Raw genomic sequence first — 61,644 nt, 5'->3', positions numbered from 1 at the left:
ACACTGACGTTTTGGTCACATGACTCTTTTCTGATCACGCCGTACCGTTATCGTATGATTCATTTACTTTCATGTGTGAGGGTTTGACAACATGATTCATCAACGTGGACATGTGATTCCGTTTACATGTGATTTCTTGCACTTTTTTTTCGTAGAACACGTTGTTTCATGGTTTTCTGACAGGAATAATAACATATTGTTCACGTGTGTAATTCATGAGATGTGAGCATAGTATGTTACTCGAATGATGATGTGCGGAAAAACCTGGATGTGATTTTTCTGAGTGCTCGAGAAAGGAAGCAAAAAGGAAGAGTGAGATGTGATGTAACTTCCTGTTTCCTCTGAGTTAAGTGAAAGTTTCCTGTCAGACTGAAAGCTGAAGAAAGAGATTCGGGCCTCTCAGCGAAAGGCAATTACTACACGAGGCAACAAGCTGTGCGGGATTTGAATCCGACCCCAGACGCGCCTCTACACTTAATCAAAGTCGACCGTATCGATTCGGTTATATGAGCGGCTTTGGTGCACCCTTGTGCATTCATGCACCTTCGCTTTACTTCCAGCAGCTTAATCCGTGCAGGAAAAACTGGTGAGCGTAAACAGATTTGACATTGTGAAAGGGAGGACGGCCCGATGCTCCGTGAATAAGATTTGTTGCGCTGCTTTATTGAGTTGCAGCCCTTGTTTTCCCGGATTATCCATTGTTGGCGCTGGCTCCGGCACGAGGCAGACGATGTCATCTCGATCGATACCTCTGGCACATAATGAGCAGGACACCATTTAAAAAATGGATTGAACGATGAGAAAAGTGACTCGTGCAATCAGGCATCTGTAATGGTGTCATTCTGGATAGCAGAGATCATCAACCCTGTTTCTTCAGACCTCCAGATCCAGATAATGGAGTCGAGTCATTATCTAGAGTATCTTGAGAAGGTTCTGGATCACGTTATCACAAGGATCATTTGTGATAACGTTTGCTTTTACAGACTTGGTTGTGTGATCACGGCCTGTTGGCGCCATTGAATGCTGGATTCTGATTGGTCAGTTGATTAGATGTTGATTAGTTTTCCGTAAGAGCAGCTCAGTTATTACAGATTTACACAGCATTAATGATGTCATTGTTTCTATAGTAACCACTTATTGTACAGCTCACAGGGACTCGTATGATGTTAATACGGTGAAGTTTTCCGTCATGTTTATTTAACGTTTCACGGAGTCAGAGACGAAGTTTTCCGACATCTTCAGGACAGCGGAGCGTTGCTTGATTTTTGTGTTGCGGTTTCTCGGTAACATGAAAAGCTGAAACCTTTGGGAGAGAGGAAATGGAGAGGTTGAAGAGGAAACGACTGTTTCTAGCTGCTATGACATTCGTAAGAACAGGAACGGACCTGTTTAAAAAACTGCTGTTGTATAGGAGGAATAAAACACTTCAGGACATCGTTGGTAAAATAATCATAAAATAATCCATTTCCGTTATGACAGAGTTGCATAATAATACCAATATCATAAAACTTTTGCATTCGTTTTGAGTTCCATCTCTGTTCGAATGATGGATGAAACACATGATAAAAAATATATTGAGTTTTCATTTCATATCAGAAGCCTGGCATTTCATTAAATTAATTTTTCTTCTCCGACAGAAAGCTGGCATGCAAACGCACTCACTCTTTTCTGCTTTCTCATTTTTTTCCAGGGATTCAAAGAAAGATCAAAGGCACCGTCTACGATGCCAGAGTTGCTGATCCAAGCGTTTAGATCGTTCCCCATTCAGCACCACCTTCCTTATTAGATTATTCATCCGGGATCAAGCCCAAGCTCGAGGATCAATCAGAAACAGCCGAGCGATGAATCCCTTCTTCTGGCTGTTTGCACTGCTTTCCCTCCTCCCTCTGGTTTTGGCCACAAGGAGTCGGGGGATCGTTATCCGCCTGCAGCAGCCGGATGGACGAGTGCTGCACAGGTCCAAGCGTGACTGGATGTGGAGGCAGTTCTTCCTGTCGGAGGAATACACAGGAAGTAACTATCAGTACGTGGGAAAGGTGAGAGACAGTACCGTCGGTCCATCCTCCTTCATCCTCCATCCCTGTTTTCATCCCCATCACCCCCAGCCCGCCTATCCAACTGGAACTGACTTCCAAACAAGACCTCGAGGGGGAAAAAGTAAAGGAATGAAAAAAAACTCCTTTGAGGTTTATGTGGCATGACATAATATTTGAATATGTGCGCCTAGCAAGGCCGCTATCAAAGCAGGAAAAAATAAAGCCACGGAAATGTGAATTACACAGTCTCAGAGGCATGAATATTCAGAGAGAGAAGGAAAAGGGGTGAAGAAGGAAAAGAAAAAAAAAAGACGTGGGCTGCGGAGGTGAGGGTGGGCATCTGATACAGAGGGAGAATATTTTGTAGCAGGACCTGTGCTGGTTTTTCTGTTCTCATTTCTAGGACAAAGTGGCTCACAAGGGACCTGACAGGAATCGACAATTACGGGCTATTTCATTCTCTCTCTCACCGCTCTCTCTCTCTCTTTTTCCTTTTTTCATCCTCTGACTTCCTACCCATCTGCAGCGCCTGTGTGAAAGGAGGATTTGCAATTCATCAAGCCGCAATTCAGAGGCAATGCCAAATTTATGCCACATTAACCATGAAAGAGGAGCCAACACCAGCACTCATCAGCACGTTCTCTGTTCCTGACATGGCGTGATCACAATGTGTAATTTGCAACACTAAAAATATAATACACGTTTTTTTCTCCTGTTGCAACTGAACGCAACAGTTAGGAGAAAGCTTTTCATTCGGGTTCAAGAAGGATTTCGGGTCAACACTTGTCAAATTCGGGGGTTTTATTGTGCTGGAAAGGATTCGAGGGCTAATCTGAGCCATTGCTATGCTGTGTTTCAATGCCTTGCCTTCCCCATGAACGTCTCGTTTTGAAAAAAAGAAAAAAAACCCTCTCATTTTGTCTGTTTGAAGCTGATTAATTCAATACTCTATACTCTAAATTCATTCAAAAACACTAATCTTGTTAGCAAAGAATGAATGCTAAGAGTGCCGGTCATGTTAGCATATAACCCCGCTTTTGCTTGATTGAACTCCCACTTTGAGTTAATTAAAAGGCTAATAGGGTTAGCCTTAACTGTCAATTAGCGTTGTCCTTATTTGCTAGCGTCAGCAAACTTAGCATATTACATTTCAAACTCGTATATAAAGTGACTACAAAGCTCTTTTCAAGAACCTTCTGGTGCCGTCTCTAAAACAGCCGTCACAATGATATTTTAAAATCTTTCATGTCGTATTAGCTTTGTAGAGTTGTATCCTGGCGAATACTTTTTTTTAACACATTTTATTCCTCCTCTGTCCTGAAGCTAACTTAAATTTACAGAAAGTTTACAACTTTATTTCTGACTGTTCCAACGTCTATACACTGGAGACTGCTTCCATCAGTGTGAAACAAACATCTATTTACTTTCACCATCTGCTTTAATAGGAACATCTGGACACCTAATCAGCTGGGTTACCTAATCAACGCATCAAATCACACACATGCAAATCAAGAGCTTCAGTTAATGTTCATGATGTTCAAACATCAGAACGGGAAAAATTGTGATCTCACAGTGAAGTGTGACTTTCTTTCTTTCACTGTGGTATGGGTGTTGACTTGAGCCAGATTAGTATGAGGTTTGAGTTTTTCAGAAACTGCTGATCTCCTGGAGTTTTCACACACAACAGTCTCTAGAGTTTACACAGAAAGAATGGTGCAAAAAACAGAAAACATCACTGAGTGAGTGAGCGACAGTTCTGTGCACGGAAACAAACTCCTTGTTGATAAGAGAGGGTCAGAGATCAGAAAATGAACAGATTTGAGGTGGTTCGAGCTTCTTCTTCTTCTTCTTTTTGCCAGGAAGGATATAGTAATCACTCTTTATAACCGTGGTGAGCAGAAAAGCATCTCAGAACTACACAAACCTTGAGGTGGATGAGCTATAAGTGTAGAAAACCACATCAAGCTCCACTTCTGCCAGCCATGAACAGTAATCTGAGGCTATCATGAGCACAGAGTCACTCAAACTGGACAGATGATCAGGTTTGATGTTTCGTACATGCTGAGATGTTGAACATCTGGCGTACAAGTCCCGGTGAATGGGCTGTTACTATAGAAACAATAACATATGAGGAAAAATAGGGTACTAAATAGAGTCAGGGATGCATTTAAGCCAGATGTTATGCACGACTGTAAAGATACGGATATTTCAACATCTCATGTTACAACCAAAATCCTCTGAATAAATTACATCGAAGCCATCAATGATGGAAATTTTGTCTCTTACAGAAATTGGTTTGGATGAAACTGAACTGAAGTGGCTGCTCGATAAAAACAGCGACATTTTCAAATCAACTGGAACATGTTGTACTTCTGTTGAGAAGTTACAGGAGAGTTTTGGATCTGATGGGTGGAGTTTGAGTAAGACATAAGAGGCGTGTCTCAGTGACATGTGATTCTTCAACTTCAACTCATTTTCTTGGGTGACATCGAGCAGCTTTATCGTTTAGCGTCGTCACTTTGTGACATTTTGACGTGGTTAAGATATAAATTTTTATAATATTATTCAACTTTATGACCTTTATGATTAATTGTCTGAATGGAAAGCCTGAAGAATCAACTTAAACACATGCAGAACCCAACTCTGAATACACGTAATTTTCCCAAGGTAAACATTAATGCTAGACCGCCTTTCAGATTGTTCAAGTGTAGGTCATAAAAAGAATTTTCCCGACATCCAATTATTTTTGTTTAGTGATCAAAAGCTACTGAATTCAAATCACAGACTTCCAATTTTATTAGTTTTTTTTTTTAAATAGAACAATTAATGAGTTTATCTCCACATGGCCCTAAATTCTCCACTATTTTTTCCTGCTTCACCATGACCCAATTCAAGATACTACGTCAAGCATCACATCACGTGGCGGGCTTTCCCCGTTCACACAAGGCATTGTGGGATACAAATTTGAAACAGGAGAGAAAAATAGAGGACGTGAGTGTGCGAATGAAACGTGAAAGAGCGACTACAGTAATGGAAAGAAAGCGAGAAGAAAAGATGTTATGTTATATATGAAGGAAAGGAAACACAGGACCAAACTAATAAATATGGGCGCTCAGCGAGCACCTCGGTGTGATCAGCTGTTCGTTTAGCGACAGAATGATGGAACTGTCAGTGCACGCTCAAAGGGAAACCTGTAGATAGCAGTAATGTGACACTGTGGATGCCAGCTGCCGTAAAACCCTGTCCACAGAATGGCCCGTTTTGTTTTATTTTTATTTTTTTTTAGATATTACAGAAATAAACATATATCACAATGACCAAATTTCAGAGAGAACTAAATTTCACCATTTTATGAAATTGAAAGGCCATCTAGCTTTAATGTGGCTTTTGGACCCAAATCCCCAATGGTCAATACAAAAAAATCAGAAAAAAGGAAATTTTAAAAATGCCATTAAAAATGTGGCTCTGGAAGGAAGATATGGATCTTGATATCTTTTGCAAATGATTAGAAAATAAAGAACAACACAGGGAACGTGTGACATGTGATTCAGGATAGATTTCATTCCACTTCCCTGAAAACACAATCCATAAAACAAGCAGGTATAAAGCGAGTGCATGATCTCCCTCGAGGAAAAGTGAGATGTCTGGTCTTCCTGCTTGTTCTTTTTTCTTTTTTTTTGTGGGTTTTTTTTAATCAACCTCAGATCTTGCAGGAAGTCCAAAGTTTTACTTGTTTTCTTTGCACTGACAGTTGGAGGATTATAAATAAAATCCCATCTTCTCAACGTGATGTCATGCACTTTCCTAAAACTGGGCCAGAGATGTACGAATTGTGAGTTTGGTGGTAGTTTTTAGGTTGTTATGTATTCCGTGTTCTATTTCAGAATATCCCTGCCTTTTACTTTGCCAGGAAGATACAACCTTCCATTAAAGGCCTTCTATTTTATTTTATTTTATTTTATTTTATTTTTTTACTTTTCATGCTAATCATTTTAGAGGTCACCTTCAACTTAGGAAGCAGATACGTGATGTTCTTCACACGTTGTCAGGTGATTTATATCTCATTACAGCATGTCAGACATGTTTTAGCAATCAATATTAAAATTAATAAAAGTGCTTATTGCTTTCTTAATGCAAAAAAGAGGTCTGATTTTGATTTAAAAAACAAAAAAAAACACTTTCCTGTTCCTGTTAGTCCCAGTGAAGGAGGTATAGCCTTTTTGACAATCCCAGGGAAATTGGTTTGGCTTTTGTATCCATCGTACCCGGTGAAGGAGGCATGGCTTCTCTGTCAATTTCAGTCAAGGAGGCATGGCATATATGTCTATTATTCTCACTGAAGGAGGCATGGCCTCTGTTTTTGTCCATCCCAGTAAAGGAGGCGTGGCTTCTGACTCCTAAAGAGCAATGCTTTCTTTCAATAAAGTATAAACAATTGGTGTGGAATCACTGGATGCTAGAAGTGTATCATTCCGACATCAGATCATCCATATCATTGTTCGTATCATCACCAAATTAGATATGACGATTTTTAGAAGTCGGATTTCTACTCATGAGACCATTCTAGAATTTTTCAGATTTCTCCTCGATGTGCATATTGCATTAACGTTTTTTGGTCTGAGCGTCAGGAAATGTAGAAAGGAATGTTTCGAGCTGTATTTTTTGTATGTTTTTATGTTTCAGAAAACACACAGACAAATCTGTCAGCATGTAGAGAGGAACATTGCTGTAGCACAGCAGAGGTTTTGGCACCAATTGCGCTTTGGCAACTATTCACATCCAACACCCACAAGTAAAAATTTAATCATGCATCAGTGGAGAGAATTTGATGTTTTGTGGAAGGTCAATGAAATCCTTCAAGTGGAGAATCAGGTACACAGTGAGAATTTCATGTATAATATACTGCAGACAGTCAGCGAGCCACCGTCTTATACAAGTTAATATCGAGCTCTTCCTGTAGGGTGAAATACAGTAGACTTATTTATAGCGCATTAAATAAACATGACTCTGATGAGCTGTTTCGTCTCTAATCGTCAAGTCATGGTGCAAGAAAATACTGGAGATGCAAAATCCCCCCTGTGACAAGCAACAATGGTTCAGAGAGAGAAAGCAGGAGCTCAGTTCTATTACAAATAGTCATGCAGCTAAAGGATACCGAGAGAGAGGGAGAGAGAGAGAAAGGAGAAAAATTCCAAATCAAAATGGACTAAAAGCCTCATTAGTGTTTAATGGAATAAGTCCCAAAGGCGTGTGCTCTGAAAATTCTCTCTGTGGTGCTTATTAGCTGCTTTTGTCCCTGGAGAGCTTCCTTTCTGAAAGCTTTTGCTGATAAGCCACAATTCACGGCTGAGAGTCCATCAGTGGGATAAAAACCACAAGCAGAACATCAAATTAACATTTCCTTCACCAAAACACAAGGTAACTCCTGGTCATAAGTTCAAAACATTGTGAGAAGAAATGTGTTCAAGTGTGGGCATCAATCAATGTGAACCAGTGTCAGACTCAATAATATCCTGGGTGTGAGTCAGTGTGATCCAGTGTGGGCATCGTTGTGTCTCAGGGTGGGCATCAGTAAGATCCTGGGTGGGCATCAGTGTGTCCCAGGGTGAGCATCAATAAGATTCTGGGTGGGCATTATTGTGTTCATGGGTGGACAACAATACGATTCTGGGTGGGCATTATTGTGTCTCAGGGTGGGTAACAATAAGATCCTGGGTGGGCATTATTGTGTCCCAAGGTGGGCATCAATAAGATTATGGGTGGGCATTATTGTGGCCATGGGTGGGCAACAAATACGATTCTGGGTGGGCATTATTGTGGCCATGGGTGGGCATCAATAAGATTCTGGGTGGGCATCAGTGTGCCCCTCGGTGGATGTTATTGTGTTCCAGGGTGGGCATCAATAAGCTCATGGGTGGGCATCAGTGTGTCCCAGGGTGGGCATCAATAAATGTATAACATGTCTGTCTTTCTGTGTCCTTCCAGCTTCGCTCGGATAAGGATAGAGGAGACGGCACAGCGCGCTACGTCCTCTCCGGAGAAGGAGCGGGCACCATTTTCCGTATTGATGAAAAGTCAGGTGATCTACATGCCACTCAAAGACTCGACAGAGAAGAAAAATCATCCTACACCCTACAAGCACAGGCTTTCAACAAATACACTGGCCTCCCTCTGGAACCGGCCACCGAGTTCATCGTCAAGATTCATGACATCAACGACAACGAGCCCAAGTTCACGCAGGCTGTCTACAGTGCCAGCGTCCCCGAGATGTCTGACGTCGGTGAGGGAGCTAATATCGTATTCCACTTGTTTTCTTGTTTTCCTGCGGCACATTTAATGTCATGAGAGGAGATTGCTCTCAGATGTGATGCCTCTATGAATCTGTCGTCCGAGAACCTTTAAGGTCAAGGATGGCTCGGTGCCTTTGTTTTTTTTTTCAGACTTTTATTTTTTTCGACAAGTTGCTGGAGCATGAAGAATGTCAGTGAGTGCTGAATTGGGACTGAAGTGCGATGCGGGAGCAATTCTTTTTCCTCTCGGTAACCAGTTTTACTTCTCCTATGTGCACAGGGATGTATGTACCTATTTTGTTTCTGGAAATTGAGCCACAGTTGAGTGGTGATGCAACCAAAGCACGAAATAGAAAGGCTGTTACAGCTCTGCTGTGTCATATTTATATATAACAGCATGCCCATGAGCATTTATTTCTTAATGTAATGCCTCAGAAATTTCCAACCGTGCACTACTGGAGCAAAACGCAATGGAAATTAGTAGGATAATTAATGGGAACACTTCATCATGCCCTTAAATAATTAGTTCCAACTTCAGTGCTATAACTAATCAACCTGACTTTGCTAAACAACATTATAGCCAGTGGTTGAAGAGCTAATAGGTTCAAATGACAGGGGACTCAATACTCTGCCCTGTGGGATCGTTCTCGGGGAAAAAAATCCTCATACAAACCAGTTAGCTAGCTTGCCTACTAATGTAATCATTTAATTAAAGTCTAATCAGATCTAGCATAAATACATATTATAGAAATCCTACAAAATTATAAACTCAAATTTTCTACTTCATGAACGCCAGATGTCTTACTTGTAGTCTTTTGTTTACCATTTTTGAAAAACCCATTTCTTATATATCTAGATAATTATCATCTATAACAGGTGCACAGCAATTGGCCTTAACAGTAACTTGTTGATTTGACATCATCATTGCTGAATTCTGGATTGTGATTGGTCAGAAGATGTTGATTCATTGTCGATAACAGTAATGGAGCTGAAAAACGCAGGTTTATATTCAAGTGCTTGTTCGAATTCGTCATCGTTTCTGTAGTAACAGCTCATTCATAGTGCAGTGGATTTTCCACCGAAGTGGGTTTTTAAAATGTAATAGTTTTCTAAGATTTATTTATTTACTTACTTACACTACCGTTCAAAAGTTTGGGGTCACCCAGACAATGTTGTGTTTTCCATGAAAAGTCACACTTTTATTTACCACCATAAGTTGTAAAATGAATAGAAAATATAGTCGAGACATTTTTCTGGCCATTTTGAGCATTTAATCGACCCCACAAATGTGATGCTCCAGAAACTCAATCTGCTCAAAGGAAGGTCGGTTTTATAGCTTCTCTAAAGAGCTCAACTGTTTTCAGCTGTGCTAACATGATTGTACAAGGGTTTTCTAATCATCCATTAGCCTTCTGAGGCAATGAGCAAACACATTGTACCATTAGAACACTGGAGTGAGAGTTGCTGGAAATGGGCCTCTATACATCTATGGAGATATTGCACCAAAAACCAGACATTTGCAGCTAGAATAGTCATTTACCACATTAGCAATGTATAGAGTGGATTTCTGATTAGTTTAAAGTGATCTTCATTGAAAAGAACAGTGCTTTTCTTTCAAAAATAAGGACATTTCAAAGTGACCCCAAACTTTTGAACGGTAGTGTATGTCCATAAAAAAAGTAATCGTTTTCTGAAATGTTACTTTAAGTTTTCCGACCTCATCAGGACAGAAGAGTTTACACTTTGTAGTGTCTCAGGAACATGACAAGATGCATTTTTTTTTGGCTTTTGCAGCTGTTCCATAGCATTAAATTTAACTATAAGCATATTGTTGGCAAATTGATGTGGTATAAAAGGTATAAAACACTTTGGGGACACCCTGTTATAGAAAAAAAATATATAATAGTAATAATAATAATAATAATAATAATAATAATAATAGACTTGCAACAGTAGCTCTGATTTATCACAACACCGCATTGTTGATTATTGTTGATTAGTTTAACAGCATTTCTTGAAGCGTTTTAATCCTTTTTTATCACATCAATTTTCTAACAATTATTTTTTTTCATTGTTTATCAAAGAACAATTCCTCATACTTTTTATTAATTTATTTTTGCATAAATATTCCTATTGCGACTTGTATTATATCAGCTAAGAGTAATATAGTGATGTAATTACAGCTACGAGCACAAATATCACTCTTTATTAAAGAATCAGCAAACTTTATCGTGCATAACTTTATATCCAAGTTCAGTCGCTGCATTCATTTTTAATCCAAACAGACAGAATCTAGTGTAAGCACAGAACTGAGAAATTAAAGGTTTTGCTCAAAGCCCCTAAAGTGCCTTTCTGATAGTTCTGGGAATTGAACGTACGACCTTCTGGTCACTAGTGCAGAACTGAAGCACCTCCAGTCATCAGAGCGTGTTGATGCTAGAGCAGTCAGAGTGAAGGGGAGGGCAGACTGACGAAGTCAGAAGTGCTCCAGCTTCAGTGGGATTCTGCGAGAGAGACAGTAAAATAACTCCAACTGAGTACTTAAAAAAAGAGAGCGAGAGAGAGAGAGAGAGAGAGAGAGAGAATTGCTTTTGCATTGCATTTCCAAACTGTCCATGGTTATTTTTTACTTCCTAAAAGAGGAGATATTACATTAGCAGTGTGGCGCACTGCAGCAAAACTAATGCTAAACTGATAACTGCTGTACTGCGGATTTGCGTTTCTATTTCTGGCCTCGAAGCAGTAGGTGGGCGTGATGATACCCAAAACGAAGTTGTCATAGTGTGCAGAAACATTAAACTGCACCGTGGGTGGCCAATGACATGTAAGTGTATCCTACGGTCTCTATAAAAGAAAATAGCAGGGGAGTGAGATGTCAAATATTATCTTTAAATTAAATCCCAACTTCTTACATTACAAAACACTTTGAATGGTTTCGGGAGTAAATTTGATCTTGAACTACATTTTTCACTTCACTTAAGTATAGTCCTTCTGTTCAGGGAGTGTTTTCTGCGTCTTGATGCCTGTGTACTGACTTCTGAACATGGTGCTAATGACTCCCAAAGTTTCTATTACATCGTCGCTATTTTAGTTAGCTTTATAGCTCTGGATAAAAATGAAGTAAAGAGACAGTAAATTACATTAAATACCTCAGACTGATGGGGGCGTCAAATCTTTCTAACAAGGTAACGACCCAAATAAATAAGTTTAGCATTGCAGTCGAGGAGGTACTGAGGCATTCGAGTTTCCTTAACAATGTAAGATAAAATTAAACCTAGAGACGCTGTAGAAATGCAATACTGAATAAACATTCATAAATATAACTTATAAAACCTTTCACAGAAATCTTTAGCTTGCCAGCTAGCCAGGTGTAGTAGAAATGTATTAAAATATATATTTTGCAGGATGACTCAAAAGTTCTCAGAGAAATCCTGTCAGGTTAGCTCAGGATCGCTAGCTAGCTAGTGTTTAACTGTTTAGCCAACCAGTTAGCGATGCAAGAGATGAGTGAAAAGTTCCAAATATAACTAGCTAGCTGACTCATGATATGAGCAGAATATATGGTCTCGTCTCGTCTCGTCTTCTTCCGCTTATCCAGGACCGGGTCGCGGAGGCAGCAGTCTAAGCATGGAAGCCCAAACTTCCCTTTCCCCAGACACCTCGGCCAGCTCCTCGGGAAGAACACCGAGGCGTTCCCAGGCCAGCCGAGAGACATAGTCCCTCCAGCGTGTCCTGGGTCTTCCCCGGGGCCTCCTCCCGGGGGGACATGCCTGGAACACCTCCCCAGGGAGGCGTCCAGGAGGCATCCGAAAAAGATGCCCGAGCCACCTCAGCTGGTTCCTCTCGATGTGGAGGAGCAGCGGCTCTACTCCGAGCTCCTCCCGAGTGACTGTGCTTCTCACCCTATCTCTAAGGGAGCGCCCAGCCACCCTGCGAAGGAAACTCATTTCAGCCGCTTGTATCCGCGATCTTGTTCTTTCTGTCATTACCCAAAGCTCATGACCATAGGTGAGAGTCGGAACGTAGATCGACCGGTAAATTGAGAGCTTCGCCTTTTGGCTCAGCTCCTTCTTCACCACGACGGACCGGTAAAGCGACCGCATCACTGCGGAGGCTGCACCGATCCGCCTGTCGATCTCACGCTCCATCCTTCCCTCACTCGTGAACAAGATCCCGAGATACTTAAACTCCTCCACTTGAGGCAGGACTTCTCCACCAACCTGGAGAGGGCAAGCCACCCTTTTCCGGTCGAGAACCATGGCCTCGGACTTGGAGGTGCTGATTCTCATCCCAGCCGCTTCACACTCGACTGCAAACCGCCCCAGTGCATGCTGAAGGTCCTGGTTTGAAGAAGCCAACAGGACAACATCATCCGCAAAAAGCAGAGATGAAATCCTGTGGTTCCCAAACAGGATTCCTTCCGGCCCCTGGCTGCGCCTAGAAATTCTGTCCATAAAAATTATGAACAGAACCGGTGACAAAGGGCAGCCCTGACGGAGTCCAACATGCACTGGGAACAGGTCTGACTTACTGCCGGCAATGCGAACCAGACTCCTGCTCCGTTCGTACAGGGACCGGACAGCCCTTAGCAAAGAGCCCCGAACCCCATACTCCCGAAGCACCCCCCACAGAATACCACGGGGGACACGGTCGAATGCCTTCTCCAGATCCACAAAGCACATGTGGACTGGTTGGGCAAACTCCCATGAACCCTCGAGCACCCTATGAAGGGTATAGAGCTGGTCCAGTGTTCCGCGACCAGGACGAAAACCGCATTGTTCCTCCTGGATCCGAGGTTCGACTATCGGTCGAATTCTCCTCTCCAGTACCCTGGAGTAAACTTTCCCTGGGAGGCTGAGAAGTGTGATTCCCCTATAATTGGAGCACACTCTCCGGTCCCCTTTCTTAAAAAGAGGGACCACCACCCCAGTCTGCCACTCCAGAGGCACTGTCCCCGACCGCCACGCGATGTTGCAGAGGCGTGTCAACCAAGACAGCCCCACAACATCCAGAGACTTGAGATACTCAGGGCGGATCTCATCCACCCCCGGTGCCTTGCCACCGAGGAGCTTGCAAACCACCTCAGTGACTTCGGCTTGGGTAATGGACGAGTCCACCTCTGAGTCATCAGCCTCAGTCTCCTCAGTGGAAGACATGACGGTGGGATTGAGGAGATCCTCAAAGTATTCCTTCCACCGCCCGACAATGTCCCCAGTCGAGGTCAACAGCTCCCCACCCGCACTGTAAACAGTGTTGGCAGAGTACTGCTTCCCCCTCCTGAGGCGCCGGACGGTTTGCCAGAATTTCTTCGAGGCCGACCGATAGTCCTTCTCCATGGCCTCCCCGAACTCCTCCCAGTTCCGAGTTTTTGCCTCCGCAACTGCCCGAGCTGCAGCACGCCTGGCCTGCCGATACCCGTCGGCTGCCTCAGGAGTCCCGGAGGTCAACATGGCCCGATAGGACTCCTTCTTCAGCTTGACGGCATCCCTTACTTCCGGTGTCCACCACCGGGTTCGGGGATTGCCGCCACGACAGGCACCGGAGACCTTGCGGCCACAGCTCCGAACAGCTGCGTCCACAATGGAGGTAGAGAACATGGTCCACTCAGACTCAATGTCCCCCGCCTCCCTCGGAAGCTGGGAAAAGCTCTCCCGGAGGTGGGAGTTAAAGACCTCCCCAACAGAGTGCTCGGCCAGACGTTCCCAGCAGACCCTCACCATACGTTTGGGCCTGCCAGGTCTGTCCAGCTTCCTCCTCCGCCAGCGGATCCAACTCACCACCAGGTGGTGATCAGTTGACAACTCAGCCCCTCTCTTCACCCGAGTGTCCAAGACATAGGGTCGGAGATCAGATGACACGACTACAAAGTCGATCATCGACCTCCGACCTAAGGTGTCCTGGTGCCACGTGCACTTATGGACACCCCTATGCTCGAACATGGTGTTCGTTATGGACAAACTGTGACTAGCACAGAAGTCCAATAACAAAACACCACTCGGGTTCAGATCGGGGAGGCCGTTCCTCCCAACCACGCCCCTCCAGGTGTCACTGTCATCGCCCACGTGAGCATTGAAGTCCCCCAGTAGCACAATGGAGTCCCCAGTCTGAGCACCCCTCAGTACCTCTCCCAGGGACTCCAAGAAGGCCGGATACTCTATACTGCTATTTGGCCCGTAGGCACAAACAACAGCAAGAGCCCTCTCCCCAATCCGAAGGCGCAGAGAGGCGACCCTCTCGTTCACTGGGGTAAACTCCAACACATGGCGGCTGAGCTGGGGAGCTATAAGGAAGCCCACACCAGCCCGCCGCCGCTCACCATGGGCGACTCCAGAGAAGTGGAAAGTCCAGCCCCTCTCGAGGAGCTGGGTTCCAGAGCCCAAGCTGTGCGTGGAGGTGAGCCCGACTATCTCTAGCCGGTACCTCTCAACCTCCCGCACAAGCTCAGGCTCCTTCCCCCCCAGCGAAGTGACATTCCATGTCCCAACAGCCAGCCGCTGTGTCCGGGGGTCAGGTCGTCGAGGCCCCTGCCTTCGACTGCCACCCAATCCACACTGCACCAAACCCCTACTGCTACCTCTGTGGGTGGTGAACATATATGAATATATGGTACACTGTAAAACCCGATGAGGTCACTGAGCTCAAAAATTTTATTGAAACCGATTACGTAAAAATTTTTGAGGTAAGTAACTTAAATTTTTTAAGGTAAGATTTCTTAAAAATTACACTATAGTTACACTTAATTGTAATTTTTAAGAAATCTTACCTTAAAAAATTTAAGTTACTTACCTCAAAAATTTTTACATAATCAGTTTCAATAAAATTTTTGAGCTCAGTGACCTTATCGGGTTTTACAGTGTATGAAGTTAGTGATGCTAATCAAATTCATAAACATCAATGCACTCAAAAAAAATAAAACATTGGATTTACTTAACCGAGTTATGGCATCCGGTCCCACGAAACTGTGTTAATTTAGATGTATTGAATACAGTTATGTTTTGAATAACTCAACATAACTGTATTCAATACATCTAAATTAACACAGTTTCGTGGGACCGGTTGCCATAACTCGGTTAAGTAAATCCAATGTTTTTTTTTTTTTTTTGAGTGTGAATGTAGCTTAAAGTTCCTCAGTCCTGTCAGGTTAGCTCAGATTAGCCAGCTTGCTAGCTATGCAAGTGATTTATAAACATTTATAGTCCGAATGTAACTTGGAATTCCTCACAGAAATTCTTTTGAGGTGAAGCTAATAATGAATGTGAGAACTTTCTGAACGTTTATGTAGATAGTTTAAAATTCCTCACAGAAATCCTGCAAACTTCTTGCTAATTTAATTTAACTTTAGCGAATATCACCAGTTCACCTGAACGGCAAGACTTTGCAGTGAATGTATGGATTTATTTTGGGGATGTAGGACCATCCAATGAGGATGTGAAAGAAGAGTCAAAGCCACGCCCACATGCCTTTCAAACCACACCCACTCAGAGCTGAGCACGTTTCTGTATGAACACAGCGACGTGTCTTGTGTGATCTGTGCTCGTTGCGGTTGTAGCACGAACTGTGCCATTGTTAAAAATTAATGCTGAGCTTTTGAAGAGACTCTGTAATAAATGTATTATGGCGTGCTAATGCATGCAAATGTATGAACGGGTAAAACGAACAATGACCTTTCCTTTCTATAAGAAGCCAAGATGATTCCATTAGCATGTTTTATCACAAAGCCCACTTTACATCTCATTTCAATTCTGTCTTTATCATTGAGTTGTCACACAATCAGGAAGGAAGTTTTGTGGTGACAGAACTCGGGGAAACTCATGACTCTGATATGCAGCACATTGTACATATTCATGAGCTCTGCTGCTGCTGCTGCTGATGCCGATGTACTAGGACCATCCCAATCCTCAAGAACAGGAGTCATCTGTCCGAGGGTCTTTACCCTGAGATTAATCAGCAGATACTTTGCTCTAAGAGCTCATGTTCAGGGACATGGCTCTTACCTAAAGAACATAATGTTAGGACAAAGTCACTTGTTCACTAGGTCCGCAGGTCACAATCTAATTTCCTCCATCCATCATTTATTACTGGAGGCTGGCAGGAAGTCCAATTACAAAAAAAAAAAAAATCAGACAAGCTAACAGCTTTTTCCACCGTTATTATACCACAGTGCCACTGAATTTTGCATTCTGGAGTTTGACTGTAATGCAGCAGCAAATCACAGGTTTATAAGTGCTCGTTAAATCCGTGACGTAACAACCGTATTTCTGGGGCCAAACTTCACTTTTTCAAAATGTCGCAGTGCCGTGTCCCTTTTTGTTTGAATAGTTCTGAGTCAAAAAAAAAAACCTATACAGTTGCTATGAAGGAAAAAAGTGTACTCGTTTGTAGTACTTATAAACTGTAATATCTTCAAAAAGAACAAGAACAAAGGGGGCAAACTTTGGTGATCAGTGATTGGTCAGTGGGACCAGGGTTATCAGTGATTGGTCACAAGCAAATATCAGGCGTTACGCTGTGAGTCGAGTGAACCTGCTTTCTAAACTCGTACAGCAGCGGCTGCGATGTGAGCTGGAGAGCTGTATCGAGTTCACGAATGTCATTAATGTGTGCTGAAAAGGTCACGGGATTTGTTGCTGTGCTTTTTATTAAAATTAAAGTCACATAAGGGGTCTAGAAAACCAGCAAATCTTGCGACAAGGTCTCAAGGTTGGGAGTGCTCAAGGCGCATTTGGCCCCAGAAATGGCTATTGATGTCAGACTTAACAAGCAGATTTACAGTACATGCTCATTCTAATACGTTATCAATTCTATAGTAACAGCGCAATTACAGGGACTTATAGCTATACGGCCTTTCGGTTTCATAAAATCGGTGAAATTTAGTTGACTCTGAAATGTGGTGATTGTGATATCTGTTTATTTCTGTAATATCTCACAAAATATCAGGCCATTCTGTGGCTGGGAAGTTATTTAATTTGAGAGGATTAAAGCAAATAATGTGCATGAAATCACTTGCTTCGCGCAGTCAAGCAGACAGAGGAAGTCCGTGTGCGCATGTGCAGGTTTACACTACCGTTCAAAAGTTTGGGGTCACTTTGAAATGTCCTTATTTTTGAAAGAAAAGCACTGTTCTTTTCAATGAAGATCACTTTAAACTAATCAGAAATCCACTCTATACATTGCTAATGTGGTAAATGACTATTCTAGCTGCAAATGTCTGGTTTTTGGTGCAATATCTCCATAGGTGTATAGAGGCCCATTTCCAGCAACTCTCACTCCAGTGTTCTAATGGTACAATGTGTTTGCTCATTGCCTCAGAAGGCTAATGGATGATTAGAAAACCCTTGTACAATCATGTTAGCACAGCTGAAAACAGTTGAGCTCTTTAGAGAAGCTATAAAACTGACCTTCCTTTGAGCAGATTGAGTTTCTGGAGCATCACATTTGTGGGGTCGATTAAATGCTCAAAATGGCCAGAAAAATGTCTCGACTATATTTTCTATTCATTTTACAACTTATGGTGGTAAATAAAAGTGTGACTTTTCATGGAAAACACAAAATTGTCTGGGTGACCCAAAACTTTTGAACGGTAGTGTACCTTCTTCTTCTTCTTTTGGGTTTTACGGCAGCTGGCATCCACAGTGTTGCATTACTGCCATCTACAGGTTTACCTTTGAGCGTGCACTGACAGTTCCATCATTCTGTTGCTAAACGAACAGCTGATCACACCGAGGTGCTCGCTGAGCGCCCATATTACCATATTAGTTTGGTCCTGCGTTTCTTTTCCTCCATATATAACATAATATCTTTTCTTCTTGCTTTCTTTCCGTTACTGTAGTCGGTCTTTCACGTTTCATTCGCACACTCACGTCCTCCATTTTTCTCTCCTGTTTCAAATTTGTATCCCACAATGCCTTGTGTGAATGGGGAAAGCCCACCATGTGATGCATGACAGAGTATCTTGAATTGGGTCATGGTGAAGCAGCAAAAAATAGCGGAGAATTTAGGGCAATGGCTAAATTCATTAATTGTTCTATTTAACCCTTTGGTGCAAAACACGGGTCAAAAGTGACCCGGCTGAGTTTTTATCTTCTATATCTTTGCAATAAATTAATCCCATCATTCAGTATTCAAGGTATTCCTCAATTAACTTGTTTTTGATCATCATACATCCTTATTTTATTTTTTCCTTTCTTACTTTTTGAATAAAAACCCTTTTTGTATCACTACCCTTCTAATGCACAACATGGGTCAAAAACGACCTGCATTCATTTTCCAGGTTATTTCATGTACGGCTGAGTGTTTCTATGCTATACTTTTGAAATAAATTCATTTTGTCATTTACTTTTCCAAATATGCAGTAAATATCTTGTTTTTGTTTAGCAGAAATCATCATTTTTATTTTTCCTTTCTTAAGTTATGAACAAGCACAGCTTTTGTAATTCTACATCAAGTTTACACACATGGGTCAGAACCGACCCGCATGCATTTACTCCAGCGTTTGGTGGGAACTGTGAATTGTGCTTGTGTCAGACATTTCACAGCTCAGCACAGCGCCCTTTGCCCATCTAATACATGGAAGCAGGGGCGCCGCCAGAAATTTTGGGCCCCATGAAAGATTAGAATTTTGGGCCCCCCAACTTTGCCCACCCTCGTCACAATTGCACTATTGTCATTATTTGACTTTTGATAGCCCATGGACCTTGAGTTTGTGACTTTATTACATTTTATGCATTAACCAATGGTTGAAACCAATGGTTTAGAACGTGTGAACATTCCACACACGTAACCATGTCAAACACTTGACTGGTGTCTGTTATTAGTGTAACGGGTTTATTTTTTTCCACTTGCCATTGTGTGTAGTGGTGGGGAATTTCTGCGCTGGCATTTTAAGAGCGCAGGTAGTTATGGGAACGAGGCGCTGGCCTCTTTCAGTTCGGTTTGGAAATGTAAGCGCCAATGCCACTGGACGTTTGCAGCCCGTCCTCAGCAGTGTATTTGTGTTTCATTTCTTCAGAATAAAAAGACTGGTGAACAACACAACGCAACGTCTGTTACATTAGCAACACTTTAATCTAGCAAACTGTATATGGCGCTCGCTCATTAAAAACTTCAATCCTAAAGCATTTATGGGTTGTATTGCTGCTTACCTCCTTCTCCAAAGGGGGGTTCAGTGGTTTGGTAGGGCGGAGGTCCCCCTGAGGCTGAATCTGTGCATATTTAGGGCATCCCATTAGTTATGAAACCGGTTATTAGCACTAGTTATTAGCACCAGCATAACGTAATATTTCATCTTGTTTATCACACAAGTCAGTTCAGTTATTAAAATGGAAAAAATGTCACTGTACAAACTGTAAAAGTGTTCTCTTGATAGGCTAATCCAACCACGTTCATACTGTTCATTTACCATTCGCTAATATTTTGAACACACATGTGAGCGATAGCTACCTTTCTTTGGGAAAAACTGAGTGACCAGTTGCCTGCCTCTCTGGTCCCTCTCAGCTTTCAGCTGCCTTTCTTTACGTTTTTGACAGCCACTCTTCATATTTAGCAATCATAGACTGTACGCACTCCACTGCTGACTGGCTGGCTGCTGCACTGCGACACAGCAGCAAGTAGCGTTGCACTGATCAGCACACAGATTTAACGCATCGCGCTTCTACCAGAACTGGACCGTACCATTTCGCAAAAGGGGGAGGGTTAAATGACAATATGTTGAAGAACTCAAGAAATAGACAACCTTGTTCAATTAGCTCATTTACCAGATGGAATATTGCATTGTTGTTATTTCAAAAGTCTTATTAAAATCGTCAAAAGCATATTATCAGCCCCTTAAAGAGCCCCATGGCAGTGCTGGGCCCCTAGAATTGTTCTAACCTTTCCCCCCCGGCGGCGCCCATGCATGGAAGTAATGTTTTTCAATTGTTCTAACATTACCTTAGAAAAAAATTGATGATGTTTAGGTTCCCTTGAGAGTGAGTAGATTACTTGTCAGAAAGTTACAAGTAATTACTATTAGCTACCGAGCTGTTGACATATTCTACTTTAGTTAGCTAATTTTATTGTCGTTGGCTTAGCGAACTACATAGTTAATAAATAAATAACTGGCCCCATTCACTGCTAAAGTAATTACTTGAAACAAATTATTATTATAGTATTAAGACATTTAATTTTAAATCACACTTGGATGACCCATGTGTAGTAATATAAAAAGTATTTTGTTTATGAAGTAGGAAAGAAAAAATTAAATTAATGATTTGTGGTAATTAAAAACAAGATATTTAAAGAATACTTGGAATATTCAATCGTAAAATAAATTGATTTCAAAAGGTAGAGCAAAGAAAAACTCAGTCAGCATGAAATAACCTGGAAAATGAATGCGGGCCATTTTTAACCCATGTTGTGCATTAGAAGGGGTGTGCATATGTTTTGCATCAAAGGGTTAAAAAAATACTAATAATAAAATTGGAAGTCTGTAATTTGAATTCAGTAGCTTTTGGTCCACTAAACAAAAATAATTGGATGTCAGGGAAAATTATTTTTATGACCTACAGTTGAAAAATCTGAAAGGCAGTCTAGCTTTATACAGTGGACAAGCCATATGAAGAGTTGTGTAATTGGTGACATGGTGATTTTTTTTCTGTTTTTATCTAACATTTATGGAAGGAGTCTACAGTATCAGTGCTTTGTAACCGTCAGAGGTAAAATTGTAACTTTAAGTTTTCCAACATATACGGTACATTGTATACGAGGAGACTTCAAAAAGTTATTGGCCTCACCCAGAAAACATCACAGGAGAAAGATTGTTTTTGTGTTATTTTTCAGCATCGTCTCCTTTAACTTCAGTGCACTTAGTCCACTGATGTTCAAGCTTCACGATCCCTTTATGGAAGAAGGTCACATCTTGAGCCTCCAGATCCTCCTCAGTCACATGGATGACTTCATTATTACTCTGAAAACTGTGACCATGCGAGTGGAATTTCAGTTTGGGAAACAGATAGCGGTTAGATGGTACCAGATCGGGTGAGTAAGGTGCACAGGGCAACAGTTCAAAGGCACATTTGGCTGCTTCTGCCCCTGCCACCTGTGCTGTGTGGATGGGCGCATTGTCCTGGAGGAACATCACACCAGCTTGAAGCTTTCTTTCCTCTCCTTTATTCTGTGATCGCTTCTTTCAGTTGAGTTTTTGTTGGCAGTGTTATTAGGCTTTATAGTATACAGTTACACCCCAAAATAGGAGTTACACCCCTTGTTTCCAGGTAATGCCAAGAACTTCTTGAAGTACCCTCATACACAACATATATGTCAGAAAACTTAAAGTTACCCAACCTCTGACCTTGTATATGTATTGTTCAAATGATTTGGTCTTAAAGAAAGAAAGTAGATGGGATGGTGAGGGAATTACTTTATATCGTACGCAAGAACAAGAAATAACTTGTTGTACAGATGTTCCACAACATTAAATTTTTCTAAAGGTGAACCCTATCTTGTAGGATACAGAGACAAGCCAAATAGTTCCTCAAAAGAAAATCATTCCTCAAAGGTTCCCCAGATGGTTCAATGGATGGAAAGGTTCTTGTGACCTTCTCTGGCAGAGAAACCCTCTGTTACAGGATTCTACATTGGGACAAGCTAAACATTCCTTTCAGGATTGTAACTTTTTTTTCCCGTAAATGTTGTCTATAAGAGATAATTTCAAGTTTCAAGCCTGCTTGTGGGCGGCACGGTGGTGTAGTGGTTAGCGCTGTCGCCTCACAGCAAAAAGGTCCGGGTTCGAGCCCCGTGGCCGGCGAGGGCCTTTCTGTGCGGAGTTTGCATGTTCTCCCCGTGTCCGCGTGGGTTTCCTCCGGGTGCTCCGGTTTCCCCCACAGTCCAAAGACATGCAGGTTAGGTTAACTGGTGACTCTAAATTGAGCGTAGGTGTGAATGTGAGTGTGAATGGTTGTCTGTGTCTATGTGTCAGCCCTGTGATGACCTGGCGACTTGTCCAGGGTGTACCCCGCCTTTCGCCCGTAGTCAGCTGGGATAGGCTCCAGCTTGCCTGCGACCCTGTAGAACAGGATAAAGCGGTGAGAGATAATGAGATGAGAAGCCTGCTTGTGAAGCTAAGAACCCTCAACTATCTAAATAATGCTAAGGAAAATTATTCTAAGAGTGCATCCTTGAGATTTATTTGGTCTAAAGCAGGGGTCACCAAACTTTTTGCTCTGGGGGCCACACTGTCGTTCCTGACTGTGATGGGGGCCGGGGTCAGGTCAGCTATATCACATAGAATTGTATGACCCAGACAAATATGACCACCAGCAGGCCTCATTGTGTAGTAGAGATTACTAGCCTGGCACAGCCATCCCCGCTACTATATCCACACTACTAGATCAACACTTAATTCCTGGCACATATTTGTTTATCTTTACTAGTGGTTTGCAAAAGTAGTAATCGAGTCTTCACACTTTGTTTTAATTTGAAATACCACAGATATTCCATTTATGTATTTTCTAATAAAAATAACATCAAAGCTGTCAAGGTAAGAAACATCTGCCTAGTTGAGGTGATTGACACTGGCAAAGGTGAGTGGAAAATTATAAATTGTAGGTAGGCCTGTTGATATTATTAATAATAATTGTGTGCAGCACTTAATAAAGGTCAAATAAATAGGCCTATAAAATAAATACATAAAAAAACCAGTGAAATTATAATATGAGCAATAGATCAATAGATCACAGCAGTTGTGCTGTGTCCTGCACATCATTGCTCTCATCCATGGCCAAAGCAAAAAACTCGAATTCTGACGCTCTCTCATTCAGCTGGTCATACACGTTGTCCCCCAAATCTTCGGTTCGCCTGGTCATAGTAGGTGCGGACAGACTCACCGCGTTGAGCGCATCCTACTTGTCGGGACACACCTCCTCGGCCACAGCAAGCATGCATACTTTAACAAAGTCCCCATCAGTAAACGGCTTTCCATGGGTAGCTAGTAGGTGAGCTACCTTATAGCTAGCTCGGACAGCAGCCTGGTTGATCTGGGTTTGGCGAAGGAATACATTCTGTTGTGCAGCCAGTCCGCATTTCATCCTCCGAATCCTGTCTTCTCTTGTTTTCCCTCGCAAACTAGCATACTCTTTGTGGCGGGTTTCGTAGTGACGACGCAGATTATATTCTTTGAAAACCGGCACACTTTCTTTACATACAAGACAAACTGCACGGTCCTTACACTGAACGAAAAAATAATCGGTGGTCCACTATTGTTTAAAAACTCTGCACTCTCTGTCAGCTTTTCGCTGACCGCTAGCCATTTTACTGTCCTGAACACTGACAGTTCTCTGCGCATGCGCTGCCTGTCACTGCTTGATCGCGAGCATATGATGAAAATTCAGAAAATATGAATAGTTCATTTTATAACTAAATATCAATTTTAATTGATAAAATCAACAAAATACAAGATGCAGACGTTATTATTTGTCAAAAAGCAATTAAAAAAAAAATAGGCCATGACCACTTTTGGGGATTGCCTCATAGGGCTGGTTCAAGTGGTGGGGGGCAGAGGGGCTGGGGGGCCGGTCAAAGGGGGGTGGCGGGCCGGAGTCGGCCCGCGGGCCGTAGTTTGGTGACCCCTGGTCTAAAGCAATGTTTCTCAGCCACTGGGCCACAGCCCATTAGTGGACCACGAAGCACCATCTAGTGGGACACGATTTTTTTATTTCCAAGTTGAGGCTAATTTTAGTAGTGTACAATTGCTGGGTTGCATCTGACATCACATCCACCTCATTAGATATGCAAGACATTAAGTGTTGGTCAGCTGAGCCCACTGTTCGTCACTGGGGTGCCTTGGTAGTCATTAAATGCCCTACGCTTGTGTTGTGCTGTTTGAATCAGAAAAAAAAAGTGAAATTTAAAAAAGTTTATTCTGGGTCCCCTGCAAAGTAATAAAAAAGGGTGAAATAGCAAATAATTTTGCCAAAAGATGATGAGAAAGGTGTCTCTGAGCCTTTCACTGTGATGGAAGGGAGCTGAGTTGAAGAACGCTCAGATTTGCAGTGTGTAATTTGTGGGTAATTTTCCAACTCATCGCAAAAATCCTTCTTTATTAGCGTGTAAGGATCTAATCCCATTGAGTGGTTTCTATATCCACTTCTTTTGAGTGTATTTCTTGGTTTTAATAATTTGCTTGTTTTCTGTACACAAACATGGCAGTAAGTTCTAGTGTTAATGGGCCAGACTCCACTTTTGGATCATTAACCCCTTTTGGCTGAGAATGTCCTGCATGCATGGGTTTATGCTGGCTTCTGGCACATCCATACAGTTTTAACTACAACACCTACAATTAAAAACAGTTTGTTTTTATTGCATTTATTTAATTCCTGGGCTCCCATCTGTAACAGGAAGTGACGTTGCATCCCATTAATACACTTTACAATAGATTATTAGGTTCTAATAGAATAGATGAGCCAAAATAATTGGTAATCTTTTTTAATGGGCCCTAACTTGTTACAAGCATGAAAAGGTGGGCCTTAAAGTAGAAAAGGTTGAGAACCTCTGGCCTTGAGTTCTAAGGGAACCCTCAGACCTTCTATGGTGTACCCTAAAACAGAAGGCTTGCCTATCAGACAGGATTCCAAGTAGAACCCAAACTATCTGAAAGGACACAAGGGACCTCTTTTCTCGAAGAATGTACTCTTAAGGTTTCTTTGGTTTGTTTCTTTGAGGAAACCATTAAAAATGCAATGTACTTCCAGATACAAGAGAATAATTTCCAATAAGAACTCCTCACAAGAACCATTTAGGATGCTGTTTTCCGTTATGGTTTATCTGGTCTGTCTTTGTTGGTGCCAAAGAAGGTTCTATGTAGAAGGTTCTATGTAAGACTATGTATATATGTATGTATGTATGTATGTATGTATGTACAGCAGAAGATTTGCCAGAGGGAAAACCTTCAGAGAGAACTTGTATGGTTTATTTATTCAGCTCGAACCCTTTACAGAAAGTTATCCTATCACTGTAGAACATCTTAAGGAAATTAAGAACACTTAACTTTCCAAAAGTCCTTAGGAGATCTTTTTTTGTTCTAATCACATATCTCTAAGGCTTTTTTGATTTGTCCGTCCTGACACATTCTCACTAACTGATGACTAAACTGTGAAAAAGTGTTCTTAAGCATATGACCTCACTGACCTCACATCCTGATTCCTTTATTCTCAGGTACTTTTGTGATAGAAGTCAACGCCACAGATGCAGACGACGCCTCGTACGGGAACAGCGCTAAGCTCGTCTACAGCATACTACAAGGGCAGCCGTACTTCTCAGTGGAACCAGAGACAGGTGTGTCCTTTCAACATATGGTTAAAAGCGTCATTATTTTAAGAAGATTGATGTCTATGTAAGCTAAATGAGGCTTGCAGATCACAGCATGTGATTGGATTTATATGCACGGTGCTACAAACAACATATTGCACTTGAAAGGCGTCATTTAAAACCAGACCAAATTTAAATATTAACACAGACCTTCTAGGCTATGTATATATTTTTTTGTCATTTTTTATTTATACTCCTGTAAATGCACAAAATTCCCCTGGACCCTTCCCTCACTCTGAGTGTTCCCGTTATGTCCATTACGAAGACATTTTACCCCATGGGGGTGCTGCAATATGGCGCCCCTCCCTGCTGCTGCCCCATTTTCCCCAAACAGGATGTGATTTTCCAAAGACGTTGCAGCACAGCAACAGTCTTTATATAGAAGAGCAAATTCGCCTTTGAACATTCTCACTGGATTATGCGTTTGCTTTATTTTACAGCACAAGAAAATGATTTAGCATTTAATTTTCATTTATGTGGTACATCTGTATGGCTGGTGTGTCATTTGCATATTAACTTCATGGTATTTACAGCAATATTTGGTGTTACAGTGCAATAATTGTATGGATGAGTGCACACAAGTTGTCTGAAAAATAATGTGGAAAATAAAAACTCAGATATACCACAGTATTTGGGTACACCAATAATGAGGCTAGGTGGATACAACATCCTCTGCAATTAATCCAAATCTACATAAAAGCCACTAGCGGAAGTGGAAAAGACTCTGTTGGACTACTAGGTCTACAGAGATACACAGCAGCAGGAAATGAAAAAGGAACCAGAGTAAATGCATGAGATTATAACAAAGGTAGGGCTATTGATAATAAGATTATTCAGGATCATGATGACTAGATCATTCAAAACAGAGCAGCACAATATGAAACAAATCCCAAGGTGCATTCAGTGAGTAGTGAAGAACAATGATAGCTTTGCTGATAGATGTAGTTATCCCAATTGACTGAACACTGTTAGGAAGGAACCTCAAAATGGTTGATTAAATGAGAAACTAGAGAGGATGTCGATGTTTAAAGCCAAGTTAGTCCCAGTAGTAATGGAGCACTCCGGGCTGTCATACCGAGATCAATCAACAAGGCTTTAATGTACACAAGAGGCAGAACCAACTTGGCAGAGAACCTACACAAAAACCTTGTTTGGACAAGTCTAAAATCAGAAACAGCAAAGCATACTAAGCATCTTCCTGGCTACCAGATCTGGACATATACAGTGCTGAGCGTAAATGAGTGCACCCCCTTTGAAAAGTAACATTTTAAACAATATCTCAATGAACACAAACAATTTCCAAAATGTTGAAAAGACAAAGTTTAATATAACATCTGTTTAACTTATAACGTGAAAGTAAGGTTAATAATCTAAACTTAGATTACACATTTTTCAGTTTTACTCAAATTAGGGTGGTGCAAAAATGAGTACACCCCACAACAAAAACTACTACATCTAGTACTTTGTATGGCCTCCATGATTTTTAATGACAGCACCAAGTCTTCTAGGCATGGAATGAACAAGTTGGCGACATTTTGCAACATCAATCTTTTTCAGTTCTTCAACAACGACCTCTTTTAGTGACTGGATGCTGGATGGAGAGTGATGCTCAATTTGTCTCTTCAGAATTCCCCAAAGAAAATAATTTCTTTACACCACAAAGGTGAAGGTTACAAGAAGATCAGCAAAGCTTTAGTTATCAGTCAGAATACTGTAGCAAAAGTTGTACAAAAATGTAAGAAAGATGGAACTGCAACCAGCTCACAGAGGTGTCAAGGTCATCCACGGAAGTTAACACCTCGACAGGAGCGTCTTCTGATGAGAAGAGTTGAAGAAAATTGGCATGCAAGTTCACTGCAGTTATCTAAAGAAGTAGAAAGCCAAACTGGGGTGACTATTTCCCGTGACACAATACGGCGTACACTGCAGAGGAATGGCATGCACGGATGCCGTCCACGAAAGAAGCCTCTCCTAAAGCCCAGGCACAAAAAAGCCCGCCTAGAGTTTGCCAGGGCCCATGCTGACAAAGATGAAGACTACTGGGACTCTATACTCTGGAGTGATGAGACCAAGATAAACGTTTTTGGAACTGATGGCTTCAAAACTGTATGGCATTGTAAAGGTGAGGAATACAAAGAAAAATGCCTGGTGCCTACAGTGAAACATGGTGGTGGCAGTGTCCTTATGTGGGGCTGCATGAGTGCTGCTGGTGTCGGGGAGCTGCATTTCATTGATGGCATCATGAATTCACAGATGTATTGCTCTATACTGAAAGAGAAAATGCTACCATTACTCCGTGCCCTTGGTCATCTTGCACTTTTCCAACATGACTAAACACACATCTAAGGCCACTGTTGGATTTCTGAAGAAGAACAGGGTGAAAGTGATTCAGTGGCCAAGTATGTCTCCTGATCTGAACCCAATCGAACACCTATGGGGAATTCTGAAGAGACGAGTTGAGCATCGCTCTCCATCCAGCATCCAGTCACTAAAAGAGGTCATTGTTGAAGAATGGAAAAAAGATTGATGTTGCAAAATGTCGCCAACTTGTTCATTCCATGTCGAGAAGGCTTGGTGCAGTCATTAAAAATCATGGAGGCCATACAAAGTACTAGATGGAGTAGTGTTTTGTTGTGGGGTGTACTCATTTTTGCACCACCCTAATTTGAGTAAAACTGAAAAATGTGTAATCTAAGTTTAGATTATTAACCTTACTTTCACGTTATAAGTTAAACAGATGCTATGTTAAACTTTGTCTTTTCAACATTTTGGAAATTGTTTGTGTTCCTTGAGATATTGTTTAAAATGTTACTTTTCAAAGGGGGTGCACTCATTTACGCTCAGCACTGTATGTATGAAATACCCAGAACTGAAAGAGGGTCTCGAGTAAATGCAGACGGTTTTAATCAAAGTAGAAGCAGTTATGTCCATGATGACTGGATCAATCCAAACCAGGAGAGTGTACACAGCGACACCGGAGAACGGCAGTTGGAAGATTCAACATGGCGGTGCCCTGCTTCTAAAACTTATTTTGCCTTCTCCTGAAAACTTTATTAATTATTAACAAACAAAAACATTCAGAATCTTATACAACTGTGAAAATAACGGTGAAGAACTGGGAGTGTGCTATGTCTTCTCTACTTGAGCGAATCCAGAGGCGTGTGATTGTGTTGATCCTGTTTACTTTTGTTTGGATTGGAATATTTGTGCACTTGAACAACGGTTCACAGGTGGGAGCTCTTCATAACCTGACGGTGAGTCACCAGTTATCAGAGCAAGAGATTTTTCCCAAACTTCAGGGCAGGGCTCAAAGTAAGAGTAAACTTCCCCAAACAGACATTTCTCCATCTTACTACATAAGAGCAAGTCTGGTCCTGTCACATCATGCCTTATTATCCTTGATGTTGGTACACCTCTCGAACGACGTACAGCTAAATCCAGGTCCTAGCTATAACATCAAGCTTCCTTCGAGGGGACTCAGAGTCTGTCACTGGAATGTGCGAAGCTATAATAATAAGAAATATTATGAAGAAATTAGGGACATTACGATGACTGGTACCCTTGATGTGCTGATCATCACAGAAACGTGGTTTAATGACACAATATCTGATTATGAATTTCACATTCCAAGCTATAATATGGAGCGGCGGGACAGGACTGATAAATTAGGTGGTGGTGTCCTTATGTACATCTTTAAGGACATTAATTACACTAGAGCATGGGAATTTGAATCAAAAGATCTAGAAATGCTTTGTGTGAGACTACTGCCCTACAAGTCCAATTGTCCTCTTTTTCTTGTCGGCGTATATAGACCTGAATCATCTGCTGACTTATGCCGCTTTTCCACTACAAACGCGGCTGAGCCGTGCCGTGCTGAGTCGAGCTGAGTCGAGCTGAGCGGGGCTGTTGGAGTTGCATTTCGACTACAACCGCGCTGAACCGTGCTGGCTGGAAGTGGGTGGACACATTGGGTGGAGTTAGCGAAAGTGGGTGGACGTCACGTGATGTCGTTAAGCAGCGCAAACAGTGACATCAGTGACAGTGGCGGAACAAGTCAGAGCCGGGCCGGGGGCGGGGCAAATGACCGGGCCCTTTATTAAAGCTTATCATAACATCATTTTAGGCTACAAAATGTCCGCAACTGCGGTGTTTACCAATTTCAACACTACCGGGTGCAACTATGTTATTTAGTACATCAAGTCCTTCAAACGAACATGTAACTCAGAAACAAAAAACATTAGGATACTGTACATGGCTCATAATAAAACATCAATAGCCTATACTGCGCACATTATTTGAAGGGCATACGAATGAGCGCTCAGAGGTTGCAACGGTGACAGGAAGAGTCAGAAATAAAAGGAGGGCGGTGCAAACCTCACTGAATGCACTGTGTTTACCAATTTCAACACTACGGGGTGCAACTATGTTATTTTGTACATTAAGTCCTTCAAACGAACATGTAACTCAGAAACAAAAAAACATTAGGTGACATACTGTACATGGCTCATAATAAAACATCAATAGCCTACTGCGCGCATTATTCGAAGGGCATACGACGAGCCTTGTGCTCCGCGAACTTGTCCACGATGCTCTGTATGTCACTGATTCAGTGAGCTTTTAAGTGGTAGTCTCACGACCCGAATAGTAAACAATAAACATGGAGGACATGGAGTCGTTAGTGTTGCTGGTCTTGGTGCTGTGGCTTGTTGTCACCGACACCGCCAACAGATACTGGCAAGAGCGTATAGATGAGGCGAGGCGCATAAGGCTTCATAAATTCTCGTAATTCGTAATTATTATTCTTCCGGGTTTGCGGTGTTTACAGATCCCAGCGCGCTCGCGGGGCGTGTGTGGGCATGTGAGGACACTCCTCCTCACCAATCAGTGCACAGGGGAGTGTCTGCTCACACCCCCAGCCTCACTCGGCACGGCTTGGCTCGCTTCAGCCCCACTCCAAAACGGTGCGAGTTTTAGGGGCTAAGCAGGGCTGAAACGAGCTGAGTCGTGCTGGTTTTTGGTAGTCGAAACGCGAGCCGTGTCGGGCTGAAGTGAGCTGAAGCGAGCTGAAAAAGGGTAGTGGAAAAGGGCCATTAGACAGAGAGATAGAAGAATCATTTGAAAAACTGTATGTAACGGATAAAGAACTTCTCATTCTTGGTGATTTTAATATCAACACCCTTGATGGTCAAAACGCCAATCACCGGTTGATAAAATCGATGTCAAGTCTTGGTCTAAGTCAGCTCAAACAGGAAGTTACCCGTCCCTCTAGCAACACCTGTCTAGATCATGTGTGGTCTAATCGTCCTCACCATGTTTACATGAGACAAGTTTGTAACATTGGACTATCAGATCATCTCCCTGTATGTGTTGTCTGGAAATATCAGAAACAAAACCGACAGCAAAAGGGGCACATAATTTCGTACCGACGCTGGAAGAATTTTGACAAATTTTCATTCCAGAGTGATTTTGAAAAGGCTCCATGGAATGTCTTGGACATGTTTGATGATCCAAATGATGCATTACTATTCTTTAGTAAGACCTTTCTTGATGTGGTTAATTCCCATGTGAAGAAGGTCACTAGCCGAGTAAAAAGAAAAACCCAGTCTCCATGGATGACACCAGATATCTATAGTGCTATTACTTGTCGAGATAAGTTATTAGCAAAAGCTCGCCAAACAGATACCGTAATCAAGTTGACTGGCAAGCTTACAAAACTCATCGTAACGTAACATTCCAACTGATTAGAAATGCTAAAGGCAATTATTTCCAAGAGTCTCTCCAGAATAGTCAGAGTACAAAGGAGTTTTGGAAACATCTCAAACAAGCCCTTGGTTCATTAACAAAGCCATCAATGTCATTTATTAAGAACAATGGTGGCATCAGTTGAAATCCTGAAGAGATCTCAGAGGCTTTTAACCAATTCTTCGTTTCCGTTGCTTCAAAACATAAACCTGAAGGTAGAGGTGAATTAGACCTGAAGGAGCTAAGAAAGTTTGTTAACTCATGGCTTCCCTCTGCTACTACCTTTACTATACCGGAAATAACAGAATCCTTTGTAGCAAAATATCTGAGTCACTTGCAGACATCGAAAGCCACCGGTCTCGACGAGATAAGTGCACGCTTACTGAAGGCAGCTACTCCAGCAATCATACACCCACTAACGAAGATCATCAATCTATCCCTCTCTCGAAGTATTTTCCCGAATGCATGGAAAATAGGCAAGGTGATACCAGTCTTCAAAGCTGGGGATTATCTTGAAGTCAGAAACTATAGACCGATCAGCATCCTGCCAGTGATGGCAAAGATACTAGAGCGCCATGTTCATGTTTCACTGTATGAGTTTTTAAATAAGCATGGTCTAATCTTCAAGAAACAATCGGGCTTTAGACCATATCATTCTTGCGAGACTGCACTTATAGAGCTTGTAGATGACCTGCTCATTAATATGGACAACAGAATGATAACTGGTCTCACCCTAATCGACTATTGGAAAGCTTTTGATCTTGTGGACCATGATGTCTCATCTCATCTCATTATCTGTAGCCACTTTATCCTGTTCTACAGGGTCACAGGCGAGCTGGAGCCTATCCCAGCTGACTACAGGCGAAAGGCGGGGTACACCCTGGACAAGTCGCCAGGTCATCACAGGGCTGACACATAGACACAGACAACCGTTCACACTCACATTCACACCTACGGCCAATTTAGAGTCACCAGTTAACCTAACCTGCATGTCTTTGGACTGTGGGGGAAACCGGAGCACCCGGAGGAAACCCACACGGACACGGGGAGAACATGCAAACTCCGCACAGAAAGGCCCTCGCCGGCCACGGGGCTCGAACCCAGACCTTCTTGCTGTGAGGTGACAGCACTAACCACTACGCCACTGTGCCGCCCTGGACCATGATGTGTTACTGAAAAAGCTTGAGGTTTATCAACTGTCTGAAACAGCAATTCTCTGGTTCAAATCATATCTTGAGAATTGGACGCAAAAAGTCTCGATTGGAAGTGAGTTATCAAGCTCCTTTCCAGTGACCTCTGGAGTACCACAAGGTTCAATCCTAGGACCTCTTCTTTTTATCGTTTTCATTAACGATCTCCCTCTGCATGTAAATCAAGGTAATCTCTGCATTTATGCTGATGATACGACTCAAGTGGCATCAGGAGGTGAGAGCTACGTTACAGGAGGGGTTCAACCACATCAATAAATGGGCAAGGGATAATATGATGGCACTTAACTTGGACAAGACTAAAACAATGCTGGTCTGTAGCAAACAGAATATGTTGAAACTAGAAAGGGAACATCAAAGTCTGGTAATAACCATCGAGGATAAGCCTATAGAAACTGTTAAATGTGCAAAGCTTCTAGGACTGTACATTGACAGTAACCTCTCCTGGGAAACACACATCGATAAAACATGCAAAAAAGTTTCAAAAAGACTGGCTTTGTTAAAACAGACAAAAAAATTCCTGGCACGATCAGCGAGACTGGCATTTTTTAATGCGTTAGTCTTGCCCGTGATGGACTATGGATGTTCCATCTGGGGAAATGTCACCGCATCGCATACAACCAAGATGGTAAAACTTCAAAAGCGAGCGGCCAGAATAATTATGGACGCTAAGTGGGATGCCCATTCACAACCACTTCTAAAAGAACTCAACATTATGGAGTTTCAAGACAGAGTTGTACATTCTCAGCTAAAATTAGTCTTCAGAGCATTTAATGGACTGGCTACGCAATATATTAGAAATAAGTTTACATTTTTTTGTGAAATTCATGAAAGAGATAATAGAAATAGTCATCATAATTTAATTTTACCTAAAGTTAAGCATAGTTTTGGGCTGCACAATTTTGCATTTAGTGCAGCAAAATTATGGATTAGTCTTTCACTGGATCTGAAAACCTGCAGGTCACTTTCTAGTTTTAGTATTACAGTAGGTTAAAGGGATTTAGTACAACCCCAATTCCAAAAAAGTTGGGACAAAGTACAAATTGTAAATAAAAACGGAATGCAATAATTTACAAATCTCAAAAACTGATATTGTATTCACAATAGAACATAGACAACATATCAAATGTTGAAAGTGAGACATTTTGAAATTTCATGCCAAATATTGGCTCATTTGAAATTTCATGACAGCAACGCATCTCAAAAAAGTTGGGACAGGGGCAATAAGAGGCTGGAAAAGTTAAAGGTACAAAAAAGGAACAGCTAGAGGACCAAATTGCAACTCATTAGAATAACTGGCAATAGGTCATTAACATGACTGGGTATAAAAAGAGCATCTTGGAGTGGCAGTGGCTCTCAGAAGTAAAGATGGGAAGAGGATCACCAATCCCCCTAATTCTGCGCCGACAAATAGTGGAGCAATATCAGAAAGGAGTTCGACAGTGTAAAATTGTAAAGAGTTTGAACATATCATCATCTACAGTGCATAATATCATCAAAAGATTCAGAGAATCTGGAAGAATCTCTGTGCGTAAGGGTCAAGGCCGGAAAACCATACTGGGTGCCCGTGATCTTCGGGCCCTTAGATGGCACTGCATCACATACAGGCATGCTTCTGTATTGGAAATCACAAAATGGGCTCAGGAATATTTCCAGAGAACATTATCTGTGAACACAATTCACCGTGCCATCCGCCGTTGCCAGCTAAAACTCTATAGTTCAAAGAAGAAGCCGTATCTAAACATGATCCAGAAGCGCAGACGTCTTCTCTGGGCCAAGGCTCATTTAAAATGGACTGTGGCAAAGTGGAAAACTGTTCTGTGGTCAGACGAATCAAAATTTGAAGTTCTTTATGGAAATCAGGGACGCCGTGTCATTCGGACTAAAGAGGAGAAGGACGACCCGAGTTGTTATCAGCGCTCAGTTCAGAAGCCTGCATCTCTGATGGTATGGGGTTGCATTAGTGCGTGTGGCATGGGCAGCTTACACATCTGGAAAGACACCATCAATGCTGAAAGGTATATCCAGGTTCTAGAGCAACATATGCTCCCATCCAGACAACGTCTCTTTCAGGGAAGACCTTGCATTTTCCAACATGACAATGCCAAACCACATACTGCATCAATTACAGCATCATGGCTGCGTAGAAGAAGGGTCCGGGTACTGAACTGGCCAGCCTGCAGTCCAGATCTTTCACCCATAGAAAACATTTGGCACATCATAAAACGAAAGATACGACAAAAAAGACCTAAGACAGTTGAGCAACTAGAATCCTACATTAGACAAGAATGGGTTAACATTCCTATCCCTAAACTTGAGCAACTTGTCTCCTCAGTCCCCAGACGTTTACAGACTGTTGTAAAGAGAAAAGGGGATGTCTCACAGTGGTAAACATGGCCTTGTCCCAACTTTTTTGAGATGTGTTGTTGTCATGAAATTTAAAATCACCTAATTTTTCTCTTTAAATGATACATTTTCTCAGTTTAAACATTTGATATGCCATCTATGTTCTATTCTGAATAAAATATGGAATTTTGAAACTTCCACATCATTGCATTCCATTTTTATTTACAATTTCTACTTTGTCCCAACTTTTTTGGAATCGGGGTTGTAGTTTGTAAGTTTTAGCCCTCAAAAGTATTTTATGTTATTTGTAGGTTTTATATACATATTATGTTTGCTTTGTTAAGTTTGAGGGCCATATGTATATTATCACTATGATATTTAAGTGTAAACCTCAATAAAAAATGTTATTTATTATTATTATTATTATTATTATTATTATTATTATTATTATTATTATTATTATTATTATGCACCATATCAGACAAAACCTAGGGGGATTCATTGAGAAGCTTCAAGAGTTGGCAGAGTTGTGCAATGATAAGTAAGGAGAGGATAATAGACTTGATCATAGATATGGTTATCACATCCAAAGGAAGGAATCTTAATTAAAATATCAATGATAGATTGTAGAACTAGACAGAATGTAGATGCTTAAAACCAAGATAGTTCAAGTGGTGATAGAAGGCTCAGGGTTCTGACCACTAGATTAATCAAACAAGGCTTTAACATATATTTCAGGCTTTTCTGGGCCACCAGATACTGTATAGATGGATTTGTAGTTCCAGGAACTGAAAAAGATTGTAGAAAAATTTCAAAAGTGTGAACTGAGGTAGTCCTGGAGGTAATGGAAGGTTTCAGAATCATGATCAGTCGAAACAAACAAAACCTCACATGCATTCACTGAGAAGCGTATGCAGTTCGCAAGAATTGAAAGAAAGAAAAAAAAACATGCCTAGTCCATATAGGAGGAGAGTGCTGGAAAACAACCTGCTGGACTTCCAGATCTGACCACAAGTAATAGTGACCCAAACACATGTAGGTCTAAAGTCCTTCCTGCGCCATGCCCTAGTCTTCCCAGGCAGTCTCCCGTCCCAGTACTAACCAAGCAGTTAAGGCACATTGGGCAGCGCTGATCTCCGCTTCTGTAGCCCTTGGCCTCTCACCTATACAGCTCAGGTTACAGTGGGGGGCAGGCCCTCTGGTAAGTGCTAGTAGATAAGGAGAATAAAATAGAATTGGTGGAAGTGAAACAAGACAGAACGTGGATGTTTAAAACCAGTGAAGTTCCTGTGATGGTGGTGATGTACTCCAGGTTACCCAAAAGAGTGGCTCCAGATTCCAGACTCCATTTATGGCAAATGTCAACACTGATCTTAGTTTTGGAAGTGTGAGCCAACTCCCATATCTGTGGAAGGAAAGTGAAGTCCCCAGACACGGGAGCAGATGTTGCTTCTAAGTTTGTTGTCTGACTTTTATACCAATTGTGAGAGGGTTGTGAATGCTGTCTTTGGTGTTTCTCAGAGCAATCTGAATACAACATGGCTGCATCATAAAAATCACAAACTGTGTGTGTTGCGTTGTGCAGGAATTGTGAGAATAGCCCTGTCCAACATGGACCGGGAGGTACGGAAAGACTACCAGGTGGTTATTCAGGCCAAAGACATGGCAGGACAGATGGGGGGTCTGTCTGGAACCACTGTGGTCAATGTGACCCTTACAGACGTTAATGACAGCCCGCCGCGCTTTGCCTACAGTAAGACACTGGCATATTATTAATATTTCAAGTGCATGGACTTACTTATCAGCGGCACACACTTAACTCAATTCGCTCACAAATTAACAAAATTGACAATGAAAACGTCATCCTTTTTGAATAATAGTCTTGTCCTTACTATTTTAGATCCAGGTCATATAACTTCATCTCATAATTTTTATGGTGTTATCAAGCTCACTATTACACATGAAACTAATTGCACCTTTCATATAATTTAGGCTCCTATCATTTGAGCACTTATGAGTCGGCGGAAATTGGCTCCACAGTGGGTCGAATTAAAGCCAATGACGGGGATGAGGGAGAGTATGCTGAGATGAAGTACAGGATCATCGAAGGAGATGGGAAGGACTCACTCGACATCATTACTGATGAGATAACTCAAGAAGGAATAATCATTGTCAAAAAGGTAAAGCTGTTAAGACCTGAGTCTGAGAGGATTTTCAATCAATATGCGATACTGTTAGTTTGGTGTGAGGGGGAAAAATATGAAAAAGTTAAATACAAGAGCTATTCAACACTAATGTTAGAAAGAAAGAAAGAAAGAAAGAAAGAAAGAAAGAATTTCCCACCACCCCAGACTGATACAGACTTTATATAAGGAATAAACCACTCTTATATTATGCTGGTATGAAATTAATTAAATAAATAAATAAATAAATAACAACAGAGTGATGTGATGGTGTAATGGCAATAAAAAAAAAACAGAGCTATCTATCTATCTATCTATCTATCTATCTATCTATCTATCTATCTATCTATCTATCTATCTATCTATCTATCTATCTATCTTTTATTTAATTTTTCCTATCATAGCACATTCTGAAAATGTTTGTCTGTGTCTATGTGTCAGCCCTGTGATGACCTGGCGACTTGTCCAGGGTGTACCCCGCCTTTCGCCCGTAGTCAGCTGGGATAGGCTCCAGCTTGCCTGCGACCCTGTAGAAGGATAAAGCGGCTAGAGATAATGAGATGAGATGAGATATTTATAGTTACAATTAATGTTGGAACATTTGTGAAACAAGTCAGTTCCTGTAAGCACTTACATTATAGCAGCTATAAACATACAATAAGACAAAATAAACATCTCTTTAGAGAACGCTTCACGAGAGCAACGAGTAAACCTTTTTCTTCAATGCATTTTTTTCTTTTTTTTTTTTAATTTAGGCTTAAATTACGTGCAGCGTCTGCTCTACCAGATCCTGTGAATGAGCTGTTACTATAGAAACGATAATGTATTAATTAGAGCGAGTACATTAATAAAGTATAAACCTGTAATTTGCAGCTGCACTGCACTACTGTCAGAGCTGCTGTTATAGAGAATTAAACAACACCAGAGAAGAGATGACCGATCAGAATGACCTTAAGTGCATATTCTGGACCAATTTTGTGTTTTTTTTTTATATGAAAGTATATCCCTTTACACACTCATCCAGAAGGGTAATTTTGCACAAGGCCATCTGTCTACAGCAGAAAAAAATAAAATAACAAAACGTGTCTGGAAAAATCCCAAGGGAGTCTGGAGCCAGATTTGTGACGTCACCTGCGGAAGCGCCAGCAGGCTGCGCGAGCTTTGCACGGTTTCAGTGCACAGCCTGTGTAGACCAAGCGCTCCCATTTCTCTCTCATTGTCCGGTCTTTTGGGAAACGATGAGTACTAATCCCATCAAGATTGGTGTTGCTACACCCTCCTACAATACATCTGTTAACCATTTTAATAATTACGTGATAACGTTGAAGAAATTTGCAGAAAACCACCAGGTCGTTTTCTCATAAACAAACCAGCGCTGACGTAGGATTCAGAGGGAGGCGTCCCGCACGCAACGTCACGAAAATCAATGTTTCCCAGGAAATCCAAATGCCAAGTTTTTTCAGAGGCGGACCAATTCGCCTCAAATGGCCTGATTTCAACTGAATTTTTCTGGTATTGCGCAAGGTAAAAAAAATTGCAGAGAATGCAGAATGTTACAGATATTTGACCAAAGTTTAATATAAAATAGGAGAATTACATTGATCTTGCTCCTGAATTTACCCGTGATATGCACTTTAATGTTATCTTTAACTGAGATCTAGACTGTATCTGGTCATAAAATAGACATATTTTCTTTTTTTTTAATTAATGCAGCATTTGAATTTCTAATCACTCTTTTTTTTTTCCTTTAAGAAACTGGATTATGAGAGCAGGCGTGTGTATACCATCAAAGTGGAAGTGAGTAACACACACACTGACCCCGGGTTCCTCCATCTGGGTCCGTTCTCTGACACGGCTGTCGTTAAAGTGTCGGCAAAGGACGTGGACGAGCCACCGGTGTTCAGCCGGCCACATTTCATTATCGAGGTCAACGAGGACACGCCAAAGGGAAGCATCATCGGGACGGTTACAGCCTGGGATCCTGACGCAAGCGACTACCCTGTTCAGTAAGGCACATCATACACTGCACACTGTAGGGGATCTGATCTGAGTGGGTTCCACAGGATTATTCCACAGCAATGTGAATGAATTCTCTATTAATCACAGCTTTATATTAATGCCCTTCTTCTAATATGTTACTGTTTCCATGGTAACGGCTCATTCATAGGGGCTTGGACTGCAGACGCTCCACTAATAATGTGTCTTTAATCACTCAAATGGTGAAGTTGTTTTTTTTTTTTTTTTAAGGAGGTGTTTATTTATGATGCATATTTATGGAAAGAGACTCCAGTGTCATCACTTTGTCAGAGTCAGAGATAAAGCTGTAACTTTCAGTTGCAAGAATTTATGATTAAAACCTCAATTTCATGTTTACAATTTAAAAATCTAACATGAGCTCGACACTCTAGATACTCCAGGAAGAACAACATACTTCTTTACGAATTAAGAATGATTAATAGTTGAAAATGCACATTTTGTTCTTAGTATATGATTTCGATAAAAAAAATAAAAATAAAAATAAATAAAAAATTCTTTTTTATAGTTCTGGTTCCACACATGGCGTTTAAAGAAGTAAAGTGAGTCGGAGTCCATCGCCGAGCTGCGTACTGAAAAGGCTTCCATTATCACATCAATACTCCTGCATTAAATATAAAAGCATGAGGCAGACACCATAGTAATTTCAGCCAAATTATTGTTCACAGGTTCGCAATAGACGAGCACACTGATCCTGACAGACTCTTCCACATCGACCCTAGAAATGGCTCTATTACAACCCTGAAGTCTCTCGACAGAGAGGTGTCCAAGTGGCACAACATCTCCGTGCTCGCCAGCGAAATAAGTAAGACCACTCTCGGGAAAAGAGAGAACATTTACATCGTGAGCAGTTGTTTTTTTTTCCCTCACAATCTAGACTCTGTTGCCATCTTTTCAGATAATCCTCGTCAGAGAAGCCGTGTTCCCGTCTTGATCAAGGTGCTGGATGTGAACGATAATGCACCCGAGTTCGCCATGTTTTATGAGACATTCGTGTGTGAAAATGTCAGAGCTGGGCAGGTATCCGCCATTTTGTTTTTGTTAAATGCGTTTTTACATTTTTGTTACAGAGGACCAAACACACTATAATGATAGAAAAAAGTTAATATTGGTTCATGATTCTGAGAGAAGTGTAAATATAAATCCAGCACAAAGTAATAGAGTTTATTAAACACATCCTTAACTGTCACTGAGGGACACAGAGGCCACGCCTACTTCAACATGACTGACAAGGACAGAAAACATGCCTTATTTTTACTCTGACTGTCAGGTGCTAAGACCACGCCTTCTTCACTATGACTGACAGGCTCACAGGCCACACCTCCTTTTAATATATATATTTTAAGGCCACAAGTCCTTCAAAATGACTAAAACACACACAGAGGCCACACCTCCTTCACTGGACCCACAATACGGAGGCCACACCTCCTTCACTATGATTGACAAGAACAGATGCCATATCTACTTTTTCCAGAGGCTGGCAGGTACAATAGTCACACCTCACTTACAAGAACTGAGATGCACATAGGCCACGCCTACTTTTTATACAGACTGGCAGGTAATAAGGCCCGACCTCCTTTACTAGAACTGACATGCACAGAGGCCACGCCTACTTTATATACAGACTGCCAGTTACAATGGCCCCACCTTCTTTATGAGAACTGACATGCACAGAGGCCACACCTACTTTATTATACAGACTGGCAGGTAGAATGGCCCCACCTTCTTTATGAGAACTGACATTCCCATAGGCCATGCCTACTTTATTATACATACTGCCAGTTACAATAGCCCCGCCTTCTTTATGAGAACTGACATCCACAGACACCACACCTACTTTTTATACAGACTGCCAATCACAATGGCCCCACCTTCTTTATGAGAACTGGCATTCCCATAGGTCACGCCTACTTTATTATACAGACTGCCAGTTACAAAAGTCCTGCCTTCTTTATGAGAACTGGCATGCACAGATACCACACCTACTTTTTATACAGACTGCCAATTACAATGGCCACGCCTTCTTTATGAGAACTGACATCCACAGACACCACACCTACTTTTTATACAGACTGCCAATTACAATGGCCCCACCTTCTTTATGAGAACTGGCATGCACAGATACCACACCTACTTTTTATACAGACTGCCAATTACAATGGCCACGCCTTCTTTATGAGAACTGACATCCACAGACACCACACCTACTTTTTATACAGACTGCCAATTACAATAGCCCCACCTTCTTTATGAGAACTGACATCCACAGACACCACACCTACTTTTTATACAGACTGCCAATTACAATGGCCCCACCTTCTTTATGAGAACTGGCATTCCCATAGGTCACACCTACTTTATTATACAGACTGCCAGTTACAAAAGTCCCGCCTTCTTTATGAGAACTGGCATGCACAGATACCACACCTACTTTTTATACAGACTGCCAATTACAATGGCCACGCCTTCTTTATGAGAACTGACATGCATATAGGCCACGCCTACTTTATTATACAGACTGCCAGTTACAATAGCCCCGCCTTCTTTATGAGAACTGACATGCACAGATATCATACCTACTTTTTATACAGACTGCCAATTACAATGGCCACGCCTTCTTTATGAGAACTGACATGCACAGAGGCCACGCCTACTTTTTTATACAGACTAGCAGGTCGAATGGCCCTGCCTTCTTTATGAGAACTGACATTCCCATAGGCTATGCCTACTTTATTATACATACTGCCAGTTACAATAGCCCCGCCTTCTTTATGAGAACTGACATCCACAGACACCACACCTACTTTTTATACAGACTGCCAATTACAATGGCCCCACCTTCTTTATGAGAACTGGCATTCCCATAGGTCATGCCTACTTTATTATACATACTGCCAGTTACAATAGCCACGCCTTCTTTATGAGAACTGGCATGCACAGACACCACACCTACTTTTTATACAGACTGACAATTACAATGGCCCCGCCTTCTTTATGAGAACTGACATGTACATAGGCCACACCTACTTTATTATACAGACTGGCAGGTACAATGGCCCCACCTCCTTTACTTGAACTGACATGCACATAGGCCACGCCTACGTTTCATACAGGCTGCCAGGTACAATGACCCTGCCTTCTTTATGAGAACTGACATGCACAGAGGCCACGCCTACTTTTTATACAGACTGGTAGGTACAATAGCCACACCTCCTTTACTAAACTGGCATGCACAGAGGCCACGCCTCCTTAACTATGACTAACAGGCACTGAGGCCACACCCCCTTTACTGAGACTGATTATTTGGTGATTATTTGATTAAAAATGATACATTTTGAGCAAAAAAAGCATAAAAAATGCAACATACATATAAAGAGCAATAAATATTCTGATAATCTATAAAATTTATTAAAAAAAAAACATGAAAAAGGTGACTGGAAGGAGACACAACATTTACATTCACACATTTATTTTCTGTATTTTTTCTGCATGTTTATTTGTTTAAATGTTATTTTTATCTATATTAATGCAGTTTATCAAAAATATAATTAAAAAAGTGGCGTTTTGACCAAAAGTGTGCTTATTTCCAGTTAATCCAAACTATCAGTGCCATTGACACGGACGAGCCTCTTGTCGGACACAAGTTCGTCTTCACTTTAAGCTCCAGGAATCCAAACTTTACCATCTTTGACAACGAAGGTGAGTCTGGTTAATTCAGTATGCATGAACCATTGTGCTTTTTTTTTCTGTCTATTCCTCCTGGCCCTGGGCTTGGAACCCTGGAGATTCATCACTCAGTGTTTAAATATTCTAGATAACACGGCGAGGATCCTGACCAAGCGGAGCGGCTTTAACCGGCAGGAGATGAGCACGTACTACCTGCCTGTGGTGATCTCGGACAGCGATTATCCAATCCAGAGCAGCACGAGTACGCTGACCGTACGTGTGTGCAGCTGCGACAGCACGGGGAACCTGCGCTCGTGCAGCGTGGACGCTCTGCTGCTCTCAGCACGGCTCAGCACCGCCGCCCTGGTGGCCATTCTGCTGTGCATCGTCATTTTGCTCAGTATGCATTAATTATTACCATGAATATGCATGTAACATTCATAAACCTTTCCACCAGTGTGCTGTTCAATTCTCAAATCCAATTGGTCAGAAGGCGTTGATTCATTTTCTCCCTTATCGTTTTTGTCGCAGTGATCGTGGTGCTGTTCTCGGCCCTGAGGAAGCAGCGACGCAAAGAACCTCTGATCATCTCCAAAGAGGACGTCAGGGACAACGTGGTGAGCTACAACGATGAGGGCGGAGGCGAAGAGGACACGCAGGCCTTCGACATTGGAGCGTTGCGCCACCCGGAGGCAATGGAGGAAACCAACCAACTGAGGCGTGACATCATCCCGGACGTCCTGTTCCCGTACCGCACGTACTCTCCCGCCAACGAGTGTAGCAACCTCAGAGACTTCCTCATCAGCAGGCTGAAGGAGACGGACACCGACCCCTCTGCTCCTCCTTACGATTCCCTCGCGACGTACGCTTATGAGGGCAACGGCTCCATCGCCGAGTCTCTGAGCTCGCTGGAGTCATCGGTGAATGAAGGAGATCACGAGTACGACTTCCTCGGCACCTGGGGGCCGGAGTTTAAAAAGCTCGCCGATATGTACATGCCAAAAGAGACGGCGTCGGCGAGCTAAAGGATTCCACTCAGATCGGCGTATGTTTATCGTGGACTACAAGTTAACTCTCGCTCCAGATGGATTTTCTACTGACACTCTGTCTACTGACTTTCACTTTTTTGCTAAAAATCAGATTTTTTTTGTTTGTTCACGGTCTCGTGGCGGTTTTCGTGCTGATGAGAAGAGTGTTTAGTGATTTTGTCGATGCTGTTTGTTCATTAGCAGAAAAAAAACAAAGACAAAATGAACATTTGATCTCAGCTTCATTCATTTGCTTGTGCGAAAGGTTTTACTCGTGTCATTTTGCCAAACCGTGGCTTTATCACTGAGATCGAACGCAGCAGTGTCGTAGAAATGCTGTGAAAACACACACAGGCTTGTTTCTGAATGTTGTCGTGTTTTATATCCATATTTTTTATGAATATATTTTAATAAAAAATATGAATGCATCATTGTCCTTGATGTGTTCTGTAAATATTTGCACAGCACCTACTTCCACTCACACTCATCTGATCATCAGAAGGTTGTGAGTTCAAGTCCCGGTCCTGCCAAGCTGTCACTCTTGGGCCTTTAACCCTTGTGTGCTTGGGTTTAAGTGAATAAAAGCAGGTTTTAAAGAATCTGGAAAGATTCAGACACAATTTAAGAAAGATATGATGGTGATGATGATGACACGTTTGAGTCTGGTTCATGCATGGAGCTTTAATTTGAACATTTTCATTGACAAAGTATTGCACATTGAAGAAGAAAAATAAGTTGAAACAAACAAAAAAGAGTCTGAAACAAAATAATGAAATGACATTGAAATAAATTAATTAACATCTCGACATCATTAAGCAACTTTCTTCTTCACTCTTCACAGTTATTCTTTGTAAATCCCACACAGCACGCCCACACAGCACACCCACACGGCACATGACCGTGCTCTCTGTTTATTCCCCAAATTAGCGCCTATTATTTGGATCCTCAGTAAATCAGGTCCTACAGGAAAGATTTCAGGAATTAACTCGTATTTGGAGCGTCATTCACAAACGGATCATAAACTACGGGAACATTTGAGTCTTGTACATCAAACAAACACAAAAAGCCCACATTAGCACTAATGTCGCTCTTTAGCGCCGTCATGAGGGCGTCATTTAACAGCCCACAAATTAAAGCAGGAATTAAAAAATAAATCACAAGTGACACAAACTCAACATTGCAACATGTCACATTATCTTCTCGACTTTCATTTCTGAGTGACAGAATAAGTGACCATAATGACCAATAATGAGAATGTTGATTAAAGTGATGTGACGCATCACATAACAACTAACACGAGGAGCGATGAGGACATGTCGAGTTCCACTCGGCGAATATGGAGCACACATCATGCTGTAAACGTGGGCGGAAATCATTTTGCTGAAAATACGAGGCGCTAATGAAGCTCTTCAGGAGGTTGGATATAAAGGGTTCTTCAAAACTGTGCACACACAGAGGAAACATCAGTAATCAGAGATGGTCATTTGGTCAAGAGCTCTCTGGAGGGAGTGCAGATGGAGGTGATGGAGTGAGTGAGTTTTGGTCATTCACACCAACCATCGATGTTTCGGTGCGTCAGATTCTGTGAAGTCGGAAAGCAGGAGAGACGAAACCACTGACTCCCTGAAAGAACATGCTGTACAGACATTTATTAATGTGCTTGCAAAAGCACACTATTGTTCTTCTTAAGTTTTATTTTTATTATTATTATTCGTTTTCACCCGTTTTTTGGATTCACTACTCCTCCTAGGACTTTCGAGATAGAGACACCGTTCCAACGCTGAAACAAAGGGCCTGATCTGGAATGGCGTTAGCATGCTAGTTGTTAGCATGTTATTATGCTAGCTGTTAGCATGTTGGCATGCTAGCTTTTAGCATGCTAGCTGTTCTGCTACAGCTCAGCAAGCACACTTTGCATTTTCTCTATGGAAACGCAGTCTAGTTTTATTATTATTCGTTTTCACCCGTTTTTTGGATCCACTCCTCCTCCTAGGGCTTTCGACATAGAGACACCGTTCCAACGCTGAAACATAGGGCCCGATCTGGAATGGTGTGCTTGTTAAAATGGTTGCACTACCCCTTGTCGTTCGTTCAGTATTCCCGTTTTTCGGCAAAATTCCGTGCCATTGAAATTAATGGGAGTGATGACGTCATAAGGAGCTCCCCCACTCTAGACGTTAGAGCAGGAGGTCTATCCATGTTTTCCATCTAAATCCATGTTTTAAACCCTGTAAAACCTCTGAATTAAATTGAAAAACATATAAAAGGGTGGAGAGGAGGTTTCACTGCGCGAAGCGTCTCCCTTCAAAATGCTGTGAAAGAGTGTGCCGGGCTGAGCCGCGACGCTGACAGAGCGCGCACGCAGGCCGCCATTCGCCGGCGTTTTTAAATCACTGCTGTCCTGTCCTGTCGCTACATTCTTCATCTGTATAATCTTTATCTAGTCTCAAAAAGTAAAATAATTCACACCGGCTGTTAAAAACTTCATTTATTGGTTAAAACTTTTGTTATTACAACTCTGGTAGGAATTCACTCACCAGGCATTCAAAACGCTCTTCCAGGTCTCGTTTGGGGAAACAGATGGACTGTTGCACTGGGGGGGGGGGGGGGGGGGGGGATAGAGGGGTTTCCCGGGTTCTTTGTGGGGCAGCCCATTGTGATGGGGGTGTTTTGGGGTAATGACTTAAAAGCCATTTGGAGGGTTAAATAAGGTATTTTTGTGTATGTCAGTTATTGTATGCATTTTATAGAATGTGAGAGAATGTGGCTTCATTTGAGCAAGCACACTCCAGCAGTTTCTGCAGAGGAAATGCAATCTAGTTCATTTTGCGCTAATTTTTGATAATTAATTTTATCACTTTCTTTCTCATGGACGCTTAAACACGGCCTTGTACTGCATCCATTTTGTTTTTTTTTCAGAAACAAACAAAAAAATAAATAAAATTAAAAAAAAAATCTTGTGAAAAAGAGAAATATTTTACGGAGCCCCTGAAGGGACCGTTGTATGAGAAAATTGTGAATACTTAAAAAAAAAAGTCATGAAAATTTTATTTGACATCATGAGAATTTATTTTCTTAAAGAAAACAAGAAAAAAAAAACTTTGCAGAAAAATCTTGTAAAAAACACAGTTATATTTAGTGTATGCAAAAATGAAATTTGAACAAGATTTTTTTTTGAAAGCATGTCTTCATGGTGTATTTTTTTTAAATAATTATGCATGTGCACAACTTACTATTATTATTTTTTTATTTCATGGAGGGAAAGGGTTTCATGCTCAAATTGTCAAAACTTCTTTTGAAAATGGCATTTATTTATTTACTTGCATGTCCATGAGGTAATTTTTAGTTTTCACAGATTTATTTATTTATTTAATTTTTTGCAGGGACTCTGTAACACGCCTGCTATGGAACCCGACGGAAACGCCGAGCAGTGACCTGATGGGCAAACTCTGTTGGAATTGTAGATGAATAAAGCTTGAAGAAAAACTTAATGTAGCTCCGCCCCTCACATTAACAACTCAACCGGATTTCTACTTCTTTTAAATTTCTTTTTATAAATCAGTTTTTTGTACAGTTTTTCACGTGAACAGAGGTGTGACTCTGTCATTTCTTTTTGACCATTAAATAAACCAATTAAAAGGTTATGGTTTGTGTTAAAAGTACAGTTTCAGTTCTTACAAAAGATCAGGTATATTAAATTAATAATAATAATAATAATAATAATAATAATAATAATAATAAAATGCACTTCATATAGAAAACAGTTTCTTCTGCTTTTCTAACTTTCTTTTTGTTTATTTTGGCCAAAGTTACAAAAGTAAAAATAAATAAATACATAAATAAATAAAGAGGCGGCACGGTGGTGTAGTGGTTATTTAGCATTGTCGCCTCACAGCAAGAAGGTCCGGGTTCGAGCCCCGTGGCCGGCGAGGGCCTTTCTGTGCGGAGTTTGCATGTTCTCCCCGTGTCCGCGTGGGTTTCCTCCGGGTGCTCCGGTTTCCCCCACAGTCCAAAGACATGCAGGTTAGGTTAACTGGTGACTCTAAATTGACCGTAGGTGTGAATGTGAGTGTGAATGGTTGTCTGTGTCTATGTGTCAGCCCTGTGATGACCTGGCGACTTGTCCAGGGTGTACCCCGCCTCTCACCCGTAGTCAGCTGCGGATAGCTTGCCAGCTTGCTGTGACCATATAGAACAGGATAAAGCGGCTACAGATAATGGTTGGATGGATGGATGGATAAATAAATAAATAAATAAATATTTTCATTTCTGAACATACCAGGACCATATATCTATCTATCTATCTATCTATCTATCTATCTATCTATCTATCTATCTATCTATATATATATATATATATATATATATAAATATTTTAAAAATTTTTATCCAGGGCTATAACACACTGTGTCACGCTGCTGTATGGTATGATCTACCAGAGTCACTGTTACCAAACTGAAGGTGTTTATTTCCCTAAAACAGTATGACATACTGTCGTTTTATTCCTCTTATACTACAGCACACATTCTGCAAAGTGAGTTAACATTTCAGTTTCACGTTTCACCTCTTTTCTATCCTTTTAGCAGTACATTTCAGATCAGTGAAACATCCCTGTTCCTGTGTGTTCCCACACCAGCGTCTCTTTTCTCTCTACTGATAAAAAACACATGCACACTTTATCATCCCTCCATCTCTTTACTCATACTGGCCTTTTACAGTTAAACAACTTTCACAGGATTTTAATTATTGAAGTTTATCATGATATTATTCTCCCACATTCCTGCCATTCCATCCACCTCTAAGTACTGTGTGTGAAACCAGTAAAAACACATGAGCTGAGAGAAAATTATGGCGTCCATTTTTGAGGATATAAAAGACTGATGATTCTTTTGCAACATTAAACTGTGACGATGTTCAATTGCGGTGTTTAAAATCTTCTCACACATTGTTCTGTCTACGGAGTGGGGCGCGTTTATTTATTCACAGAGATTTTCACACCAAACACAAAACGTGTGTGTTTTAACAGGGGATTTATTTCCGGCTGATGCTCACAGATTTGACATGTGGCTCAACTCATGTAAAAGTGATTGATTGATTGATTGATTGATTGATTGATTGATTGATTGATTGATTGATTGATTGATTGATTGATTGATTGATTGATTGATTGATAACACTTTAATGTCAGATAACTCTGAAATTTGTCTTACGTCCTAGCAAAGTATTGCAAATGCAGCTCCATTTGTGAAGAATAATACATATGTACAATACTACATTACACGTACACACAAACTACATACCCACACAGTTTCACAACAGGCAGGTACAATACATATAACAACACATGAAATAAATAACAGCACATATAACATAAATGTCCAATCACCATCTGCTTGACCCTGGTTCAATTTCAGTGTTTAACTTCAGGATAGCCTGGTGTACAAAAGAACGCTTTAACCTTATCCTATTAAATTGTGGCATACTGAATCTGCGGTTAGATGGTAAAAGTTGAAATTCATTATTTAAGACACGATTATGGTTAGAAACAATGTTCTTAGCCATTCTTATCATGCTTTTATGATAAGCTAATTCATAGATGTTATGAAGATGTTGACCAATAATCTTTGAGCAGATTTTAGTTTGATGGGACAATTTAGTTTTTAAGCTCATAGATAGACCGCCATACCAAACAATATTACAGTACTGAAAGATGCTCATTATCACAGAAGTAAAAAAAAAAGAAGAAGAATCGGTTTGCTCGCTCCAAATGATCGAAGACGACGAAGAAAATAAATTCTTTGCTTTGTTCTTTTGCAAACGTATTCTATGTGGTCCTTCCAGGACAGCAAGTGATCTACCCATACTCCTAAATATTTTTAAGACATTACCTGTTTAATTTCTTCACTGTGAATAACAATAGGACTTTTATATGAGTCTGGTGGGGCCCCAAAGATGATTTCTTCAGTTTTTTTTTTGTATTTATCTCAAGAGCATTGTCATCACTCCACTCAACAACTTTAGTCACACCAGTGGCGGTTCTAGACCAAAATTACTAGGGGGGCCAAGGTGGGGCCAGTGTTTTTTCAGGGGGGCACATATGGACAAAACATGGCAATATTTAAGTGTTCAAAATTTTTGTTTAGTTTATTTAAAACCAAAACAAAATAGATTGAGCATAAATACAATGAGATAAACATTCTGTCTCAATAGCCTAAACATAAAATAAATTGTGCTCAATAAATCTTAAAACCATGTTTCTCTTTTTTTGTAAAATAAGATTTCTATTTTTGCATACAATGAACCTTTTCTTCAGATGTGGCTGCACTGGAGTGTCGTCCAAGCACTTGCTGATATCTGGAGAAAGATGAATACAGTAAATGTGAGAGTGCGACTGAGAACAACATTTATTTATCATTATTCATTTATTAATTTATTATTATATCTATTTTTATTTTATATTTATTAATTATTATTCAGACTTCACACTTTCAGGGTAGGCTATATGAATTGTAGGCCGACACCGCTCACACACACACATTTGTTCAACATCACAAACCTGATGGTGCTGTACTTGATATGCATGGTGAATCTGGTTGTCCCAATGACTCGTTGGGTTGTCCCTCATTCTGTCCCTCAATCTGATCCTGAATGTCTTCATCCTCACTCTCAGATTGCCTTTCACATGCCTCACTTTCCACCTCTCCAACCACCACCTCTGGCTCTCTCTCCACCTCTGGCTCTCTCTCCTCTTTCATAATCTTCATCTTCCTTACTCTCTCTATGTTGCTTTTTGCCAACAGGGGCAAAAAAGGACATAATGTCCTTCTTGCTCCTTTCATGATGATAGCCTACAGTAGGCCTATACTAAAAAGTAAATGGAGAGGAATGTAGCCTCTACATATCACAAGGCCATTCAAGTTTTACAAGAAGGTTAAACACTGTCGGTTATTTTACCCATTTCCCAAAAATATTAAGTTAGGCTACTTATTGCTGTGCAATGCACTTTTAAGAAAGCGCAATAAAACGGATTTATTATTGTAGTGAACAACAACAGTAAAACACGGATATGTACAAACACTGACGTTATGAAATTGAATAATTTTCCTTACCTTCACCTCTTTGCAGTAGCCTAGTCCTTGCAGGGCTGCAGCTGTTATCTCTCACATCCGAAGTTTGCAATTCGCGCTGCTGCTGGTCTTTCTGCTGCAGGTAACAGTGTGCGTGCAGCGCTTTAAGGAGTCCATGTAGAACACTCAGTCATGCCAGTTCCGATCTTCGAGCCTGCGCACGTCGAAATTAATAAAGCTTATTATATGTTCAGCACAGGGGCCACAACAGGGGCCAGGAGCAATTTTACAGGGGCACTGGCCCCCCCTGGCCCCCATTTAAAACCGCCTATGAGTCACACCGTGTTGGTGTAGTTCAGGAGCAGTTGAGTTATTTAGGAGTGACAGTAGGACTGTATCATCAGAGTACTTTAAAATAAACTGGTTTGATGTATCTATATGACAGTCATCTGTATATAAAGTGAAAAGTACAGCAGAGCTGACACACCCTTGGGGGGCTCCCACATTGGTTGTGATAACAGATGAGATGGTTTTATTTATTTCTACAAACTGAATTCTATCGCTCAGAAAGGAGGCATACCAGTGTATTAGATAGGGGTTCAGGTCCCACTTGACCATCTTGGTCACCAATAGATTAGTTTGTATTGTATTAAAAGCTGATGAAAAGTCTAAAAAGAGAGCTCTTGCGTATGTGTTGGGTTTGTCTAAATGCTTGGTTATCAAATGAACCAGAGTGACTACCGCATCTTCTGTCCCACAGCCCTGCTTATAGGCAAATTGATAAGGGTCAAATTTATCCCTCATGATGACCAAGTAACGTAACAGAATTCTTTCTAGTGCTTTCATGACCACTGAGGTCAATGCTATTGGTCGAAAGTCCTTGTATTCTCTAGGGCAGGAAATTTTGGGGATTGGATTAATATATGAAGTTTTCCATAGTAAGGGAACTGTGTGTGTGTCTATTGATGCTTGAAAGACAGGTTGCCAGGCTGGGGCCAGTTCTGAGGCAAAGTTCTTTAAAAGAAAACTACTGCACTCATCTGGCCCTGCAGCTTTCCTTGGACTGGTATATTGGAATGTTTTCCTAACATTTTCACTAGTGATAGTGATTCTGTTTGCAGGCGTCACTTTCATGTTTTTGAGAATATCTGCACACTTATCAGGATTATCATGTGATTCAAATCAAGAAAAGAAACTGTTTAAATTATTAGCAAAACACATTTCATTTTCTGACACAACAGGCTTCGATGATTTAGATAGTCCAGTCATAGATTTCATGATGGTCCACACTTTCTTAGGGTTATGAGCTTTGAAAATAAAGGTTAATATTAACATCAGGAGGGTGGCACGGTGGTGTAATGGTTAGCACTGTCGCCTCACAGCAAGAAGGTCCGGGTTCGAGCCCTGTGGCCGGCGAGGGCCTTTCTGTGTGGAGTTTGCATGTTCTCCGCGTGGGTTTCCTCCGGGTGCTCCGGTTTCCCCCACAGTCCAAAGACATGCAGGTTAGGTTAACTGGTGACTCTAAATTGAGCGTAGGTGTGAATGTGAGTGTGAATGGTTGTCGGTGTCTATGTGTCAGCCCTGTGATGACCTGGTGACTTGTCCAGGGTGTACCCCGCCTTTCGCCCGTAGTCAGCTGGGATAGAACAGGATAAAGCAGCTAGAGATAATTGGTCATTTATTTATTATTGTCACTATACACATGTACAATGAGATTAAAGCAACTCCAATAACAGTGCAAACAGCATGTAGGGGGGAGGGGGGGGAGAGTGTAAGGGGGGTGAGGTGCACAGTCCTGAGGTGTATGTGTTGTGTTACACATTATGGAATGAGGTATTGCTCATTGCACATATAAAGTATTGCACAGAGTCACATTATAAACTAAAATAAAATATTACACATTTATGAAGTATTGCAAGGTAAGGTAGGTGCACAGACTTGAGGTGTATGTGTTGTGTGTAAGGTGCACAGTCCTGAGGTGAATGTGTTGCATTTCACATTATGGAGTGAGGTATTGCACATTATAAAAGTATTGCACAGAGAGAGTCACCTTATAAAGTACTGCACATTATAAATTATTGCACGAAGAGAGTCACATAGTAAAATAAATAGACTATAAAGTCAGAGCATATTCGAGTTCAGGGCGGTTATGGCTTTTGGAAAGAAGCTGTTTTTGAATCGGTTTGTCTTTGTCCTGATGCACCTGTAGCACCTCCCTGAGGGCAACAGGTCGAACAGATCAAAGCCAGGGTGGGAGCGGTCCTTGATAATGTTCTTAGCTCTGCTAAGGCAGCGGGAGGTGTAAATGTCCATCAGGGAGGGGAGAGGGCAGCCAATGATCTTCTGTGCTGCCTTAACTACCCTCTGGAGCCTCTCCCTGTCTACAGCAGTGCAGCTGCTGTACCATACTGTAATACAGTACATCAGCAGGCTCTCGATGGATGAGCGGTAGAAGGTCAGCAGCAGGTTGGAGTTTAGGTTGTACTTCCTGAGGACTCTCTGGAAGTGTAGCTGCTGCTGAGCCTTCTTAATGACTGCTGTGATGTTTACAGACCAGGAAATGTCGGCGGAGATGAGGACGCTGAGAAACCGGAAGGTGTGGACCCTCTCCACATACACGTTGTAATGAGATGAGATGAGATTTTTAGTGCGAAGTATTGTGAATAAAGAAAAGACAAAGTGTGTAAGTGTAGTTTGTTTGTTTATGTGTTTGTTTGTTTTTCATTTTTTTTTAAATGACACCAACTTGTCAACTCAAACAATTCTTTAATTTATAAAATTATTTATTTATTAAATAAATAACTTTATCCATTTATAGCTACATTTAATCTTTATTATCTTAAATAATGATAAATGTGTTCATCAAGAGCCACATGTTTTTCGATGTAAATCATTTAATACTTTACAAAATAATGTTAAAAAATGTTATTTTTTAAAGTATTTCTTTTTTTTAAAATAATTAACAATCTGCGTTATTTATTATGAACATTGTTGAAGGAAACGTAGCTGATCATGATGCGTATTTTTTTTAAAGCCACATTTACAACATCTAAAACTAAGCCCTTGTTAGATATAACATTTAATATGATCTTATTGTCATCTGAAGGTCGTCCTTCTGGAGACGGAGTTGAAGTTAAAATGGTGTCATAAAATAATCACAGCTAATTAAATGCTCAAAAAGATCAGAAATCTGTAAAGTAGATTCTGTACCATGTTTTTTTCCTCCAATTTTCTGCATTTATTTTTAATGTTGTAAATTTATTTTAATGAGTTGTAATGTTCAGCGTTGACCAGCAGATGGCGTGATGGAGCAACAGAAGAAGTGCCAGTGAAGAGAGTGAACGTGTCTCCTGTTAAACAAATAAAGTCTCTATTATTTTTTATTATTTATTGACTAAAGTAACATTCTATAGCGGAAGCAACAAATATAAGCCAAGTGTCCCTTTATAAACGTTTTATTACAATGTAATTACATGTTAATAAACATGAATGGGGTATTTATAAAAACCTGCAAAGCTGCAAATTGGTGTGAGTGTTGAACTGACCAACAACAACATAAACAACAATAACAACAGCAGCAGCAGCACAGAGGGATGTTGGTACAGGAAGCAAACACAAGTTACAGGTTTGATTTATTTTTTTAAAAAATGAAGCTTTAATTGGATCCCAAAGTCCAACATCACTCTGACATCACACTTAATTTGCATTCACATTTACATATTTGACAAATGAATAAATAGGAAGTTTACTCCATCTGCGTCATCATTAAAAATCAATTGAATATAATGATTTTTAAAATAAAATAAAATATTAGAAATTATTGTTATAAAATTGTTTCGCTATGTCTTCAGTCTCATGAGTGACATTGATGTCAGTGTAAAAATCTGAAGAAAATACATTCGAATAAAAAGATCATTCTGAATCAGATAGTTTTAATCAATCAATCAATCAATCAATCAATCAATCAATCAATCAATCCACTCTGGTGAATCAGAATTCTGACATTTCTGCACCACTGAGATTGGACGTTCTCTCTGGAGATTCACTGAAACTGAAGAATGAAAAGAAACTGCTGCACAATTTTAAAAAAATAATAATCATAATAAAATTGCAAAAATCAGTAAAGTCAAAGAAAATACAAATATTCACCCAGTCAGTAATGTGCATGAAATGCTAAAGCCCTCGATCCTCAAATACAATTTAATTTATGTAACAGGGTTTTTTTTTTGGTTTGTTTTTTTAATAAAACATTCACAAAATATAAAAATATATAATAAAATTTGTTAAAAAATACAATAAATAAATGCACAACCTGTATTCATTGAAATAAAACTGGAAAGTAAAACAGATTCAAAAAGAATATAAAAGTTGGCATTAAAAGTATGGAAAAAATATGCTTTAATGCTTAAGTGCAACAAAATAATGTTTGTTTATTTATTTATTTATGTATTTATTTATTTATATAATGAAATCAGTATGCAGGAACATGTCAGAGTGTAAATGCAATATACCAGTAAAATGAAGACAAATAACACCAATATTTTCTCCGTATTTTTAAAATTGGCATGCTGTGAAAAAGTGAGGAAAAAAGTTTGGTTTTTTTCTTGCTTTTGAAATAGAGTCGTCTGTGACTTTAGTGGCTGTACTGGGACTTCCAAAGTGGCCTGTTTCCTTCTCAGTCTGTCACAGCCACATACAGGAAGTAGGCGAGAAAACAGGACAGTTACAAAAGTGCACGTTTCCGATGTCAAATTTTCATGGTACCACCCTCTCATTAACATGAGACCGCCCATAGCAATCTGGATCCAGTATACGGAGCTGTACTGACTCTGGTGAAGTCGAGCTCCGGCCCGCAAACTGTCAGTAAACTGTTTAAAAAAATCCAAATCATCTTTCCATCACGCTAAATTTAGATAAAATGTAGTTTGCTCGACTTTCTGAACTGAGCACAGTGTTGGAGTCACAATCAACTCGCTGTTGTGTGATTTTGATAAATTTGTTAACCTTCCTGCGCTGAGGCGTGTCCCGTAAACTCTGACGTTACCCCGGGGGTGTTTTCAGGAATCTTTGTTTCATTCGAACACAAGCATTTGGAGGTGATCATCAAAACAGGAACATGAAAACTGAAGCAAAGAATTTGGTGGGTGTGGCTGAGAGAAATCTCATTTAAACATGTTAGCCAATCAGAGCAAAGCTACTTACATATTTAATATTAAAAGTGCAGCTGCAAAATCAATCTGTTTTTATCCTGTAGGGTTTTTATATCATGATAAAATGGCATGAGGGAGAAAAAAAACCACCAAGATGTTTTTTTTTAATTTATTTATTTAAAAACTTTACTAAAGCATCTCAAGAAAAAATATAAAATAGTCAAACTGTATGATGTGCCCCCTTTAAATAAACACAGAGGTGTGGTTTTTTTTTTCCTTTTTGAAAAGTAAAACACGATGCATGTGTGCACCTGTGAGTCTGCAGCTTGCGAGTTGATTTATCCTTCGAGATAAAGTTAGCACGAGCACAAACAGCACGGTGTGCACTCAGCAGGATTTCAGCGGGCCGATGCTCCTGGAGCTGAGCTCGGCTCTGTTATAAATCACTGAGTGAGTTTTAACTCTGATCTCTGAACAAGGACAATAAAAGGTTTATGAAGTGGAGGAGGACACGAGAGTCGGATTTAAATATTAAAGCGACCGAACCCGACCGCTCTCTCTGACCAATCAGCAAGAAATTATTCAATCAAAACTTAAAGCTGCCCTCAGTAATCTTTTAAAGGTATTCTATAACCATAAGACTCCTGTAGCTTTAAACACACCTTCAAAAAAAAAAAATGTGTTTCACAAGGTAGCTGTACACCTGATCTCTCTCGGCTCTTCATTTCTGACTTTATTTAGCTTTTTTCTGGCCCAGAAAATTAGTTCCACCCTCTGTCTTTTTTTCCACTTTAAAATGATCCCCTGGAGCCTTTTATGCTTTTAAACACAGAACAAATGGCACAATTTCATAAAGGAAATACAAAGGCTTATTTTTTTACATGAGGAATGTGTAAGAACGTGAACATAAAAGGAATCATGTACACTGTAAAAAGTATACCCTTACTCAAATTTTAAAAAAAAATGATGTCCGTTTGTCACATCTAAAATATTTGACTTCACAGAATCTAAATTGAGTCACTTGTTACGACCTGATTCTTTTACGTTGACAAACGATATTACTGCACTTGACCCAAATTTAATTGTTCTCCTTGATCCAAATGAATTTCTTTGCATTTCAGTTGCTGAACCAAACTAATATATTGACATTGAACCAATCTAATGTTTTTACATTACACCAAATTAACATTAATTAATATGTTTGCATTGACACCAGTTAATTCATTTACATATAGTCAAATCACATTTTTTACATTTCATTTTACATCAAAAATAATTTGCAATTCCCATCTTAAACTCTACAAAACACTAGACAAGACACTTGGCCAACAGTTTTTTTTAAACTCCTTTATTCCTCAGAGTAAAAAAGGAACATAACATGTAGGGATGTACCGAATCTGTTAGGGTTTTGCTGGGATTCCCCCAGCAAACCCCCACTAGGCCACCAGGGGGATGACTCAAGTGCAGAGGCTTGAGGCGGAAGTAGAAAAGTATCAAAAAGTTTATATACAATATTAACAGTCCAAACAAAAATATAATCCAAAAAACGCTCAGAAGATGAAGGGAAAAATAAAATATCCAAAAGGTCAAAGGTAAATACAAAAGCAAAAAAATAGAAAAGAAAAGGCAAAATACCAACGCTCAGAAGATCAAAAAACAGTAAATACAAAGTCAAAAAAGTCCAAAAAGCAAAGCAAAGTGCAAAACCAAAGAGACTACGGCAAGGAACACAGAACAGAGGTAACTGGAGCTAAACATAACAGCACAAAGACTCCGTGACGAGAGGACTGAACTCAGGGGGTATAAATACACAAAATAAATTGGAAACAGGTGACACTAATGAAAACAGGCAATCAACACCAACACAAAACACAGGACACAGTGGCGACCTCTAGAGGCCAAAACAAACATAGACAAAAAACAGGAAATAACAGCGGCCTCTAGAGGCCAAAACAGTCCCAGTCCTAATAGAATCCTGATTTTTAAGGTTCTGCCGAATACCAAATCCACTGCTTAAGATTCGGCCGAAACCGAATACCGAATCCTACTCCAAACATTAGCTAGTACATTATAATGCAGTGAAAAACATTGCACATTTCCTTTTCTTAATAGTAAGATAGAGATACTTTATCCAGAAGGAATATTTTATTATTTTATTTTAAACTGTAAAAACATAGGCAATAACTTCTGCCACTATTTTGTATTTGAATAGTCACACTTAGAGAACATCACTGAAATTTTCAGCTTAAAGTCACTCAGTGTACAGGCTTTAGTATACTGTCCATTATAAAGAACAAAGAAAAAGAGCAAAGAGTGACATTATTGCTAAAAGAATAAGACCTGTCAGTAACAGTGAGCCATTGCTAAAGTGCTCTTTGTTGAACAAAAAATAAAAAGTAAAAAAAAAAAGAATCTCTGCGGATAGAATGCAGCAAAACATAGCACATTTACATTTTAACTCTTGCATACATGTAAGCCTACTTAATTTTCAAACAAAAAGGTGATATTTAATACTGAATCTGTTTTCCTCAGGGAAAAAAAAAACTTACTGGGGATCTTGATCATGTTTAATGCTTACACTCATGGAACATAAATTATAGGCTATTTCACTTCAATTTCAAGCACTTACAACTGTAGGCTTAATTTGATACATTAAACAAAGTGTAGCACAAAAAACTCGAACATGTCTCTATGTAGGCTATTTTATTAATAACCTAGTTCTATAGCTAGCGTTGGTAATGGTGGTCTGAGTGCCACTTTTTATCTGTGACTGTGAGGTTGCGGTACCTGAAGCCTCACTGACGTTAGACTCGGCCATGCACAACTCGTACTCCGTCGGATGCTTTGAGCGAAGATGTTTTAACAGCGGAGATGTTGTGTACTGTTTAGCATCTTTCCCACCATGAGACAACTCTGTACTGCAAAGTGTGCATGTTGCGTGACTTGAATCTCCCTCTTTCACTTGAAAGTACTGCCACACAACACTCTTTCGGCTCACTGCTTCCATTTTCGATTTCGACTGCAAGCACAATGGAGGCTATCTTCTCCTAAACATTGACAACATAATCGCATGCACATGTGCTGCACGTAGGATTCGGTTTGGTCGTCGCTCTAGGGTTCGGCCGAAACTGAACCCCTTTAAAAGGGCCAAGATTCGGCCGAATCCGAAACTGAATCTTGGATTCGGTGCAACCCTAATAACGTGGCAGTGTGTCCAGACAGACTGAAATGAAACATGTCAGTGTGTTGCCACTTGTGAGAGATGTAAGACAAATAGAAAATAGATGGCCTACCAAGCAAATGAACTAGAACAAACACACAAGGGAAAGGGTCACAGGCTTCTCTCATCTGAACTGTAATTAAATGAAACATTTCGTTCCTGAAGCAGTGTTGTCCCTCTAAAGATCATATTCAAAACACTCAAAACCCAACATAACAGCCTTAAATGGCGACAGCACCCCATGACTAGATGCAACAAAGTGCCACTGAGGTTGTCTACCTCTTAAATGCTGGATAGAAGGCTGCAGCAACTACAGACTACCTCAATGTACATACACAAGGTCACACACCTGCATGCACCTGTACATGCATGCTGCGCTCACACAAATGCATGCATGCCAATATACACTACTGTGCAGTGTTGAGTTCTCCATTGAGTTTACGAATCTTGGAGGTCATCTTGTTGGAACCAAGCTCCATCAGGATCTTCTGAAGGGCCTCAAAGGTGAACCTGAATCCCTGTGGATATTCCATGTTAAGAGCATAGCAAAGTCCAAAGAGCATTACAACTCCAACTGTGACAGAAGGCAACTCATTGAGGACCTCCACACCATCAATGATGATCCCGATGTCTTGGGGCTGTTGTAGAAGGCTTGAGTTCTCTCTGAAGACAAAGACCGCCATGATGGTACTCTCCAGCTCTTGCTCGGCTTGATCTTTCTGGGACACCTGAGGTAAAATATACAAAATGTGTAAGCAAACTGCAGTCTGGCACACCTGATTAATCACTACATTCAATGGCAGAGTTGTCCTGTTCCCCCAGGATTAATCAAGTTGCATCTCATCATTGAAACAGAATAGATCTGGACATACCATGTATTCTTTTATTAGGTCCTTAACACGTTCTCCCAGGTAGATGATGAGAGCTTTGAGGACACACACTCTTCTGACATCAGCATCAGCATCCTGCAGGGACAGTCAAAAGGGTTACTATGCAATGTGTAAGCTAGTCTAGCTTCTCAATTCCTGGCTCTGCCACAAACAGTGCTTTTACAACGTGCATCAGGTCAAGATTGAATCCATGGCACAGATTAATTGAAAGCATAGTGACAAAGTAAAAACTGTATCCAGTATGGCTCTGTCAGAGGCCATTGGCAGTCTCTCTTGGAAGATGAAGACTGGATGGCTCTTGACTGGATTCCTATACTATGGAAGTAAATTTGGTGCAAAACACTCACACCTGTGCATTTGGAATTTCAAACTAGTAATTTTTGTTTTCCACAAATGCAACACAACAGTTAGACTTTAAATTCTTAGTTACAGGTGAACAAATTATTTTCTACGAGTCACAAATTAATAAACTCATAGGGGCAAATTTCTGCTACGGATGCTTTAGTGAATTAGTCTGGTTAACACCAGACCATATCACAAGTGAAATATGGTCTGGAATCCGCCTATTGAATTTCTCGTAGGGGAGGTGTGGTTTACGATTGTCAACGGCCATTTATTGGATGTTGCGAATGTCTATCATTTGGCGTATACGTAGCCCATGGCCAATCATGGCAGTTGTACCTGGTGACGTAGTTAGAGCGACGAAGAGGCGAAGAAAGACTGTAACGCCAAATGCTATTCTTTTTTTTAAAACAAACTTTCGCTCTAAACTATTCAGAACAGTGTCTAAAGCTTGATCGAAAGTTTGGTTCATATCGCTCGCCGCCATGTTAAATGTGATCCGTAAACAGTCCCAAATAAACTACAAGCTTCCGTTTGTCGAGTAGTACGCGTCACCATCTTTCCACCCCTCCCCACTCTCTGATTGGCTCCCTAACTCAGGCGAGCCTTTAGACCATAGTTTCCATGCTGTCTTTTCAGATCGGAACGATTGTGCAAAGCAGCATGGGATTTCCCAGGCTAGTAGTGAATATGGTGCAAAACACCTTTGCACACCCGTACAAAAAATGCCATGGACAAAAACTGCACATCAGCAAACCAGTATATGACTTCATACAATGAGAGTTGCACAAACAGTATGCATGTTCATCAGATATAAGGGTTAAAAGCTGTTGTTGTTAGTGGTTAATTACATACATCCTGGAGACCTGCGGGATATTGGTGCAGGTAAAGGTAAATACTATGCAGTGAATTTTCCTCTGAGAGATGGAATAGATGATGACTCGTATGAACAGATCTTCAAACCTGTGATGGCGAGGGTGATGGAGATGTATCAGCCGAGTGCTGTGGTGCTGCAGTGTGGAGCTGATTCTCTCTCAGGAGACCGGCTTGGCTGCTTCAACCTCACCATCCGTGGTCATGCGAAGTGTGTGGAGTATATGAA

The 61,644-nt window shown here is 40.8% G+C and overlaps 2 protein-coding genes across 2 annotated transcripts in view; both read left to right on the top strand.

Annotated features, from left to right (window-relative positions):
• Nucleotides 1–1,841: 1,841 nt before the first annotated feature.
• cdh10a (cadherin 10, type 2a (T2-cadherin)) lies at nt 1,842–43,945 on the top strand. Its single transcript, XM_060905225.1, has 10 exons — nt 1,842–2,036; nt 8,022–8,316; nt 25,514–25,633; nt 36,548–36,715; nt 36,955–37,142; nt 38,898–39,151; nt 39,848–40,199; nt 42,770–42,878; nt 42,994–43,245; nt 43,377–43,945. The coding sequence occupies exons 1-10, from the start codon at nt 1,842–1,844 to the stop codon at nt 43,868–43,870; spliced, it is 2,427 nt and encodes an 808-aa protein (XP_060761208.1). The 3' UTR covers nt 43,871–43,945.
• A 16,496-nt stretch (nt 43,946–60,441) lies between these two features.
• LOC132871970 (histone deacetylase 2-like) overlaps nt 60,442–61,644 on the top strand; it is a 1,702-nt gene continuing 499 nt past the window's right edge. The window contains exons 1-2 of the mRNA XM_060906626.1: nt 60,442–60,523; nt 61,383–61,644. The exon at nt 61,383–61,644 is cut by the window's right edge and continues 499 nt beyond it. Of these exons, the coding sequence (XP_060762609.1) occupies nt 60,442–60,523; nt 61,383–61,644 (344 nt within the window). The remainder of the gene's footprint in view (nt 60,524–61,382) is intronic.

This window comes from Neoarius graeffei, chromosome 23 (genome assembly GCF_027579695.1).
Source record: "Neoarius graeffei isolate fNeoGra1 chromosome 23, fNeoGra1.pri, whole genome shotgun sequence".
Classification (NCBI taxonomy): domain Eukaryota; kingdom Metazoa; phylum Chordata; class Actinopteri; order Siluriformes; family Ariidae; genus Neoarius; species Neoarius graeffei.
Note: the sequence above shows the minus strand (reverse complement) of the source record. Positions and strands in the feature narration are given on the sequence as shown.

What these genes read in the sequence shown, in the direction of transcription:
- cdh10a (XM_060905225.1), top strand. Translation starts at nt 1,842, where the DNA reads ATGAATCCCTTCTTCTGGCTGTTTGCACTGCTTTCCCTCCTCCCTCTG. An exon ending in ACTATCAGTACGTGGGAAAG is followed by an intron (nt 2,037 to 8,021) that starts GTGAGAGACAGT and finishes GTGTCCTTCCAG; the next exon opens with CTTCGCTCGGATAAGGATAG. An exon ending in CCCGCCGCGCTTTGCCTACA is followed by an intron (nt 36,716 to 36,954) that starts GTAAGACACTGG and finishes CATATAATTTAG; the next exon opens with GCTCCTATCATTTGAGCACT.